This window comes from Chanodichthys erythropterus, chromosome 8 (genome assembly GCF_024489055.1).
Source record: "Chanodichthys erythropterus isolate Z2021 chromosome 8, ASM2448905v1, whole genome shotgun sequence".
Lineage (NCBI taxonomy): Eukaryota > Metazoa > Chordata > Actinopteri > Cypriniformes > Xenocyprididae > Chanodichthys > Chanodichthys erythropterus.
The window spans coordinates 44,675,320-44,747,408 of NC_090228.1; the positions used below are offsets into that span (position 1 = coordinate 44,675,320).

Consider the following 72,089-nt stretch of genomic DNA (forward strand, 5'->3'; position numbering starts at 1 on the left):
AAGCAATTTTAACCAGGACACGGGCCATGTCTATGTGTCGCCTATCAATGACATCATACCTGTGTTACCCTCAGTTTCTGGTTTCATTTTGTAGAAACCATGGAAACAAAGACGCATTATATTCCTCATCTGTCTAATAAAACGTATTATATGTTTTATTAGACAGATGAGGAACTGTTTGGATTCATTCATCGACTGAAACTAATCATGTTATATAGCTTCTTGTTTCTCCAAAAAAAACAGAAGCGGCGACTGTGGCATAATAAAAGTTCCGCTGCTCTCGAGACTGCGCTCGTCTCTTATTAGCAATCGCTCCAGCGGTCTCGTTCAGCTCCAACAGCACTCGGTCCTGCTCTGCTTCATACTACAGTAACTTTAATAATCTCATTCATAATCATGATGTCTGACCGAGTCCCATCCAGATTATTTTCCACTGGCTGTAGACGTGAAGACAAACACATCCCATGATTCCACAAAATCAAGGATGAGCGACTGAATAAAAGACCTCTAGTGGTGAAAATTTACATATTGTGGATTTAACAGATCAAATATTCACACATCCCTGTGATCTCCCAGATGAAGGTTAGTTTTAAAGTAACCAACAGTTTAATTTTTAACAGTTTGCGAATTAATTATAATTATATCCTAATTTAGTTACTTGGTGTTTGGTAACGAAGGGCCTACTTTGCATCAGCAACACTGACTCAATGACAAACAAGTCATTCATATGAAGACAACTGATGGCACCCGTATTCATAGCAACTAGTTTATAACTAATTAATCATTTGATTGTTAATCATAAATATAGGGGGCTGCTGCTCAGTATAATAGTTTAAGAACATTATGCAAATTGGTAAACTATTTAGCCTAGGCTACTAAAAGGAACACCAAAACTTAACATCTGTTCTGAACTCAATAAGTTTGGGCAAACTACTGAGTAGGCCACATTTTTATGATGTCATCATGTAGATTTCTTACAAAGTATTTTACAGTATTTTAAAACTACAAAAATACAAAACACTAAAGTATTTTGATGCAAAATACACAGCCATTTTCATCAACCCTATCAAATACAAATGACAAAATACTATTTTGTATTTGAAATACATGTATCATAAATACTGCCCATTCCTTGTTGACACAAAATACTTTATTTGTACGTTTCATTGATATAACATGACAATGAGTGACTTCACAGCATGAAGATGAACCAGTGAAGATGTACCTTTTTGAACCATTTCATTGAGCCGAACTGTCCGAAAAGAACCGGTTCCCTGAAATGAATCAGACTTTGCATCACTAATATATATTAATTTCATATAATGAAATTTATTTCTTACTACCAACTGTATTAAATTATTATGGCATCTCATTCAGTGCTTTCAGAAAAAGCATTTTTATCTTTTTCTTAAGGTATGCCTTTAGCCCCTATGTCCCCTTCAGAGTGCCAGAGAATTGGGTTGGATAATCTCATGCAAAGTATTAGAAACTGTTAGCTACATCTTGCCTGTGAGAGAAAGCATACTTACATGGATGACTGCAGTCTGAACTTCTTCTCAAGAGCAGCTGGTCTGGTCAAAGCTGGAAAAGTGAGATGTTTGGTCAGGCTGCTGCTTAAATAGAGATCCAAAAAAGGACAGGCAGTACCTAAAACACACCCCTAGTCAGTGTAATCAGCTCCCCCCACCTCTCACTCACAATTAAACACAATATTTTTAAAGATGCATGTGAAAGACTGGAGATTTTGCTTGTTGATAAAATTGCACTAAAACGCATGCATAAGGTCTGTGTACTTTTGCGTCCATTCCTTTTTCGTTTTTTAACCACGTCAAGAAAAACAAAAAATGAACAGTTGTTGTATTTTTAAATGCTATGGTGAATACTAAAATTTAAATTAAAACCGAATACACAAATTTCATGTGCACAAAATAAATATTTACTTATTTTCAGATTTTTGTTTATTACGTTTTGCATCTTTATAAACCAAAATTAAAAAAGGACAGAATAAAGTCGAAGAAATGTCAATTTACAAGTTTTCTTTTGTAAAATTGTTGTGTCCCCCACACTTTCGAGAGCCATGTCTCTGAAACATGATAATACTTGACTTAGGACAGTAGATGTAATTTTGCGGGACACATGAAACAGATAAATTTACAACTATTATGCTATGTAAATATTGATTTACATTTGTTGGCAAACTTGGCATATGCGCCGATTAATGTTTCTGCCGGTGGGTGCCCATAATGTTGCGCTTAAGGCAACATTAAATCCTGGAGAGAAGATAGATTCATGGCTGCATACAGGAGGACAAAGTTTGAGCGCGCAGATGTAATATCTGAGCGAGAGCGCGCGCGCGCGTCCAGTTTTGTGCAAGGGATCCGCCTGTGAGCGGAGAGATTGCTCGCGTATTTGATGCGCTCTCGTGATACAATAATGCGCTCTCGACATTTTTCATTATAATAACGCCATAAAACCTGCATTAAATTAACTATTAACGTGTAAAGAAAGTCGTGTCTGAATTTCGCAATTTTGTATTGGTTAAAACAAATGGAGAATATCTCGTTTTTCTGTAGGTGCTCGACCATTTCCGTGTGTGGCGCTTGATCGCCGCCGTTCGTTGGAAATATTTAAATCAGGATGGATGATTACATGCTTTAAATCATTGATTTGGGCAGCTTTAAGCAGCTCTTGAGGTTCTTATCCAGTATGTGAGATAAAATCCTTGCTGGTGTAGTTGTGTTTACTGACTTTGACGAGGCCTGCTCTTTGCGCTGTCCAATCAGTTGTCATCAGCGGGAAAACCTCTCTCTATGATTGCGTTGGTTGGTTATGGCTGCACAAATAGATTTTTAAATGCTCCCAGTTTTTATTATATTTCTTACTGTGGTATTGTAGTTTCAGGGATGAAAAAAATTACAGACATAAATGAAATGCGGGACACTACTTAAGTCTTGCAGGACACGGGACAAAGCTCCCAATTTCGGGACTGTCCCGCGAAATGCGGGACGGGTGGTCACCCTAACTTCACTTGATTTCCACCCCATTCTCACTCACGAGGGGTCTGATACTGCCGCATGTCCAATGCTATAACGTGAAAAATGCTTGATGTGGCTTAATGTAGGTGATATTGGAGGAGCAAATTCACTACACCTTATAAGCAGCCCACTATGAACACAATTAATAAGACGTTAAGCATTTTCCTAGAAAATAAAACACAGTTATGAAGAAAACGCTAATGCATTAAGACACCGATATTAAATGACCAATAAAGATGTGCAGACAAGCAGGTCAAATATTAAGGCAACGCGCTTTCAACGTTCGGCGTTTTCCACTTGTAGAAAAACGTTATAAACGCTTAACATTATATTGTCCTTCCACTTTGTTTACGTTGCCGTTATGCTGTTGATGACAAGAAAATGTGCGAGAAAATGTAGTTTCTTTCTGGTTGTTGTTTTAGTAGGATTAAGACACGTAAAGCATAATGTCCAGCGACGCGGCCGTAACGCCTTGCTTTCAATGAGAATTGAGAAATATTTCATGTCAAACCTCCACTGAGGCAAAGGGCATAGGAATTTTGTCTTCATGAAAATTACATATTGGGGTATAATTTTGTCATCATGTTGGTATATTTTTAATTTGAACGGCATAAAGTGACTTCTGATTCCAAACAATTTCTCAGTATAAAACAATATAAAACACCTAACAGAGCCAGACGAAAAAGTCAGTAATTTAGATGTCGTTTTGGCCTTTATTCACATAAAACAGAGTAAAAAGCAAAATGACGGGATTGAGACCACAAGCAGGAACTCGATCATGTTAGAGCGCTAAACAAGAGGCTTAAGGTTTAGAAATTTACTGTTTAGGTTAAAATATAAATGTAAAAATAATAATAATAGTAATTTAACAAATGAAAATGAATCAATGTCATTTAGGCTGGCTCTTAAGTGAGTCATTCTATTGACGCCAGAGGAACAGGCACTAGAGGGCGCTTTAGCGTATGTGTGTATGACGAGAAATACTGGAAATTTAATTTAGCATTTTTACATATTAAATAACAAGTTGTATATCATTTATGTTATTTTTAATAAAATCTTAATCTTGCATAAAGAAAATTGGCTTGTATCTGCTAATTCTATTCATCAATGTTAAAATAAAAAACAAAGAAACCGCATTTTCCATATTTCATTTCTGGTTTAAAAAAGGAAAAACAAATGGACGCAAAAGTACACAGACCGCATAAGCATGTACATGTGATTTTTATTTATTTATTTATTTATTTTATTTTATTTATGAATTTGCAAACATTTCAAACAAACTTCTTTCACGTTGACATTATGGGGTATTGTTTGTATAATTTGGAGGAAAATATTGAATTTAATCCATTTTGGATTAAGGCTGTAACATAACAAAATGTGGAAAAAGTGAAGTGCTCTGAATACTTTCCGGATGCACTGCATATATATGCATATGTGTTTTTTGTTGAGTATCATATTTATACATCAGGCTTTTATGGCTCATACAGTATATGAAATTCATCGCAAATCAATGATAATTGAGAGATGGACAAATAAATGTTCCTCAAAAGCCCCTTGTGTCATATTAACATTAAAAAAATTAACATTAAAAAATGATGTACGAATAATCATATTGTTATATCGCCAACAATAATTACATAATTGAACACAAAAAATTGTTGTAATATCTTATTTGCTCACCAAATGCAAAACTAGCAGCATATAGCGCTGCTGACTTCAGTAATCCAGATGAGCATGTGTTATCTGTTTTCAGTGGTTGTTATTGGGGTAGGGATTAACATACCACTGGGAAGGCAAAGATTAACCAATCAGAATTAAGTATTACACAGAGCCGTGTAATAATATTCAGTATTGATGTTATTATCAGTTATGTAGGTGCTAATATAAAAGAGCGCACAAAAAAAATGGATCTATTTTATTTAATTTTACATATTAACTGGTCTGGAATGTAATTACTAGTCATGTTATGTACCAAAATAATGACTTCGCTATGATACCTGACTTAAATGCCTTAATACCAATATTGAATCGATACCATGGCAAAAAAACTAAAACAACAGTAAAAGTAATTGAATAACAGAACTTACATTTTTGTTTTATAAATTACTTATAAAAATTAAAAACTCACTTGACCAGCATGTTTCTGCCCTGCTTTTTGATAATTCAGTACCCTTTCGTTAAAAAAGTAATTACATTCCACAGTGTGAAAGTAATTATGAGCACAGTTTTTTTTTCTTTCTCGCACACAAGGCATTCGCATCACTTCAGAAAATTGAGGTTAAATCACTGAAGCCACATGGGGTACTTTAATAATGTCTATCTTTCTGGACCTTGAAAGTGGTATAAAGTAGGGACAGAAAGCACCCTGGAATAAAAAACCTCTTCTCATCTGGGGTGCTGTTGAATTTTCTTGGAGACTATTCCTTTGGCATGGTCACATGCCGTCATAATATTAAACAACACCTGCAAACACAGTTAGATAAAGCATAGGCAATATTTTCTCCCTACAAAGCAGAGTTTTATCAGGATCAACAGAATTGATTAGTTCACCTCCCGAGTCATTTCATGCATGAACGAAAGAATGTTTGAATCAATGTTTCTGAAACACAATACAGTCAGATGTATAAACAATGATTTGTGCTAACCATCCTTGGTTCTCAAGGATGGTTCTCTGTCTGTCCATACAGACCATACAGAACATGGGACAAGCTTTAAGTGGATTGGATATCCAGCTCTGTCTGCTAATGGTAATTATGACTTTTGTCATTTATGATGTTGATTTTAATTATTCTCTGGATTAGTATGTTTAAGAACATTTATATAAATTGGTATTGTGGAAATTGAAGATTGCCATCGATGGGTTAAAAACCATTGTCTAAATTTAAACACTGTCTTCTTTGTTTGATCAGAATGATAAACGTAAATGTTGTAAGATTTGATGGCAGAGACAAAGTGACACATTGACAAAGTCACTAGTAAATTATCCAGAGAAACCCTTCAAATTTATGGAAGGCCGGTGGGCATACAAAAGAGGAGTGAATATAAGTGGTAAAAGTTTTATTTTTCATCCATTAAATGGATGCATGACATTAGATGTGTAGAGAATGTCTCAGGTTACAGACTATACTGTAGGCACATATTCATGGAGGCCGAACAGAAGGGGCCTACAACATAATTAAAGTTCTTACAAATGAACTAACATCACACCAAGAACCCAATACAGGTGGTATTCAGGATGGCCCATAAGGCCATTCGACTGAAAACATAGCATGCTGAGCGCATGACCAACCAAGTAATTAGGTAGCTGTGAGTGCCCGCGAAACAGCCCGCCCAACAGCAGTGTACTCGGTAAAAACACCTTTTCTACTCTTTAAGCGCTAAAGAAGGCCCCATGGGCCTATGATCTCAGCAGACATGTGGCATCAGCTCGTGGCAGTGTTATCAAGGTTCAGGCTAAACAGACCAACTACAAAGGAGGTCATCCGTCAGCCCGAGCCCTGGCCAGCCAGCGACAGAAATCCCTTTTAACTATTTTCAGAAAACTGTACAGAAAACACCCCAAAAAGGTACGTGCCAGCATGTAAGTCTTTCACCGGACAAATCTGTGATTTGTGCTGAACCCAAGAGAACGAAAGCTAAAAGGGGTAGCATCGTTACATCAACTTGAATAACCTTCAAGGGGCTCATGTGAAGACATTAAAACATGACTGAAAAGGTTCTAAACAGTGGGGCCTACCATCACTGCATAACTCACCTCCTCAAAGATAAGGGCCTGCCACCTGGGAAAAACAGCACCAGGAAGGCTAATCTTAACTATAGCGCCTACATTTCAAAATATGAAGGGGGGAAATGGGCATACGGCCAACAACTCCCTCAGGAGGAGGCCAGAACTAGGAACTATATAACCACAAGGGGATAGTGATAATAAGGGTGAAGTAAAACAAACAAAACATCTAAAACCTAGCTCTAGCCTGGCCGTTAGCTAAGGCCTATTAAGAGACCAAGCCATGCTTGGGCTCCATCTTAAATCCTCTGAATACGAGGAAAAATGAAGCAATACAAGCAACAGCGCCAGGCGTCCGAAAAAAAAGGCATACCTAACACATATAACTGAAATAACGAGTGCCAACTCTAACTAGACTTAACAGTATTTAGCTGAGAAGCTACTCTGACATTGGAGGCTAAAAACAACATAGCAGCCATACAGCGGCCTGCGAGTATAACTAGCCAGCGGCCATACAGTGGCCTGTGAGTATAACTAGCCAGCCTAGCATTTCAGTTATTGGCCCAAAATAACCCCTTCTGTGTTTATACTTACTATATGCTCAGGGAAACTATACAGGAAAAACAAGGTCTATACTTTTTCGCAAAATAGATAGACCCTGCTTAACTCCTGCGGCTCATAGAACGAAGATTTATCCTCCTTTTCTCTTGAATGAAGAAGGATAAAATCCAAAGTTCTTTAAGCCTAAAAGTACTTTCAGTATCAAGCCAGATGGCGGGCCGTCAGAAAATATTCATCATGGGCCCTGCTCGTCAGCCTGACTGTAAAAGCCTGAGCACATAGTTTGTTTCAATGCTCCCGGGAGGCGGAGGAAAAAGAAAGAGCGAGGGTGAGATGTAGCCCCCGCGAGAGAGAGGAGATCGATCATCGGCGCTGCTGGTGCCTATGCTCAATCATCTCCCTCAGATCCTGCTTCTTCCTCCTTGCATCCTGCCGCTTCTGCAACTTGCTCTGGGGAGGAGGAGGCGCACGAGCGGCGACACTGGATCTCTGGGCCTGTCTCTGAGCCTCGACTTGAGACGGCCCAGGACCTCCCGGCTGTCTGGGCCCAGATCCGGATCTGAGCGGGATACAGGATCTGAAAGTGGCATCTGAAAGCTGCAGCCTGCCCGAAGTGTGCTCTATAACCTCCAGTAACTCCGAATACGCCGGGCAGGGCGGTCTAAGAGGAGCCGCGGACTCGTCCGCCTCTCCCTCCTCGGCCATCTCCTGCTCTCTGGGGCTTGCAGCCAGAAGAGCACTCGCTCCTGGATCCGATGACATCAAAGACAGGACATCATCGTCATCCAGGAGCGCGTCCTCATCAGTCGCTTCGGCTTGAGAGAGATTCACACCCCTCTCAAATTCCTCAGCGAGCTCCACCTGAGAGCCCCATGATTTCAGCCGCCGCTCTGCCTCAGGGCCGGAACCACCAGGCAATGGCGGTGACGCCTCTTCTCTCGAGAATGGCCAAACGAGAATGGAGCGTCTTCATGGGCAGACGCTCACAGTTAACACAGACAGCGCCCTCAAGCACTGTCCGCGCGTGCTCCTTGCCCAGACAGAAAACGCACAGGTTGTGTGTGTCCTCCGGTGTAAGAAACCTGGGACGAGGATCAGCACACTTCCTGAAATGTTTTTCAGACATATTGCAATTTTCCTTACTGGAGTTTGTGAAACAAAGGCACGAACAAAACAGTCCCGAAAAGACGAGAAGATGTTGACTGCTTCCTTAGGCGCTCCCTTTATACATCACAGTTCGCACCGTAATGAAGGCTGTCGCTGGCCAATAGGATTGTAGTGTTGTGATTCTTGGCATTTCGAAACACCTGTCATGAGTGACATTTCCCCATAGCGTGATCAAACGCAGAGTTGAGTTCCCTTTTGAAAGGGAACCCTGAATTTTCTCTCCCTGAATTCTGCTGTTTCCCTATCATGCACACAAAAAAGAGGAAGTTGGAAATAAAGTTGAAACTGAAAATATACAACTGTAAGAATTTTTCAAATATTAGTGACAGCCTTATAAATAAGAACAGAAGAAGGGCTGAGCTTAGGAACATTTAAGATAAATTTATCTTACAAATTGATCAAAGTGCAAAACATATTTAAAGTCGCCAGTGATAATATTTAACTCCCGGGTTCTTGTTAAGAATATCATCTATGATAAATGATTAAACAAGAACCCAGGAATTAAATAATACCACTGGCAACTTTAATTAATTTTTCTGTAATTATTTGCAATAAATCACACCTAACATTAAGGATACTGTTTACATTCACCTAACACTTATTAACACATTTACGACTGTAATTACAACTTGACAAAACAGGAATTTTGATATAATTTTGTGTTTAGTTATGTTGTCAGGATACACAGATCAGAGAAATGGTAGGTATTATAAAAGGCAAGCTTTATTAAACAGCAGTATTTTCACATATCCTGCGCCTGCTGTTTCCTGCTCCTACATCATTTTTTTATGTTAACACCGGTTCACCATTGTCACCTTTTCATAGCACACACAGGCTGCATCCCAATTCGCCTACTTATACTACGCCCTAAAAGTATGTACTCTTTCTGTGAACAAAAAGTACTTACTTTTGAGTGTGTAGCAAAAGAGTAGACAAGCTTTGGGACATACTATCACGTCATACAACCATGTCTTTTCTCTCTGTCACATCCTGTCACTGTAAACATCTTACATCCTCCACATTTCATTAAGCTAATTTCCTACCATATTGGAGAGAAATGCAGCACGTTGATCTGCAGTTGCAGGTCTTTCATGTGGAGAACTCTCCTCATATTAATGCAATGATGAATTTAAAAGTTAATGGCCATTCGGATATTTATAAAAGTCCACATTGGTATTTGCAGATGAAAAATAACTCTGATAACATGAAATATATTTTCTGCTGCTCGACTGCTCCTGTCTGCCTCGCTGCCTCTGCTCGCTGCTGGTGGTTTGCGTCTCCGTATAGCTTTGTTTTCTCTTTTATTGAATCTCTTACTTTTATTCATTGTTGCTTATATTATTATTATTGCCTACCACATTAATCTGACGTCGCTAGCTTGTAATCTTTGAATCTAAATCGCTGTTACAATGCGTTTGCATCTCACTAGCTTGTTAACTTGTCATCAGTCTCGCGTGCTCCTCTTTCAACGCGTTCATCAAACAGCTGTGGTAACTCGGATCGGATCAGTCTACAAACACGGTGAGTCATGTCATCCTCTCCCAGAATTGTTTCCTGTTCCATCTGTCACATGTTCAGTATAGCTCTCTCTGTCAGCGACGAGGGATTTACATGTCATAAATGTAGGGAAATAGTCAGGCTGACAGAGAGAATCTCAGAATTAGAGACACGCATCCAAACTTTAATCGAGGATAGTAAGAATGCAGGGGCTTCAGATACTGTTTTGGATGCGACTAGCTTAGTGAACTCTGTACATTGTTCGGTTCCGGCTGTAGAGCCCGCGCAGCAGGGCACTTGGGTAACGGTGAGGCAGCCTAGCCGCGGAAAACACCACTCTTCCGTTCCAATAAGAACATCAAACAGGTTCTCCCCACTTAGTGACGCACCCACTGAGAATCCTGTTGAAAGTGCCCTAGTTATTGGCGATTCTATTACACGGAACGTGAAAATAGAGACACCAGCCACCATAGTCACATGTTTGCCGGGAGCCAGAGCACCTGACATCAAAGCAAATTTAAAAGTGCTGGCTAATGCTAATCGTAAATATTCTAAAATTATTATTCATGTCGGCACAAATGATGTTCGACTTCGCCAGTCAGAGATCACTAAAATTAACATTAAAGAGGTGTGTGAACTCGCAAATACAGTGTCAGGAGAAGTAATTTGCTCTAGTCCCCTTCCTGTTCGTCGGAGTGATGAGATAGTTAGCAGATTATCATCACTCAATGGCTGGCTGTCTAAGTGGTGTCCGCAGAATAATATAGGTTTCATAGACAATTGGAAAAGTTTTTGGGGCAGACCTGACCTGTTGAAAAGAGATGGTATTCATTCGTCCCGGGATGGTGCTGCTCTTCTCTTTAGTAATATGGCACATAGTCTTAGAGCTGAAACATGACAAACTGGGGCCCAGGACAGGAAGCAGACAGACTGGCTAAACCGACCATCTGCTAGCTGCCTCACGTTACAGAAGTCAGATAAATCCCAACACATAGAAACTCTTACACCTAGATATTATCACATAGAGACTGTGTCTGTACCCCGAATTAGTAAAAACAAAAAACTTCCAAACCCATTCAATGGTAAAAATTTAATTGATGTTCAACAAATAAAAAATAGAGATAATAATGATAAACAAATGATAAAGCTTGGATTGTTAAATATTATATCACTTTCTTCAAAAGCACTTATTGTAAATGATATTATCACAGACAATAATCTAGATGTGCTGTGTTTGACAGAAACCTGGCTAAAACCGGATGATTACATTACTTTAAATGAGTCTAGTCCTCAAGGTTATGATTATCGACACAATCCTCGTCAGAAAGGCAAAGGGGGAGGTGTTGCTGTAATTTATAGTAATATTTACAGTATCAGCCAGAAGCCTTTCAAATATAATTCCTTCGAAGTGATGGTGCTTTACGTAACATTATGTAAGTTGACATTTGTGCTGGCTACTGTATACAGGCCACCAGGACACCATACAGACTTTATCAAAGAATTTGCAGATTTTCTATCAGAATTAGTACTAGCTGCAGATAAAGTCTTTGTTGTTGCCGATTTTAATATCCATGTAGATAATAAAAAAGACTCATTGGGATTGGCATTTACAGACATTCTAAACTCTATTGGTGTTAGACAACACGTGTCAGGACCCACTCATTGTCGTAATCATACTTTAGATCTAATATTGTCACATGGAATCGATATTGATGCCGTTGAAATTCTGCAGCAGAGTGACGACATCTCAGATCATTATCTAGTCTCATGTATACTACATTTAGTCAAAGAGGCTAAACTGCCTCCCTGCCATAAATATGGTAGAACCATCACTTCTACCACTAAAGATCGCTTTATAAATAATCTTCCTAATCAGTTTCATCACCTTAGCATACCAGAGAGCTTAGAAGACCTCGATGTTGCAACAGAAACTATTGCCTCTGTCTTTTCCAGCACATTAGACTCAGTTGCTCCTTTGCGTTTAAAAAAGGTTAAGGAAATTAATCCAACGCCATGGTACAATGAGCACACTCGGGCCCTAAAAACAGCAGCTAGAAAAATGGAGCGCAGATGGAAGAAAACAAAACTAGAAGTATTTCGCATTTCGTGGAGAGAGAAAATAATTGAGTACAGAAAGGCCTTAAAAACTGCTAGATCTGCCTATTTTTCAAAACTTTTAGAAGAAAATAAACACAACCCTAGGTATTTATTTGATACAGTGGCTAAATTAACAAGAAATAAAGCTTCAACTTCTGATGTTTCCAAAGAGCATAGCAGTAATGACTTTATGAACTTCTTTACTTGCAAGATTGATAATATTAGAGAGAAAATTATAACCATGCAACCGTCTACTACAGTATTGTGTCAGACAGTGCATTGTAGTGTCCCTGAAGAAAAATTCAATTCATTTTCTGCTTTAGGAGAGGAAGAATTGTCTAAACTTGTTAAATCATCAAAATCAACAACATGTATGTTAGACCCTATACCAACTAAGCTATTGAAAGAGATGCTTCCGGAGGTCATAGATCCTCTTCTTAATATTGTTAATTCATCTTTATCACTAGGATACGTACCAAAAACTTTTAAGCTGGCTGTTATTAAACCTCTTATTAAAAAACCACAACTTGATCCTAGAGAATCAGTCAATTACAGGCCGATTTCAAATCTCACTTTTCTATCAAAAATACTAGAAAAGGCAGTTTCATCACAACTATGTTCCTTTTTAGAAAGAAATAGTATCTGTGAGGATTTCTAGTCAGGATTTAGACCGTACCATAGTACTGAGACTGCTCTCATTAGAGTTACTAATGATTTGCTCTTATCATCAGATCGTGGTTGTATCTCTCTATTAGTGTTACTGGATCTTAGTGCTGCATTTGACACTATTGATCACAATATTCTTCTAAATAGACTCGAAAACTATGTTGGCATTAGTGGAATTGCATTGGCATGGTTCAAATCATACTTATCTGACCGTTATCAGTTTGTAGTAGTAAACGGTGAGATGTCATATCAATCACAAGTTAAATATGGAGTACCGCAAGGCTCAGTACTAGGACCGTTGCTTTTCACTCTGTACATGCTACCCTTGGGAGATATCATTAGGAAGCATGGCGTTAGTTTTCATTGTTACGCTGATGATACTCAGCTCTATATTTCTTCACGCCCTGATGAAACTTACCAATTTGCTAAATTAACAGAATGTATAGCTGATATAAAAAACTGGATGACCAGTAATTTCCTACTACTAAATTCAGAAAAAACAGAGATTCAAATTTTTGGACCAAAAACTACTTCACGCAGTAACCTAGAATACTGTCTAACACTTGATGGCTGCTCTGTTAAGTCTTCGTCGTCAGTTAGGAACCTGGGTGTGCTCTTTGATACCAATCTTTCATTTGAAGGACATGATACTAGCATCTGTAAAACCGCATTCTTCCATCTTAAAAATATATCTAAACTACAACATATGCTCTCAATGAAAAATGCAGAACAGTTAGTTCATGCGTTCATGACCTCAAGGCTAGATTACTGTAACGCTCTACTGGGTGGTTGTTCCTCCCGCTTGATAAATAAACTACAGCTCGTACAAAATGCAGCAGCTAGAGTTCTTACTAGAACTAGGAAGTATGACCATATTAGCCCAGTTCTGTCATCACTGCATTGGCTTCCTGTTAAACATCGTATAGATTTTAAAATCTTGCTAATTACTTACAAAGCACTAAATGGTTTAGCTCCCCAGTACCTGAGCGAGCTCTTAATGCATTATAGTCCTTCACGTTTATTGCGATCTCAGAATTCATGCCAGCTGATAATACCTACAATATCAAAATCAACCGCAGGCGGTAGATCCTTCTCCTATTTGGCACCCAATCTCTGGAACAATCTTCCTAGCATTGTTCGGGATGCAGACACACTCTGTCAGTTTAAATCTAGACTAAAAACACATCTCTTTAACCCTTTGAGCGGTACGGTCCCACATATGGGATTTTTATTTCTGTGCCCCTGGGCGTACGGTACCACATATGGGATTTCGAACGTTCAGCGACGTCACATAACTGCCAGATTCAAACTGTGCTTTCGCGCTCTGGCTGCGAGACGGACACGCGTAGCTCTTGTCATATATCACAGCTATGCAGCGTTTTCAGCCACATAATGTTTCTTTTAAGGTTTCAGACATTTAAATATGCATAATCACCATTAAAACAATACATTAAGAGTTTTATAAAATACACACTGATGTCCGACATCAGTGGAAGCAGCAATAACAAATATATTTGCCGACATTTATTAATATCAGACGCACATAATGGGCCTAAGTAACTATAAAGTTTACTCTATTATTCTTCCAGTTCACCAGCCACTTACTTGCATATATTTCGGGAGAAACTGATGAATTCACCTGCTGTAAATCCGACTGACAGGATTCTGTGAACTGCAGCGCAAACGAAGATGGCGGCGCCCATCTCGCATTATAGATCAAGATAAAGATCATTTATAAAGGTTTTAAAACGACAAAGCACACTCACTTACACATATTTGAGAATCGGAATATCATATAGTTGATGACATGGTAAGCAATTTTGCAAATATTTTAAATATAAAAGGAAAAACTAAATAATAGCGATCCATCTGTCATACAGTGTTATTGTTGCTGCGTTCAGCGCTCGTGACACGCAAGACGCGTCGCCATGGAAACATTAAAGGCAAACGTTCTAAAATAACGGTCGCCTTAAAAAAACTCACTCTGGGGGGACAGTTAGAATATTTTAAACTCACGATCGAAAGGGTTAACCTGGCATACACATAACACATTATCAATTTATATTTTCAAATCCGTTAAAGGATTATTAGGCTGCATAAATTAGGTCAGCCGGAACCGGGAACACTTCCTATAACACCAGATGTACTCGTTACATTAGAAAAAGAATGGCATCTACGCTAATATTAGTCTTTCTGTTTATCCCGAGGTTTACCGTAGTCAACCGGATCCGGGCCGTATCCAGCTGAGACCAAGGACCTGCGCCTTGACACGACCACAGTGCAGCCCTGAAGTATCAGCAGAGATCGAGTCAACTAGATCATCCACTGTGAAGGCCTCATCGACACGACAGCCAGTAGCACAGTTCCTCAACAAACCGTCCATACCGGCGTGATGAATACGATCCTCAACTGGATGGAACTGAAATAAATACTTTGAATGTTGCGATCCTATCAGATTTATGATAGCAACCTGAATCGTAACAAAGCACTGTTCGCCAGAGGAGAACTGGCCCCCCGACTAAGCCTGGTTTCTCCCAAGGTTTTTTTTCTCCATTTTAACACCTATTTGCCACCTGATGTCACCTGTTGGAGTTTGGGTTCCTTGCCGCTGTCGCCTTTGGCTTGCTTAGTTGGGGACACTTGACATTTGACTTGACATTTGATATTCAACAGTGCTTTGATCTGCCTGCATTGACACTATTCTTGAAGAGCTGCTGTGCAGCGAAAACTATGTACCAGTTATCAATGTAAAGCTGCTTTGATACAATCTGCATTGTAAAAAGCGCTATATAAATAAAGGTGACTTGACTTGACTTGAACTGATTATTAGTGACTCAAACCTCTCAGCGTCGATCGCGGATATCTGCCACGTTTTGTAGTTTTTTACCACTTTTTACTCGTGTTTGTAGTTCTGAACTGAATCCTCATCCAACGCGCAATGGGTTGTGGCCAATATTAGCCTTTATAGTGTGCACGGATACACACTTTGAAAATCTACCGGAAATACTCTGGACTACATCTCCCACAATTCACATTGCTGAGTATTGTTTAGCCCTGCATTGCGCCTTGTTTTCTACCTTGTCTCCGTGTTTCTTGCCCTGCCTGTATTTTTGACGTTGGACCGTTTCCTGGATTATGATCGTTTGCTGCCTGCCCTGATATTTGCCTGTTTTTGGACAACTCTTTGCCTTGTCTCTCTTGAACCTGTTTGCTGGTGTTTGACTTCCTGCTTGTGTTACTACGCTCTTTTAATAAAGCTTGCATTTGGGTCTCCAACTCCGTCGTCCTGTTCCCTTCATTACAAGTATGGTATCAGAATGGAGAAGCAAGTGAGTAGTGAAGACAGAGCTGGAGGATAACAGACAGGATAACATACATGCCACACACACACACATTATTCAGTCACTGATGAATTGAAATTAAATTTCTTTACTTTGAAGAGCAAATCCATGAGACTTGGAGGAGAAGACGGAACAGGAGACAAGGAGCTGGAGAGTGCAGTGATGGGGATGGTTGATACCGAGCCTCAGATGCTCCGACGCAGTTTTCAAAGCATTATTGTATCACAAACTAGTGATGTGTCCTTCTTGAACGATTCGTTCATATTGAACGAATCTTTAATGTGACTCAGGAAGAACGCACGTGCAATATTCTATAGGTTCTGTACAGCTAGTAGTTCACCTGTTGATTCAGTTGATTCGTTCATTTCAGTCTTTCGGGTTTTGAGTCGTTCCTTAATCACGTAACAGACCCATACGCCAAACCAATGCAATCTAAGCCGGAAAGAGAATTGATTAGCTCATTTCATGAGTCTTTCGGGTTATTGAGTCGTTCCTTAATCACGTGACGGACCCATATGCTAATATATTAGACCAATATATCAAGTCTGCCTAGGAAAAGCAATTATTATACCAGCAAACTCAAAATTGGAGTAAAAATGAACAAATTAGGCTATAAATACTTTGTATTGTAGGCTTGGATTATTAGCCTATATTATTATATAGCCTAGTGCAGTGGTTCCCAGTGCCGTGTTGATTCAGAGAGGAGGTGGGCCTTGGCGCAAAAAAGGTTGGGAACCACTGGCCTAGTGTTTATTAACAGATAGACAGTCAAAAAGACAAATTAATCAATATTTATTTATAACAGGGTTTTATTTATTTATTTATAAAATAACACACCACAGATCCTCAAGAAACAGTAACAAAAACATGGTGACAGAAATAGCGTATGGGTCTATCACGTGATTAAGGAACGACTCAAAAACCCAAAAGACCCGAAAGAAATGAGCTAATCAATTCTCTTTCTGGCTCAGACTGCATTGGTTTAGCGTATGGGTCTGTCACGTGATGAACGAACGACTCAAACTCGACCCGAAACTGAAAAACTAGCCAATTTCTTTTCCATGACTACATATTTTTTCCGTAGGACAGAATTATTTTTTTTCTGTCGTTTTAGAGCTCCCTCTGCCCTCCTTGCCTTATCTCTTCGTCTTTCCAACTCCTCCCTCAAGTCTTTCACACTGACTCCTGGTTCACTTGAGCCCTGCACACTGGCACCTGGCTCACTGGCTCCTGGTATGTCCCTCTCAATTTGCTCACAGTGTTCTCCTTTCTTATCCTCTCTTCCCTCATTTTCCCTTCTCTCACTTTCAGTTCCTCCCTCAACATCTGAAATGATGATATGGCATTGTTAGTGTTACATGGAGAGTGTATAGGCTAGTCATTGTAGTAAGAAATATTATTTAAAGTTTGACTTCACATTATTCATACCGAAGTTCATTTTAGGACAATACGTGTGGTCACTGGCCACTGCATGAACTAGAGGTTCTGTGGTACTTCTCACGGCAGGACCCTTTCGCCTCTTGGGCTCAGGGCGATGCACAAATATGGTTGGAACAGCGTCAGTTTTCAATATTAGATGGCCTTTTTTGTCCTTGAGAATTGCTCTCCCTCAAAATGTGCCTGCAGAGTTGCTTATGAGGTTATTTTCCACACACTTTCCAGACATTACATCATAATTGTCAAATCACAATTTCATTGCCGTCCTTTACATATGACACATTGAACCTTGATCCACAAGTGAAATGTCTAAATGTGCATTACAAACATAACTTACTGCGCACGGTTTTCTGTTGTTGTAATCTTTTGTTATGGTCAGGTTGCTTCTGCTGACTTGGGCTAACCATTTCTTTGTCCTGTCGGCATCTTTTGGGAAACCATACATCCGGATCCCTTTCTCGGCCCGATTGGTGCATCCAAATGACGCACAGCCAACTATGGTAAGAAAATCAATCTATAAAAGTTAGATGTTGTTATCAGTTTCCAGGGAAGGTGTGCCATCAAACCCTCCCACCTCTTCCTAACCAACTCCATCTCCTCTCTCCTCTGGGGTACAGAGCCAAAATAACAGAAATCCGGACAAACATCCAAATGAGTGTGGACCTAACTATAGGTGTGTGCTCTCACTTCTGTAATCTCAATCTCTTGAAAATGTTTGGGAAACATAGGATTTCAATGTTTATTTTGTCCTTCAATATATTAACCTTAACACTGTTTCCTCTTTCTTTACCACTCCCAGTTCTGTCCAGCTGCATTGGGCTTGATTGTCTCAAGAACCAGTCTCCTCTGGGGCCTGTAACATGGTTTGCTTCTGGAAATGGAATGCTCTCACCCACAAATTCAAGTAACTATAGTAGGGCTGCACAACGATTAATCGTTTGCAAAATAAAAGTCTGTGTTTACGTAATATATGTTTGTGTTCTGTGTATAATAATTATGTATATAAATACACACACATACATGTATAAATTTAAGAAATATATGCATGTATAAATATATATATTTACATATATTTTATATTATATATAACTTAAATATTTTGTATATAAATATAACATTTTTCTTAAATATATACATGTATGTGTGTGTATTTATATATACATAATTATTATACACAGAACACAAACATATATTACGTAAACACAGACTTTTATTTTGCAAACGATTAATCGCAATTAATCGTTGTGCAGCCCTAAACTATAGCATTACTTACAGCTTCCCTGTAGGAAGTCAAGCAAGTTTCTTTGAAGACCGAACATTCAAGGAAAATTTACCTACCCTCTCCCGGGATGTAATGTATAATTAAATATTTTGTTGAACGCAATTGGTTGCCTTGTATATTTTTCACTGTTGACAAATTCTTTCTTGACTTAACACTGAGCAGCTTCTGGCATTCATTGATATTCACTTGTTGTGCATGTATATATTTATGTGAATGTGTCACATAACTTAACATAACTTTAGGATGTTCGTAATTAATGACCATAGAAGCACAAGAAAAATATATACAGCACATACTGTAAATGTATTATACCTTATCGGAGCACTCCCCTTTTCCCTCCAAAATTAAACGCACACAAAAATTAATTGAATTCAAGGGGCTTTATTGGCTTGAACGTTATAAGAACAACGTTTCCAAAGCATCAAAATACAATTTTCAATACACACAATATATACAGTAATATTAACATTAACACAACTGGGTGAGGAACAGCCAAACTCGGCTAACAAGGTTGCTGAACAGTTTACTGTGAAAAAAACAAGACGCAGCAACAAGACACAAGGCAGATGTGCTGCTTCAGATGTGCTGACCAAGCTCTGTTGAAGAAGCACAAAAAAATTGAGGACTGGTCAGCAGTGTCAGCCAAAGAAACTGACTGCAGCAGTACCATCAGCTCAGAGCTGCAGAAAACTGTGGGACCCTAGTACATCCATCTACCAACTGGAGAAGTCTGGTCAGAAGTGGCTGGCCAATTCCTACAAAGAAGGTTTTAAGAGAACTTTTAACTCTTTTTTGATCCATTTCAAATGTTGACTACTCTATATTATATATACATTTATATATATATATATATATATATATATATATATATATATATATATATATATATATATATATATATATATATATATATAGTGTTTATGTGTGTGTGTGTGTGTGTGTGTATATATATATATATATATATATATATATATATATATATATATAAAATTTTCTTTTTTACTAAATTTTTTGCTGTTGAAGGATTGAGTTATTCAAGATTTGGATATTGCTATTAAGTTTTATTTAGTTGTACTTATTACTGTATCACACAAGTGTTACATGATGTTAACATCCACCTTCTTCCCTGGTGGCACAGTGACATCAGTAGACAGAGTTTCGGTTCTCTCATCTGTCTGCTCATGACTTTGAGTGCTTTCAAGTCCAACACTAATACTGTATCCTGCTGTAACTTCTGCAATCTTTGGAATCCCAGCCTTCACTTCCATTTTAAATGTTGCTGTCAAACTTGTACTCACAGACCATGAAGATTTGTGGGTTATTTTCTTTACGATTTCAACTTTTTGTTTTTGAGTGACAGAGGAGTCATTCATGTAAGTGACTTTTTTTTATTTCTTCTACTGCCACCTTTGGTATCAGTTGGCTGATAGTGGGATAGTTGACATCGGTAAGAACTGTTGATTGAACTGCATTGAGAAACATGAATCCCATGTCGGCACTACCTCTTCCTACAACTCCCAAACAAAATCCAGAGCCGACATCCATGGGATATACTGTTTTTAAACCACAGATTGCCATCTTTGCAAAGAAATCTTTTTTGTAACTTTTCTTAACTCGCTCTAGATTGTACTATCATGTTACAAACTGAGATAGTGCTAAGCTTCAGTTTTTCTTTCCTTTTATTTTTCTGGTATTTTTCAACAGCAAGTTTATGTCTATACAAATGTAATTTGAAAATTTAGTTATCTAAATATCACTTTTTCTTTTATCCATTAATATCTCTTAGTAATAATCTGTTTAATTTATCATTTTAATTTCATTATTTTAATTAAACTTCAGTTGACACAGGTTTGTCTTGCAGGGGTTATTTTTCTCCTGTCCGCATAAGCACCATATGATTTTACTGTCCTTTCTGTTTAAAGGTGCTAAAGAGGATCTTTTCGTCGACTGAGAATCCAAAGACTGTTACTGAGTTTTTGAAATGAGCGCATGCATAAGAACAACCCCCCTCCTTCGAAGGAACGCCTCCCAAAACTCGTAAACACTCGTATTGGAACACGAGTGTTTACCACCGGCATTCGCTGTGTCGTGTTAGTGGATTCATTATGTCGGGCTCACCGCAGGTAACTCATAATCTGCAGTTGTTACTCCTGTCTCCGGACAAAACCATTGCATGCGGCGCCTGTAGAGTGTGGAAAGTTACTGGAGCGCGCAGCCGCGCTCGTCTCTCACAAGGAACGTCACGGCAGTGATTGACAAGCCAGAGGGCCAATCGTTTATGCGATGATTGCGTAAACGATTGGCTGATGTTTTTAAGGCCCTACCTCGTGCACAGATGATGTATATTAATAATATTCCTTTCAGTGCACCTAATAAATAGTCTTTTATCAGTTAGTAAAGACAGTTACAAGTAATATTGCAAAAATGTATAAAACAAAACATCCTCTTTAGCACCTTTAACTCTTACTGATTTACTGACAATTAAAATATAACTAACCACAGTTATATTTACAATTATAATTCCAATATTCTTTCTTTTACACTATTCTGTTCGTCATTGAACTCCAGGAGTTAAAATCCAGACTGTGATTCTCAAAATCCCACTATTACTCTGGTCTTTTTCCAACTCTTTATCTGGGCTCTGAAAATTCTCTTTGACAGTTTTAACATTCTCTTGGCTTTTGATCTTTTTGCTGGCATCTTACTTTCTCTAAATCTCTTTTCAGAATCCATTTTTTTTTTGTTTTTAATGTCAATATAACTAGTTCTAAAACTTTAGTTACTTTTCCACTTATAGTTCCTAGTGCATTAAAATCTGTTTCCAATTTTAAACCCTCGGTTTGAGCAATACAGTTAAGGGTGAACACCGGGCTGACTTTATCTGTCCGTAAGTCAAATTTCTGTTAGGCACAACTTTCTTTACCCCTCTTTTCTTAAGAATCCTATATCATATCTCACTATATCAGAATATTTGTTTTCTATCTTTAAAGTCTGCGTGAACCGGAAGTTGCAAACAACTTTTCTCCAGTGTTGTGACGTGTTTCCAAGTGAAACGGAATATTGAATAGGTTGTTTGCACATGACATCACAGCAGCAGCGCGAATGAGTCTGGAGAGCATGGAGTGATTTTTCTATATAGTGTGAGGTGTTGTGATTTTTAACAGTATTTTTATTTATTTAAATTAATTTTAATTACATAGCATATTACATTTAATAACATACTAATATTATGCATTATTATGCATTGTAAATTATGCAAAATTACAGCATTTAAATGGTTCAACTTTTCCTATATTCTCCTTGCTGTCATATAGTGTCTCTCTCAGTGAATGGGACACAGATTTTACTAGTCAAATTTATATAATGAATAATATATGTGTCAAATAATGTTCTTAGTCTTTTCTTCCTGTGGTGGGGGGGACTACAAAAATTTACTATGAATTAAATGGAAATCAAATTAAATACAATTTATTGTGTAACCAAAATACCAATAATGCCCAAAAGAAAAAGAAAAAACTCAGCGTGTGCCTTTTAATTATAAACAAGCCCGAAATACACAGGTACTCTTATTTTGAAATGTCTGTACTATTGCAGGCTGATTCTTCAGATTCTTACAACCGTATAAAACATTTTATATAAAGGCCATAAAGTAGACATTGTAATATTTCATCAACTTGAGTTCGTTAGCAATTTCTTGGCATAAATCTGCGCTTTTCATTGATTGAGAATCACTTTGAAGCAGTCTGAAGCGCTGTTGCGTGAGCTTGTAGAAAGCGCAACAGCACCCCTTTGTGACTTTGCAAAATGCAGCGCCCGTGGGAATGTTAGCGGAAGTAAACAGTTCTGAAGCAAACATAACGAGCAGGTACGAAACGACTAGTTAATCGACCACGGATGGTTTCATTATCTTGGGCGGATATAAAAGTATAAGAGGATAAAAATAATAAAAGCAAAAATGTGTCTCCATATACTTGGGCGGCCGTTATTATACGTGGGCGGCCCGCCCAAGTAAAGTCTATGTGTGGGAAGCACTGGAATGAGGTGTCATTGATAGTGCACTCGCCTCGCATGCCAGCAGTGGACGGGCTGCGGTTTGACACCGACTCGGAGCAGGGTGGTTAGGACTGGAGTGTGAGTTTTGGAGGCAGAGCAATGAGGAGAGGGGTGGTTTTGTTTGGGGTGATTTCAAATATCAACAATGTCCAACAGTGTTGTTAAAGAAAAAAAACATACCCAACCTTTAACTGATCCAAATATTCACAATTAATCATAACAAGTTATGATTAATTATTAATGTTTTTTTCTTTGAGCTAATTTGCTACACTGCTTTTTTGCTGTACAAGTCCTCAAATATCTATGGAAGATTGTTTTATAAAACTTAAAAAGATAATTGCAAGTTTAAATCTTGCAATTCTGACTTTTTTTTCTTGGAATTGCGAGTTTCTCTCACAATTCTAACTTTTTTCCTCTTAATTATGAGTTTATAGCTCTCCCAATTGCTCAAAACTTAAGGCCCTGTCCACACGGAGACACGTTTCTGTGTATACACACTTCGGCCAGACAGATCCAGCATTTTGGGAAGGTGAAACCGCTATGTTTTGAAACCGGGTTTCAAAGTGGATAAATTTGCGTTTTAGGACAACCTGAATTGCTTCTTTTCAGAAATGTGGCTTTATATCACTACATTGTCAAATCCAATAGAAATAGCACATTAAAGTTACAACTACATGATGTAACCACTTTTTGTGTGTATGTACAGGTCTGAATCCAGGAATATTTTTGCTCATGTGGCCGAAAAGTCCACTCAAAAGAGAGAAGTTTTGCACAGCAAGAAAATAATTCCAGGAAACATTGCTTGTAACACAGGGTTTATTTAATAATTTTATTTTAACTAAATCTCATTTAAAAAACATTATTACAGAACCTGTTTCTAGAGTTTATTTTAAAGTGATTACACAAAGTATGAATCTATATGAATATTTGTGTATTGGTATCATATAAGACTATTTGAAAACAGCAACTGTTGTGTGTGTACACGCACACACACAGGGGAAACACCCAACCACCAAAAAACACCAAAAAACTGGCCTTAATGTAAAACAACTATTACAAATTAGAAGTAATCAAAGAACTTGTGTTACATGTGCAATCTGTCTTCACTGCAAAAAATGCTGTTCTTACTTAGAGTTTTTGTCTTTTTTCTAGTCAAAATATCTTAAAGTTCTTAAATCAAGAAGCATTTTCTTGACAAGTAAAAATTATTTTCTTGTTTTCAGGAAAAATTAATCAAAATTAAGTGAGTTTTTCCTTAAAACAAGCAAAATAATCTGCCAATGGGGTAAGCAAAATAATCTTATTTCAAACCAAAAATAAGATATATAAACTTGTTTTCAGTTTGGATTAAGATTATTTTGCTTACCCCATTGGCAGATTATTTTGCTTGTTTTAAGGAAAAACTCACTTAATTTTGACTTATTTTTCCTAAAAACAAGAAAATAATTTTTACTTGTCAAGAAAATTCTTCTTGATCTAAGAATTTTTAGATATTTGGACTTGAAACAAGACAAAAATTCTAAGTAAGAACAGCATTTTTTGCAGTGTTAACATTACAGAGGAGATTCCTTAGTCTCCACTTTGATATCAGTGTAAGTGACGCCTTTGTATGTGCCCTTGGTTTCGTACTGTAACACACTGCCATTCTTGCAGGTGATCTTCACTGTGCCAGTGTAAGGCATGTCAAAATTGGCTCTTCCAATGGTGATGTTAACTTCCACTTTCTTCCCTGGTGGCACATCGACATCAGTAGACAGAGTTTCGGTTCTCTCATCTGTCTGCTCATGACTGTAAGTACTTTCAAGTCCAACGCTGATACTGTATCCTGCTGTAACTTCTGCAATCTTTGGAACCCCAGCCTTCACTTCCATACTAAATGTTGCTGTCAAACTTGCACTCACAGACCATGAAGATGTGTTGGTTATTTTCTTTGAGGATTCAACTTTTTGTTCTTGAGTGACGGAGGAGTTGTTCCTGAAAGTGAGGGATTTGATTTCTTCTACTGCCACCTTTGGTATCAGTTGGTTGATAGTGGGATAGTTGACATTGGTGAGAACTGCTGATTGAACTGCATTGAGAAACATGAATCCCATGCAGTCGATGTCGGAACCACCTCTTCCTACAACTCCCAAACAATATCCAGAGCCGACATCCATAGGATATTCTGTTTTTAAAGGCCAGCTTGTCATCTTTGCAAAGAATTCTCTCCCAAGACTGGTTCTGAATTTGATAGCTCCAAGACGTGATCCTGCTCCGTTCCCCCACAAGGACAGTGAGGTGAAACACTCACCAGGCTGGAACTTGTACTCTTGATGATTTCCAGCTGGATGTCCAAAAGTTTGATCTCTCCCATCTGAAAGCCAAACCTTGACAGCCTTCACTTGCCATCCTCCAACCCAAACCCCGATCTTCTCTAAACTGGCACCGTTGTTCTCACCAGTTAATGAAAATTGACCACCTCCTTGTCCACCAATTAGATGTAGAGTTGTTGGGTAGGACATCTTTGAATGAAATTGATCTGAAAATAATAAACACAAATCAGAATTAACATCAGCTATATACTTTCTTGCAATGTTTCCCACCCAAGATTGTGGAGACACAACAACTGTACATGTTGGATTGCTAATAAGCTGATGAATTGAATCAGGTGTGTCTGGATAGGCAATCATGCATAATGTGCAGTTCCCTTTCAGTCAGTCACATTCAATGTCACGTCAGTGACTGACCAAGTGGGATCTTGCCTGAGAGCCCAATGACCTTTGAGTGTAAGCAAAATGAGCCAATGCACATGTTTGGAAACATATGCTTTTCCACTGTCAGGCCGAATGGTTCTAAAAATGGCAAGTAATGGCTTTGGTTATTTTCCAGTCAAGCTTGTTTAGCTACGACACGATTAAAAAAATTATCAGCCCATGCATGCAGTGATATGGCCACTCAGTAGAATAATGGCAAAAGTTTTTGATACAAAACAACTTGTTGAATTGCACTAATTAAAAAAAAAATGCTTGCATTTTAATGCATTGTATTTTTAGGGCTTGCATTTATATGGACTGAAATTCAACATGGTTGTATATTTCGCACACATTTTCATTATTAAAAATGCAATAATTTATATTCACATTTCAGATTTCAAAATATTTGGTCGGTTTAAAAATACAACTTTTAATATTCGACAGGCAATTTTCAGTCCATTTTATTTCGCTTTACAAATTCACTTTCACAAATTCAGTGGTTCAAATTCAACAGAAAATTCAACATTGCACTTCCGGAAACTGCAGGAATAGCACTAAATTGCCGATGCATAATCTCCATCGGCTGTTAGTCTTCCTCACCAGCAGGTGGTGCAAGCGGCTGTTAACGAAGACCAGTGCAATGGCTAGAGAGTCGTTCATTCATTAATTCAAAAAACGGATTTACAGAAATGGAGCAAGCAGTAAGTATATGTGATGATTATCAGGGACAGTATATATGTGGAAAAGCTGATGAAGATACAAAAGATGTTTATGTTTGTCTTTCCCTGTGTATAGCCTACATGTAAGCAGCTTTCTCTACCATGAACGAGATTATAACGTTATTCCTAGAGGTGTAACAGTACACATATTTGTACCGAACCATTTCAGTTCAGGGCTTTCAGTACGGTGCACGCGTGTACAATGCATTACATGTCATCTATCACTTTTGTAACCTGGAACATTCGTGGATTTGGTTCTCAGACAAAGAAGGTCAAAGTTTTTAACCATTTAAATAAACTACAAGCTGACATATGTCTCCTGCAAGAAACACATCTATCAGAATCAGATTATAACAAAATTAAATCATCAAATTTCAGTCATTTATTCTCAGCTCACTACAATACAAAGCAAAGAGGATTATGCATTCTAATCAATAAAAAAATCTCTTTTGTTCATAATTCCACCATTACAGACCCTGAAGGATGTTTCATTATCATAAACATCTCCATTAATAATAGCCCAGTCACAATTGGCAACTTGTATGGCCCACAGACGACCCATCCTTTTTCCAGACCTTTTTCTCTTCAATTTCAAATTTTTCTAATTGTCCTGTCATAATCGCAGGCGATTTCAATACAGTTCTAGATCCAACAATAGATAGATGTAATAGTTTAGGCAATAAACGCATTTGCAAATCTGCAGAAATCATAAAACAGTTCATGAGTGATTTTGGTCTTGGCGATAGTTGGTGCCTACAGCATCCTAACAGTAAGGAATACTCATTTTTCTCACCAGTTCACCACTCATATTCCTGCATTGATTTCTTTCTCACCAGTAATTCTATCATATCTAATATTTCTGAATTGAAGATCCATCCAATAGTCATTAGTGATCATGCCCCGGTAACATTAAAATGGAACACAATTAATCAACATAAACCCACTACCAGATGGCGATTTAACACATCTCTTCTGAAAGACCATGATTTTGACAGTTATTTCAAAAGAGAGTGGGCATGCTTTCTAGAGGTGAATGACTCCCCGGAAACATCTCCATCTCTTCTGTGGGAAACAGGAAAAGCAGTACTAAGAGGAAAAATAATTTCATTCTCCGTTTACAAAAAAAGGAAAGAAAAGGATCAGCAAGCTGAACTGGAACAAAAAATCAAACTACTGGAAGACATTAATATAAATAACCCAACAGAAGAAACACAGGATTCATTAAGAAAATATAAACTCAAATTGAACGAATTAATCAATAAACATACACAATTCCTAATTCATAGGCTAAGACAAGAAAACTTCCATCATAATAACAAATCTGGTAAATATTTGGCAAATCAGATCAAACAAAATAAGGAAAAAGCTACAATACCAGTGATTATAGACACAGCAGGGAAATCCACCAACTCACCAGAGGAAATAAATCAAATCTTTCAAAATTTTTACAGTAAATTATATTCCTCTGAAAAAGATCCAGATCAGAAAGACATTGACTCATTTCTCAACAATATCAACCTACCTCAACTCAGTAAACATCAAATAAATACTCTTGAATCTCCCTTATCAGAACATGAACTTTTTAATGCTCTCAAACTCATGCCAAACAATAAAGCACCAGGCCCCGACGGATTCCCTGCTGAGTTCTACAAACCCTTTTGGTCTATCTTATCACCACTCTTCATCCGTATTATTAACGAATCAAAACAAAAATCAAAACTCCCAGATAGTATGAACTCAGCCACAATTTCACTTCTTCTTAAACCAAATAAAGACCCAACATCACCGTCAAGTTATCGTCCGATTTCCCTAATCAATGTAGACATTAAAATCATTGCCAAAGCACTAGCATATACAATAGAAAAAGTCACACCATCCATAATCCATCCAGATCAAACCGGTTTCATCAAAGGTAGACTTTTGTAACGTCTGGACCAATCAGCCACACAATTATTCATTGTATTTAATGAATTACCCATAAACTCACTCTCCCTATCAAAGTTCTCTGAACTCATCCCCCTAAAACTGTAACCAGCATCCCAATGTTGCTAGCACACAGGCCAACCTAGGTGTCCTGTTACAGTTATATGGTACTTTTATGACCCAGAAGAATTCTGGAGAGACTAGTGACTCATTCTTCCTGAGAAGGACAAATAAACTCTCTTAATCCTATGTATTCTCTATATAACCACTTGGGAAATGTATAAACATGTATCCAAGTTTCCCATCTCATGACTTTCCTTTTATAGGCTTTATTCTATGTATTAATTCTCTCTTTTGAACTATTTTGGTATTAATGTTCCATAGTTGCAAATGTATAGTTAACTGAGATCACATTGGCAGCATGCTTGGTATCTACGGACTCCAACTTTCATTTCCTATTTGGTAATTTATGTCACATGTTACTAACTCTGTGACACATTAGTATTATAAGAATCTAGAAGGTTATTCTTTCATTCATCCAATCCAGTGTCTTATGCTAATATCTTGCTACAGAACAAAGACTCGTAAAACTTCCCTCTGAAAGGGGAACTCCTTATTGGCTCAGACACCTCAAGAGGGTGTGACATCTTCACCCCTTATATTCACTGATCACAAGGAACCCCCTCTCTTCCTGCTCTTCCTCCTCTTCTTCTCTTTTACTGATGAATGCTGACGTCAAGATGATGCTTTAAGAAGCTAGAAGCTTCTAAGGAACCCCAAGCTTGTGCCAGGCCTCGGCCTAGACCTTCCATTCACCAAAGATCCTCTGAATCCAGCCGGTTCTCTTTCGTCAAGAAAATATCAGCAAAGATTCAACGGAAGCCTCCACAAATTGCATCAGGACAGTTTTAATTCAACTTGGAGAGACATGCAAGTATCAAACTTAGTCTCATTATCGGATACATTGAGTATCCTTACCCCTTTTAAAGAAGGGCCTGTTAAAACTAAACTGATGGTTTGCTCAAGGCTGTTGATCTGCTGAATGTCCAACAATGCTGTAACTTCTTGCTTCCTGTACTCTGCTTTCTCTCTCTCTCTTGGTAAACTGTATGCATGTATGTGTGTGAATGTTAGAGTAGTTTAAGTGTTTAGTCTAGTTAATAAAGTCTTGTTCATGTCACACGTAAGGTTGTCCGTGTTTTGCGCTCATGTACGGGAGTCCCTATTCATGTCGGTCCTGACTACAGGCTTTTAGTAGAATAAGATTGTTATTTCCCATAACCTGGAAATGAACATTTCTTAGTTAATAAACAATTAACACTGTGTGTTCATTGAACAACAGGTTAATTGTTTGTAATATTAATTTTATTACATTAAGTTAATTTTATTGACTGATTAAAATATTAATAATTAATTATAACTAGTTATGATTAATTATTCATATTTATTTTGAGCTAATTTGCTACACTTTCATCCAACAACACACGCAGACTTTTTAACTTAATACATTATTCATCAACTCAAAATACCAAAACCATCATAGTTACTCTCGATGCAGAAAAAGCTTTTGATAGGGTCAATTGGAAATTCCTGTTTTCCACATTAGAGAGGTTTGGTTTTGGGGAGTCATTCATTAATTGGATCAAAATTCTGTATACATCATCTTCAGCCACTGTCATCACCAATGGACTAACATCACGTATCTTTACACTGCAACGGGGGACTAGACAAGGATGCCCACTCTCCCCTTCATTATTCACCATTTTCATTGAGCCATTAGCAGCAGCCGTCCGTCAAAACAGCAACATTAAAGGAATTCAAACACTAAACATGCAGCACAAAATTAGTCTTTACGCTGATGACATATTACTATATTTACAAGACCCCACATCATCATTACAAGAAACGATTAAACTCATTGATTCATTCTCAAATATCTCTGAATACTCGATCAACTGGAGTAAATCAGCCATACTTTCATTACATTCCAATAGCTTGGATGTGACATCCCAGACACCACCTATTCCTTTGTGCACCAACTATATCACATACTTAGACATTAAGGTTTCCCCCAGGCTGTCAGAGCTGTTTGGACTCAACTTTACTCCATTACTTAAAACAATAAATGATGACCTGCATCACTGGATGAATTTACCACTATCCATTATGGGCAGAATATCAGTAATTAAAATGGCTATACTCCCTAAATTAAACTATTTATTTACAATGACCCCAGCACTACCCACCCTCACCTGGTTTAAATCACTAGATTCAATTGTCACTAAATTCTATTGGAAAAATAAGACCCCAAGAATTAAATTATCTACACTACAAAAACAAAAAACACAAGGAGGACTGGAAGTACCACATTTCTACCACTACTTTTTGGCTAACCAGCTCCAAAACATATACAAATGGATCCACCCAAACCCATCAGAAAGCACATGGCTAGATATTGAACATTCAATTTGTAAAGACATTAACATTTCAGAATTACCTTTCTACAATCAGACAATCAAAAAGCATCACTGTTTTAAAACACCAACAATAGCCGCAGCTCTGACAGCCTGGTGGAAATTTCATCAAATCACAAACACCCCTCTTGCACCATCTAAATACACCCCGATCTGGAATAACCCAGATTTCATAGTTAACAAGAAGCCACTCAACTTACGCACATGGGTAGATAAGGGCATCACACAACTTCAACATATCCTCCTTAATAATAAATTGGCACCATTTTCCCACTTGGTCCAGAAATACGGCATTGGGAGTAATTGTTTTTTGGAATATTTACAAATCAAATCATCTATTCAATCAAAAATTGACACTCAGACAATTAATCTAGACCTTCCCCCTCCAATCTTAGAGCTAATTAATATAACCTCTCCAAAAAAACTACTTTCCAAAATATATAAAATAATATCCAAATCAGACAATACAATAAGCCTACCCAATGCTAAATGGGAATCTGACTTATCCATTGCTCCTAATACCAATTTTCTGGACACAAATCTGTAAAAATATCTACTTCATGACAAAAAACGCCAACTTACAACTTATACAGTATAAAGTACTTCATAGATTTCACCTAACTGGACGGAAATTATTTAAAATGGGTTTCGCTTCAGAAACATGCTCACATTGCACACAAAACACTCCAGACACCTTTTTACACGCTATTTGGGATTGCACTTCAGTTAAAAAATTCTGGGAAAACGTTACTGACTCACTATCCAACCTTATGGGATGTCACATCCCGCTGTCTCCCTCCCTCTGTATATTAGGTGACATATCCATAATCAATTTAAACAATACAAACAGTCAATTACTCCTGGTGGCTCTAACTATCGCCAAGAAAACTATCCTCATGAACTGGAAATCAAGGAACACCATACACATTACAACTTGGAAAAATTTACTAATAGAGTACATCTCCATGGAAAACTTGTCTACCTCCACTCACAATAATACACCAGAATTACACCCCTCTTGGTCATCTCTCTTTAACTTCCTACAGTCATGAATCCACTGACCTTCTTTGTCTGAAGCCATCCTCAATGATACACCATTAATATTCACACATGACTGGGGGGTGGGGGTCAGGAAGAGGTAGCAACACCGATTAATATTAAATATAAATAAAATACTTTAAAGATTACATTTAAATCTCTCTCGCTCTCTCTCTCTCGCTGCTTCTGGATCCTGGTCGGCTGTGGCATACTAGCCCCTGCCATGTGCGGTTCTGATTAGTTGTGGGTTAGTGTGGTGTGGGGCCGGGGGCCTTGGGCTTTCGCCCTCCAGCTTGTACTTTCACCTGGGATTTCTTGTTTCCGGCTGGCTCAGCACTTGTCTCGCTGTTTTAATGCTTCACATTTTAGATGAGGCGCACACACACATTCATTTGGAATATAAAACAAGTTTAAAGCGCAAAAAAAAAAAAAAAAAAGCACACAAGCACACAGAGGGTAAGTGTGGCGTGTGCGTGGCGGCCTGGGCTTTGCACTGGGCTGGTTCCATGCTGCACGCCATACTTTTTTAATGCATTATACACTAGTTGACAAACATATCATGAGTATAACAATGAAAGCTGCCATATTTATAAAAAAACATTAAAAAAACAACAAAAAAACAAAGGCAAGGTAAGCGTGGCATGTGTGGGACAGCTGGGGTTGGGTATGGAGTTTGGGACCCTGGCCCTCGCAGCACCTCACCTTGATAGCCTGTTGCAACATGATGCTGGCGGGGGTCTATCCTATCCCATGGCCATGAGGGGTGTCAGAGGCAGCTTTATAAAACCTTATGATTAATAGCTATATCAATATTACCATTATTAATATTATTATTATTTTTATTATTATCATTGCTATTATAACTACTACTATTATCATTACTATCAATGGCTGTACCAATATTATTATTATTATTATTATTATTATTACTGCTATTACTACTACTATTATCTTTATTGGTCCTCTTCCTGATCCTTTAACCTCCCCCCTCATTCCGGATGAAATGAGTATATTTGTTAATATGTTTATCATTACTACTGCTAATACTATTATTACTATTTGTCATTTCTTATTAATTGGATTTATCATTATTATTATTGTTGTTATTGTTATCATTATTATTATTATTATTATCATTATTATTGCTATCACTATTGCTTTTGTCATCTTTCTCATCCCTCATTTACCAGTTTTTTTTTTCTCTTCTTGTGTGATACTATTACCCTCTTCATCATTATTATTGTCACTAAAATTCTTATTATTATTTTTTTCCCCCTCCTCTTTGATTATATATATATATATATATATATATATATATATATATATATATATATATATATATATATATATATATATATATATATATTTTAAACTCTGGTTAAGTCTGTTGTACTTTCCCACATGCTCCTTTATTCATATATTTCCATTACCATACCCAGTTACACTTACATTCACACACACACACACACACACACACACACACACACACACACACACACACACACACACACACACACACACACACAAATTGTACTGTTATGTATGTTTTGTTGGTCTTTGTATTTGTATTCTGCATTTAATTTGTTTTCTGTAAATATTGTAATTGTCTGTTTGCATAAAAAAATGCAATTACATTGCAACATTAAGGTCACCTATTAATCGCAATAAGCTCTGCATTTTGTTACTTTCGATAAGAAAAAAAAGTGTTGTCCTTCAAATTGTGTCCACGAAATCATGAAATTCAAACAGAAAATGCCGTCTTGATGCACTTTGATGTGACGTGACAGATCTCTGTATAGGCCCTTTAGTTCAACCAGCAGCGCGGAGCGCGAGTGAGTGTGATAATCTCTTCCTCATTAATACAAGTTACAGAATAGCCTAAACATGAATGAACATCTGAAGGTATGTCGAAAGATACAGTACAACTTACTGAAACAGTCATATCTCTTGTAATCGCTCAATCAAGTGTTTCAACAGTGGAAAGACGTCAATAAAACAGCTTGTAAACAATAGCCAATGTCACGTAGCATTTACCTCAGAAAAGCCATAGTCCACAGCTTATTAGTTCACCAGAGAAATGAACTCTTTCACTTAATATATGCACTGTATTAGCCTATATATTCATTATATTTTACTTAATCTGTTAGTGATGTCTTGATAATTTAAAATGTATGTTTAAATAAATCTGTCGTGAAAAACTGTAAATGATATTTCAACAACGAATTGGAGTAAAACATAATTTTATAATTAGATTTTGAAGTTAATGCAAAAACTGCCTTATGAGCAGTTTACAGATTTGCATACAATTTGGTATTTTAGTGTTTATTATTATATCTAAAAATAAATAGCGATTGAATTAAGGCTAATAGTTTTGCTCTGTTGTTAACCTTCAATAATTATAGTAGTTAAATGTTCAAGTAAGGGTTCCCTTCATAGTTTATAGCATTAGCAGAGATAATTTTTTTATCCTTGAGAAACTTTTAGTTCTAATTTAATTTAATATATTTAAAAATAGACATAATTTGTTCAGTAAACTACTGTTTAACAAAAAAGGACCAATTTTATGTTTAGTTTTCTCCCCACCTGCTGTACCGAACCGTGGGTTTTGTGTACCATTACACCAATAGTTATTCCCGTCCCCAACATTGATGCGCAGATAAAATATTACATCTGAGGAAGCTATATATTGCTTTATAGCGCAGCGCTGTGCTGCAGTACTAGAGTTTCCCTTATACGTCACACTCCAGGATTCCCCGTTGTGGGGACATATAAAACACTTAATGTAGCCTAATGGACTAGTACAGAGATGTAAAAGACATTTTACATTTACATTTACATTTATTCATTTGGCAGACGCTTTTATCCAAAGCGACTTACAAGTGAGGAATACAACAAGCGAGTCGTTATGACGAGGCAAATAGACAAGAAGTGCTCATAATACAAGTTATAGGCAGTGCTCAGATTATCCAAAGCTACAATAGAGAGGGATTAGAGGAAGTGAAAGGATAGGAATAAGAAGTTTTTTTTTTTTTTTTTTTTTTTTTTTTTTTTAAGATTAGGTTAAGTGCTCACGAAAGAGATGGGTTTTCAGCTGTCTTTTGAATATTGCCAGGGATTCCGCATTCCGGATGAAGGCAGGAAGATCATTCCACCAGCAAGGGACAGTGAAAAAAAAGACCAAACACACACCTTATTGCTAATGTAAGCTATACTATAGGCTACAGGCAAGCAGATGCATTCAGAATATAAAAGTAAGCGCTTCTGAGTGTAATACTGGCCATAAAGTTGGCTTGATGTTGAACGTTCGAGATTCACAAATTTAGGGGCCATCTCTAAAGTTACATTCGTTTCTACACACATTTCTAACTTCAGTAGCTTTTTTAAGAGAATGACTTACAGTCATAAAACCAACAGTAAAGTGATCGTGCAGGGTGCAGGTGTCAGGTATAATGCACACCTTTTAGGTTTTTTAAAACTGAATAAAAAACTGTCAAATCATATGCAAGTATTGCTATGTATTTCCCTTACTGTATACTCATACACAAAATATGCGATAATTCAAAGCACAATAGCATTTAAATACAGTGACTTGCAGTCATAAAACCAACTGAAAATGTTTATGTAGGCGTCAGACTCGTTTTTTTGCCGATTCCGATTTTCTAAGAACTATAATTGACAGCACAAAAAAAAATCCACTTTTCTTCAACATAAAGTTTTATTTTCATAGAAAAAAAAAACACTTAGTAAAAAGTCAGTAATAAAATAAACAAATTGCAAACAACAGGAAAACTATGAAACTAAGTTTTTCAGGTTAAGTAGGTTTTAATTCAGGTAAGTAAATAATATAAAATAACACTGGATAGTCTTCATTGCAAAAATTAAATACAGATTAATGCTTATAATTAAAGTTATAAAACTTTTTCAATCAAGAGCAGAAAGTAATTTTCTTGGTTTAAAAAACTTTTCGCAGGTACTTTAATAACAATTCTATTAATACATTTAATATATTATATAATATATGAATTATTATCATGGTAATTAAATTTGTTTTTATTTATACAAAACAATAGTATGTATTATTACAATTTAAGACATATTTTAATGTGATAATTACGGTGACGCATTGCTGCCACATACATAATATTTTTTCCACTCAATTATGTCGTACTAACGAGATGTTTCATTAAAACTACATCTTTTCTCGTAAAAAGGAGATGTTATGTCATTAAAACGACATCTTTTCTTGTAAAAACGAGTTATGTCATTAAAACTACATCTTTTCTCGTAAAAAGATGTCATTAAAACTACATCTTTTCTCATAAAAACGAGATGTCATTAAAACGACATCTTTTTTCGTAAAAACGAGATTTTATATCGTTAAAACTACATCTTTTCTCGTAAAAACGAGATATGTCATTAAAACTATAGAATGTCTTCTTTTATTTGTATACACTCAGAGTAAAAACACAATGTTGTGCTTTTTGTAAAATAAAGAAAACTAACATGATGCGTGATCTCTCGTCTCCCTCTGAACGAAGTCCAATCTGATAGTTCTCAGAAAATGAACTGTAACTTATGAATACTAATGACAAAAAAAATGACACTTACGTCTAAAGAAACGTTGAAATGTCAGGTTTTAAATCGTGCAAGTCAAATCAAAAACAATCATTCTGTGTTTATGTAATCTGTATGAAAAGAGAGCCATGTCAGAAGTCTGTGATTCAGCTCATTACCCGCTAATGCGGCCACGCCCACGGAGCTAGCGCTATTCAGAGGCAAATTCAGAGGCAATACAGGCATACATCGTCTCAGTCGTGTATTTATTGTCTTGAGAAGTGTTTATTTGGATGGTAAAGCCATGGTTAGCAATCTCTAGAAGACATGCCGTTAGTTCCTAGTTCCTTTTCTTCTTTATATGAATTTGTGGCCTAAAGGTGTACAGAGAGCGCCCTCCGGCTGCAAGTATGAATTAAAAACACCATTCCTGAAATGTCCTCTTCTTCTTTAGAATAATTTGTGGACTAAATATGCACAGAGAGCGCCCTCCGGCTGCAAGTATGAATTAAAAACACAGTATCCAGCACTCATATTGATGACAATAAATATTACTTCTCAGTATAGAAAATTGACATAAATATATAAGAATCCATCAATATTTCTCCAAATGTGCATGCTTTTAAGCTAAAAGCCTATATGAAATGCCATAGAGGTAACATAATTGTTCAGACACTTTGCATCACAGAAATAAATTATATTTTAAAGAATATAATAGAATACAATTATTTTAAATTGTAATAATATTTCACAGTATTGCTGTTTATGATGAACTGAGACATTATTACAGAGGGTTTTTTCACAGCCTACCTGACTGAAAGGCCTCATTAATATGCAAGTCATTTCAGGTCATTATTATGCAATTCTTTTGTCTTCTCAGGTGTAAATGGCCCATTATTCATGCAGATTCACGCCTCCACGCATACTGTGTTTCTTGACAAAAAGTGTCTTACAAAATTTAAATCTCTCTATTGTTTTATATGAAAGAGTAGTCAGCATAATTTTTTACATAATTCTGAAGCAAAAACTCTAGTCTACAACCTCCAATAACCAGAAGTCTTGTGAACACAGATTTATAATACTTTTTTTGGCCTTATTTCAGTGATTTAAGTTTTTTGTTTTTTCAATAACCATGCATAAACATTATTCCTTCAAAAATACAAACATGTACATACATGTTCCTCACATATTATTGTAGCCTAGTTTGTGCTGAATACAGTGTAATGACACTTTTGTCATTTATATGTTTATGAACAACTGAAAAAAGCACAAATGTCAGGGCATGTCAAAACTTCTCCAAGCCCCAAATCAGCCTCAGACTCCAGAGGGTTAAAACTACATATTTTCTCGTAAAAACGAGATGTCATTAAAACGACATCTTTTTTTGTAAAAACGAGATTTTATATTGTTAAAACTACATCTTTTCTCGTAAAAACGAGATGTCATAAAAACGACATCTTTTCTCATAAAAATAAGATATGTCGTTAAAACAACATCTTTTGTACGTGACGTGTGTGAAAAATACCTTTATCTATAAATGAGCTCCTATAGCGTAGATCAGTTTATCAATTCAATTCACATTTATTTGTATAGCGTTTTTCACAATACATAGGCCTATAGTTTTAAAGCAGCTTTATAGGAAATGCATGTCAACATTATAATTTGGAGTAATCTGTTATCAAAAGTGACTGTACAAGTTATGTAATTTTAGAAATGTATAGGCTATAGTTAACATATTAATTTAAACAATGTATTAAGGTAGAAACAATGAGTGATATCCAGATAAATGTGTAGCCTATATTAAATGCTGTACTAATAAAGCATACTACACAGAAAAATTTGTTCATCCAGAATTTGATCTTTTTATAGCCTATCACTTAGTAGGGTACATTAAGCGACATTAAGCTTTTTCTTTATAACGGTTTTCTATAAGAGAAAAACAATTAACGTAGGCTAATTAAACGAATTGTGTTCATATTCTGGGCTCATCTGCTTTGCTGTACATAGTATGGTTTATTAGTATGATGTTTACTGAGTTTGGTCTTTTATGTCACTGTCTTAAGCTATATTTTTACACAAGCATTAAGCTATAAACATGTATATGCTATTAGGCTATTTCCACAACAAATCCTTAATGGTATTCAATACAAAACAAGACTGAAAAATGTTATAAAAAGTATAAATAATCATAAACAAATTATAATGGCATTCATTACAAACAATATTTAAAAGCCTAAAAAAATGTATTTCAACCGAAAGTGTTGGGCTCTCATTCAGCTCAAATCCAATTGTTTCTATTAGCACTTGGATGTTAAAATATATTTACCCCTATTATGTTGTTAAACAATGCTTTCATGTCCCAAAACAGCATCCTTCACATGCGCAAAAACATGTTTGGAGCAGGGTCAATTATTTCAATATTAGGGGGGCTCAGCCCCAAATGAGGGATTTAAAAAGGTTAGGCCGATATCTATTTAATAACTGTTTGTATGCATGAACAATACATAGGCCTATATTAAGTCAATTCCTATTGATTTTATTTCTAATCATTCTAAATAACCAGCTAATATTCATGAATATTCATTAAGAATATCGACAAACTTTAGGCTATTTTAGGCTGTATTTCTCTAGATTGGCAATATGTGGCTAACATTTTCTTTTTAATATTTTTTCCAATACATGTAATCTTTTAAACACTTATTTTTTTAACTCTGCATTTGTGCAGTAAAATGAACTTGAATGAATATTATAACAAAATGTAGCCTCCTCAGGTTAAAGTTTGAACTAAATTGTCATATACAATATGCTAGTGCAAGTATATAACAATTTAGTTCAAACTTTGACCTGTGGAGGGCAGTAATACACTTAGCAGTGTCTCCACTGCTGGAATTCAAATAGAGAAGAAGAAGAGAGCTAGTTCAAGATGAGCATTTATGGTTAAAACGTATATAATTTGTTTTTTTTGTTTTTTTTTAGAAAATGAGCAATGGTTTCTCTCGATAAAACCCTTATTCCTCGTCTGGGATCGTGTAGAACGCTTTGAAGCTGCACTGAAACTGCAATTTTGACCTTCAACCGTTTTATCAGGAAATTTTAATTTGAAAGTGAACTAATCCTTTAATGCCATCTGAGACACAATCTCTGACCGGGAGTCTCAGACTCATCGAGGCCAATAAACCTACAGCTGCAAACATAATTTACATTAGGCTACTTTTAAGAATAATGACACAGTAAATGTAGACCTTTTTTGAGGTAGGCATTTGTCTCCACTTTGATTTATCAGTTTTATTTTGATAAATAGGTCTATGGCAATATAGCATTATTGTTGTAGCCTATCCGTAGCGCCAGGCCTGTTTACCGGTAGGCTATTTTAGCTACATTATTTTTGAATGTAGACCTATAATAAAATGCGACTGAAACACCAATGAGAATTAGGCCTATCTGAGATTTTTTCTCACAAAAACTTAACTCGCACCTGATTATGTCACATGCACATAAGTCAGAATTATTTTCCATTAAAAAAGTAATGCTAAATGATAAAATTGTGCTTTATTAGGCTATTAGAAACTGCTTATATGCCCATAAAACAATGATATTGTGTTCATTATATGGGCACTGCCATCGATGCAGGCATCGAAAGGTATTTACTAGGGATGAGCGAGTACAGCATTATCTGTATCTGTATCTGTTAACCATATGAATTATCTGTATCTGTACTCGGAGTGGGTGGGGCCTAACCAGGAAGTAGGCGAGGCTGTCTTGAAATGGGCGGGGCTTTAACCGGTATGTTATTTTAAGCATGCAATTGATATGGGTTGATCAGAAATTGTTTGATTTATTGCTGATTAGAAAAATATTTACAGGATAGCATCAGGATTGAGCCTCAGATCAATGGTTTTGATCACGCAACCCAGTCTCACGGCAGTTCGTGACATAGTCACGAAATTTAATCTATTGATTCGTGTTCGTGGACACGAATTTCCCCTTTTTTTCGTGTCACTCAGCACGACTTTCGATCTAATGTATTTCAATAGGAAGCATCTTTCGTGTCTGCACCACGTTTTTCTTTCTGCCACTCGGAAGCATTGTTTTTTCTCATTTGTTATTCATTTTTAAACTTAAACCACTACATTACTCAACATTTAACCAGGAGATTTTATCCTTGTTTGTATTGCTTTATATTCTGTAGGCTACTAACCACTGTGCTATGGTTTCTTTTCGGAGAAATGCCGTTTTTCCATGTATTTGGTGTGTCAAATCGAACATTAAACTAAATATTACAGTACCCATGAGCCTTATCTACTTTTACTATGTTGAAGACGTCAGCTAAAACTCCCTGATGACCCACCGCCGATTCTCTTTTAATGATATCCTCATCTTTCTTTCAACACATTAAACACGAAAGTGTCATGACCATCCGTTTTATTTGATTCTCCTTCTATTGTGAGAACGGGGATTAGTTGTGGTTATTAATTAAATTAAAATAAAATAAAAAAAATAAATTAATTAGTGGACGCCCGCATTACCCGTGAGCCTCAGCATCCGTTGCTATGGAGACAGACGGAGCCAGTCCGCTTTGCGATTGGGTGATATCTGCAGGCCGCGAATTCTTCTTCATTGCGCTCAAACCACTTCCCAGGTAAGCCACGAGACTTGAATGTAATGATCAAATTTGTTTAAATGTTATAATTGATGCTTTTCTTTGCCATTAGACTCACATGGTTTAACGTTACATGTTAGGGCAACGAATTAAAGGCCGACCAATGATTTCCATATTAACAGCCAAAAAAAAGAAGTAAAAATAAAAAAGACGCGCCTTTTGTGCAGTCATACAGAAAATGGGAAAAAACGTGAATTTTATTGATTTATTAAATATTTTTAAGAAAATTGGTATCTCTCACTATCGGGGTACACATTTTAAACCTTTTTTCAACATATCTAGCCTTCACTATATAATGAACATTTTCTGTTCTCCCTGCAGATCCTGTCAAACTTCACCTTCATCCTATTATACACCTGATTTACAAAACCCAAAGGCACTTTTAAGAGCCAACCTCTAACTTTCTCTTCATCATTTTCTATCTCTGTCCATCTATCTCACCATTTATATTTCTATCCATCTCTTCAATCTCTATCTGTTATCTATCTCAATTTCTCTATTTCTCTATATCTTTCCTCTTTCTGTCTTTTTGTCTACTTGTCTGTCTTATCTGTCTTTGTCAGTCTGTCTGTGTCTGTATCTGTCAGTGTTGCAATGGCCACCAGACATATCCTTGACTCACAGGACCCCCATTACCAAGAGGGGAGACGCATGGCTCTTGAACTGAAACATGACCACGTTCTAGCTGAAGCCAGGGTTAGAGTTTTTATACACCTCAATCATTTTATACTTGAACATACAGATGGGGACAAATTGAAGTAAAAACATAATGAATGTGGAAGGATGAGTGTATTAGATTTCAGACAGGTATATTGCATGATGCAGTTAAGCAATTAACATCCTATCATGCTCTGTGGCATATGTAAATGAGGGAATATATTTTGGAAAAATGGAGCTCCATCCACCTGAGTTACAGAGACTTCTATGCCAAGGCTCATTCAAGCCAGTAACACCTTACTAACACACTAGTTGTGTTTTCCTTTCACTAGTTACATTTCTTTTGGTTCCAGTACGTTTAACATCATCAGTCTTACAAGAAATATTCACTCCAACATACAGAGAGCAGCTGTGGAGAGGAAGCGGTCAGGCTCTGGAGGAGACCCTCCACGGACCTCTAAAAGGGTCTTTGTAGGTCGTGGCAAGCCGAGGGGAAGACGAGGAGGGCGACGCCAAGCCTCAGCTACAGGTTATATGTGAATTATTTGACGTTTGTTGGAATTTACTGTGTAAATAGTGGACCGACTGAAATTAGAACACTGTAATTGATTGTTGAGAATTTAAAATACTCCAGTTTCCAAAAAGACATTAAAAAGTTCATAAACCCTTTTGTGGCACTATTATAGAAGACATTACCAAGTACTTAACAGAAATATATCTGATTTCAAAAATTGTTCAGTATATACAGTAGGTTGAAAAAAAAAGAACATGAATGCAGTTATAGCCTAACCTGTTGTTATTCTTCTGTGTTTGACAGTCACACGCCACCCGGTTGAGTGTTCCCTGTCATCCAGTGTGGAGGTTCCCTCAGAAATACTAAATCCTCAAGAGGAATTTGGTAAATAACAGTGATGATTTTAAGTTTAAATCTAAAATTCATGTAAAAGTAAAGTAATTAAAGACAAAACCCTTAGACAAAACTGTCAGTGCAGTAGATGGATTAAGAACACAATGTAGTCCAGTTTGATACTGAATCATGAAAGTTTATTCAAAATATTGATCAGTTGACTTTTAATTGGTCCTCATCTAAATCGTCCTTTACAGCTTTATTTTGTATTTTCTTTACAGAGAAAAATATGGAGAGGCTCTCAAACATTTTGGCATCATGTCCTTCTGCTGAGCCTCAAAGAAGCTCTGCTTCATCATGGTCTTTTCGGCAGCAGAAAGCCTCAGAGCGCTGGAAAGAGGCAAGACCATACCACCTACAATGCCTTATCGCAAAGGAGGCTGTTGGTCATCCCTCGTGTTGCCTTTGCCATGAGCCTGCTGTTATTAGGTTGGTTTTCAATAGAATTAAACTTTAATTACCAAGGGTCGGTTTGCTGAGAATTAATGCTCAGTGGCGAGCTTTATAAGCTAAGATGAATGTCTTGTGGAATGGTAGAAAACTTGGATACCCAGATGAAAACCACATTACTGAGAAAAGTGAATCAAGGATCTTTGTGCTGTGAGGTGATAGTGCTAAACACTGAGCTACTATGCAGTCCTATAAAATCAGATCAGAACTAATCAAAGTAAATTTGAAATAGCTTAAATTATTCACCTGAAATAATGTATTATATTAGAATGTTTTTTTTTATTTTCTCTCTAGGTGCAGAGAGTGTCTTCCTGAGGATTGGTTCTGTGGGGACTGTGATGTATTGCATCACAAAAAACAGCCACTTCACAACAGGGAAAGTGCGATTCATGGGTTTTTTGAAGCCATTCCTCCAACCTCATGCATCATTAAAGGAGATGGTGGATATTGCACCCATGAGCAAGGTACGTTCTCATGAAAGTCCTAATTTTGCTGTTCATGTGTGTCAGCAGCCAGTTACAGATAATCTAAATTAGTGGTTTTCTTTCTTTTTGCCAGCTTGCATTTTGCCAACTGTGAAGGTGCCAGACTGCTCCTGTGAAGGCACAAACTTCACTGTATTACCAGGCAAACCAGTGATTTTGATTACCATCAATGGTAAAAACAATTCAATATTTAGATTTCTATTTTAGATTTGATGTGTGCTGTGACATTGTGCCCGTCAACACCCATGGTATTGACATTAACCTGAACAAAGACAGACATCTTTTTATTTTTGTCCTCTGCAAACAAAAAATAGTTAGCTGTTGCAAAGTAGTAACATCCTTTGCATGCTTCCAGGATGAAGTCCAATCGATACAGCTGTTTGGAATTTGGTGAATTAGACAAAAGTAAACAATGTTGTGAGACTTCTCAAGAAGTATGAGTGCTATACTGGGATTATAGGAACTTAAGCAATGTCTCTCAACCATTCACAATGTGCAGAATGAACTAACTGTTGTGAAATAAAGTATCTGTTAAATGTGTATTTATTATTTTTTAAATTTACTTTTTTGTTCCAAGGGCGTTTTGACTTGCATCAGCCACTATATGAATGTCAAACATGCCAGCAGCAGTGGACTCCTGATTCGAAGGACCTCCTTAGGAGTGGATATTGGCCAGCCTCTGTCAGCAATTCAACGCTGTATACACTGGACCTCCTGAGCTCATTTCAGGAGCTCAAGGTCATCGCTCCAGGATTCTCCAGACAAGCCTTTGCAAAGCTGCTGGAGCATCGGACTAAGTGTGGAGGAAGAGTAAGTGTAATTGTTATTACTTATAACATGTCTTTCCATAAGCAGACAACATCACAAATACTATTTCTTTCTATATATCTTCCAGTCTGGACATATCAACGGCGATGCACTGCAGCGGAGCTTCTTGGAGTTTTCCTACGCTTCTTTTGAGGAAGACCAGCTCTGCTGTAGTGCTCCTTTCACCTGCCCAGCCTGCACGCCGGAAATGTTGGCTGTTTCTGCTGATGGGAACAGAAAGCTATATCGCTTTCACCGAAACACAAGGTGGGTTTTTTTTCAGTCTTTTTATTGATTTATTTATTTACTTTATATATGTAATGAATGGATTCTCTGCTTTTCTTTCTTCCTCAGCTCTGATGATCCTGGTTTTTTTGAAGGGCTCTTTGTGGCTGAAGACAGTGCGGTGTCTACATTTGTCGACACCATACAGAAAGCAGTGAGAAATGCAAGTTTTAATCTTAACTTGACAAAAATAACCATATATGTCCTCCTTTGATTTCCTCCCCACTTCAACTACTTCTGCCTACCAACTACTCTAAAATCAAATTGAGAGAATAAATGTTATATATGGTATGCTTTTATTTGATTTGTTGTGTTTGTTTTGTGTGTCATAGACACAGGGAAGAGGCACATGTGGGGACTCCCAGTGGACAGCAGCGAGGGAGACTTCAAGGAGGGCTTCCAAATTGGATGAAGAGGGGATGGAGGTTGCTGTGTGTCGCCATGGGTTCCTTCTGAAAGCCCTTAATATGTACAGAGGGGAGATATTTGCCTACCCCCTGTTTCTTCAGAAGGAGCTCATGCCAGCCAAGGCAAAATTTTTTGCTATGGATGTGGCTTGCAAATATTGGCCATACTTGGAGAAAGCTGCTCGAGTCCTTCCTGCCCTTCAGGAGCTCACCGAGATGAAACCCTTCCTCAGCATAATGCATGCTCGAGCCCATGCTACAAAGTGTGAGGTATGTAGAATATACTTGCATCATATGTACATTTGTAATGTTTACAAGCACATTAATATGAAATGAAAAGGCTACTATACTAGGTAGCCTTTTTGCTTAACAATTTCTTGTACAGATTGTAGAGCCCTTTGAGGCAATTTGTGATATTGGGATATATAAATAAAACTGACTTGAATTTGAATTTCTTCCACCCTTTACTAACAGATTAAATGGAGTGGTAGGAACCAGGAAGGAGCAGGAACAACAGCCGGAGAGGAGGTGGAGCAAGTGAACAGCTACCTGTCACGTTGTGCCCTGACTACCAAATATATGTCCAAAGCAGGTGATCAGAGTGTTTGCAAAATTCCCACATACTTTTATTAGATTAAGCATCATAACCTCATTATTTGCTTTCAACAGCACGGGTAGACATGGTTACTTTGCATGCAATGGGGTGGAACCACAAAAAAAGTCTCTCTCTACATCAGGCACTTTCCACAAGATATGTGAAGGTAAGTCTACTATTAATTGTTTTGTGTGTCCTTTTGTTGTGTGCACTTGGCAAGTTTTAATCCTAATTATTGTATTATTAACACTGTTTATCAGACTTGTCAGAGACTCCAGGATGAGACTGCAAGGCTAGCTGCACTCAAAACAGAGCTACACTGCACAGATGAATTGGTGTCACAGTGGCTCTCTGATGTGAAGGAATGGGCAGCTGATGGTAAGCCTGAGCAGATAAAAGAAACAACAAATTTCACTACTATTTGAAATTTTAAGTTTGATATTAAAGAGCAGCCAAAGATAGTAGACTGATCATCAATGGATTAGAACAGTTGGTGACATCACCTGCCACCAAAGACCACCATCCAATGTCATGCCACATATATATGTCTGGTTTATTTTATTTTCGTGCAGGAAATGCACATACCAAGTTCAATGAAGTTGGATTAAAATGAGTTTCATGTATAAATTCAAACACTGAAACAGTTCTGTGTTGTTTTAACAGTGATTTTGTTTTCACTATTAATTCTACAGAGACACCAGATACATCTCATGCCACTCAAGGCACCACACACAGAGGTCTTCAGCAGTCAATCGAGGGGCTTTACCTTAGTGTGAGGCAGCGGAAGCAAACCCTCTACCGCCAGAATGGTAAAACTATATGATATAATAGATTGATAAAATCAAGCTACGGTATGCATCCTACTCTACCAACAAATACATGGAATTAGCATATAATGTGTTAGCAGTTCAGCTCAACCATTGAATTCTTTTCTTTAATTGTCCCATCTGTAGAATTTAGTGGTATCTATCAGTGAGGTTGTAGATTGCAACCAGCTCCCCTCACCTCTCACAATCACCATTTTAGATAGACTTTATTTTTTTAAAAAGTAACTACATAAAGTAATACTATAAATAATTATTATTATATATATATATATATATATATATAATATTCCATTCTTGCCAATAGATCACCCTAAATGTTACACACTACACCTTTGAGTTACCTGTTTGCCAAAGTAAATTATAATTTTATATACTTCAGTTTTCAGTTACTGCAGTTTTGCTTTCACATTTTGGGAGCAATATAATTTTTTCTTGTTGAACAGTCCCTGTACTTCATGTTTTTGTAGACAGCAGCAAGTTTCGCCACCGCCTTCGAAGGAAGCTGGCAGAAGACAAAAAGCTCCTCCTTCAGGAGATCCAGGAATACAATGGTCTTGTCCCTGACTCTGCCACAAACATTGATGTAGCTGCTGTGGAGCATTCCCTTACTGGAGAGAGCAGTGTGTCTCAAATATGGCCGTGGGAGGTTCACGGCAGTGGTATGTCATTTTCCAGATGCTTCTCAAGAATTTATTTACAGTTCTGCTGTATAGACTATACTGAAAAAAAACACACATAAACTAAATGAATATTACAACACTCATGCCTTAGATGCATGTAACATATTGAGTGTTGTAATATTCATTTAGTTTGTGTGTATTTTCAGTTTTCAGTGTATTTTCAGTTTTCTGAAAGTACATTTGTAGTTACAAAACATTGCAATGCTATTATGCAAGATTGTCTCATGCACACATACAACTGTTATTGATTCTTAGCCAACATTTCAATCAAGAAACAATTGCATGACCAAGTGATGTTGGCGATGCGACTGCAAGAGGAAAAAAGCATTTTGGTATTGGAGATGGCACAACACTGCACATGGTTGCAGAGCCTGGCAGTGGTTCTCAAGAACAAGATGGCTGAGGAGGGTAAGTTGAATAAAATCACTATCCATTTAAAGTATGAATTTCAAATGAAAAAAATAAATAAACATTATCAGTCTCAGCCACACAACTCGAATGGAGTAGAAGGGCTATTGCTCTTTTTGCCACATTTGGCTTGTACATAATAAAATGGCGATTATAGTTTGCGATGGTAACAAGTCAGTAAGGCTTTAAAACGTTTCACATTTGCTTGATAGATTTGTTGCATTTGTTGTACTGTGGCTGTTACATAAAAGGAGAAATTAACAAAAGAATTTTGAACATTGAATTTAGCATCATCAAACACACCTATTTCTTGATGTAACACCTGAATGCTCCACAATGTGTTACTTTAACACAAGGGTAGTTTTCTGTTGCTTTGGGCCTCACTGCATAAAGTCAGCTCACTGAGCCTGATCATGTTGCCTCAAGTCAGTTTATACAGAAGCTAGCCTGGTACCATGGCAACGATACACATTAAAAATGCCAACCATCCTGGTATGTAGATTTGAATGGATGAAATCTTTTTACTCCACTGAAGTTCTTTGGCCTCATTAAGAAATCTTAACAAGCAGTTTGTCTTTAATGTAATATCTTTTGTATTTTGAGATGTAGATAAGGGAAATGAGGGACTTGGCTGCCTCTTAAGAAGAAGACTGTCAGAGGTGTCAGAACGGTTGCAAGTTGTCCTCCAACAGTACAAGACTGCTTTAGGTCCTGAGGCCTCTGTCCTTCTACATGTCGAAGCAGAAGATCCAAGTGGCCTCAGTAGTCCAGACACCAGTGAGGATGAAGAGGAAAACACAGTTTAGGTATGTTATTTGTTCATATGTTTGTTTGTTCTCAAAAATAGACTGGGGGTGTTCCATCAAGGTGGATAAAGGAAAAGCCTGGCTTATTTTGATAAGTCTTGATAATTTAAGTAAGAGTTCCATGCCATTACTGTGGCTTAAGCCCAGTTCACACCAAAGATTCACAATGAGACAAAACCGTTTTAAAACATTACAGTGATGTAAACTGGCCCTTCTCAGCTTGACTCTGATGGTGACAATTCACCAGTTGCTGGTTTTCGAATGTAAGGCACAGCACCTGTTTCAACAGCCAATTAGCTGGTCAAGTCACTAAACTGTCGGCTGGTTGAAGTTTTGGATGGAAGAAAGAGATGATCAGTTTATCAATTAGTTTGAGGAACAGCACTATCGGTTTGACTGAAGCATTAAAATTGACTCAACTCTTCAAGGCTGCTTATGTAGTCTGTGCATGTGCACAATGCTTGCTTATTCAAGCCTGGTTAAAGTCACTGTTGACTAGACGTGGGTAATAATTTAGTGGAATGGCTTGAGCCTGCAGTGAAAGTCAGGGTTAATTTAAGCCAGGCTTTTTCAAGTGGACAGCCTACATTAGCTCCATTGATGGAATACCCCCCTGTTACTGTTACTCTTAATAATTTATTTATGTATTTATTAATGCTTTACACACCTTCTTCATTCTAAACCAGTTGAACTTCACCTTCTTATCCTACCTCTTGCTTTTTTGTTTTTCTGTATTTTCCCAGATGGAAGATACACAAAGGACTGTGTTGAAGGAAATGGACTCGCCCTATATCTGTATATTATTAGTATGCTGATTGATTAACCACATCAAAATATGTATGCATCCGATATTGTTGAAAATTCAACCTTTGTATGTAGATTTCCAAGCAATTTAGTAACCAGATTAATGATCCTTGAGGATGCACAAACCTCTTAGTATTGGTTTACCAATCTTAGCCAAAATGTCAACTTTGCATGTATGATCTTACCAGATGTAATTACTTGACTGACATGATATTTGGGTAGCGTATTCCTACTTCTTTAAGAGAAATTCCCCTTTTTAATGAGGATCCTGTGTGCATCAACGTCAAACCAAACTTTTGACATGTATACGACAAATGTTATGAACAGATTTCTAAGTAATTTGCTGGGCAATCTCAAGCTTCCCAGGCAATGAATCTTGTCAGTTTTGTTAACCTCATGATGTTCCCTTTTGCACACCTCAGACCAGAATGTAAAATTTGATATTGTCTATTAGGCATTAAACCTGGTAAGCACATTATGAGGACTACGCCAGGAACTTGTGACCTCATGACCTTTACTCTATCACCACATTTAGGCCAAGAAGTAAAAACTCATTCTTAATTACTTGCATTTCCACACATTCATGTATTCTGGAGTGCAGCAGCAGAGGGTCGGTCTGTGCCTTTTTTTCCTAGAGGTGGCTGCCTATGGATCAATACTTGATTGAGTGTATATTAGAGGATATAACTTTATATTACTGCACCATTGTAGATAAATATCATAAACAACAAATTCTTTCTTAAAGATGGTAAATTTGTTGACAATTTATCTGTCACTGTCTGTTTTGTCCTTACAAGCACATTGTACATTGGTACAGCAGATTTAGCTTATATATTAAGTACTTGTATAATGCATTAGATTGTATGTAACAGAAAGATACACTGTTTTGTATGCTATGATTATACTTTATATTGTATATTATTACAGTTGACAGATAACTTGATTTTGTTGGTGCTTTTCAAGTTAACTTAACCTCAGTCCAGTATCATTAAATACAACCATATGACATGTGTGACAAATATGCATTTGGTGTATTTTCAATAAATTATTTCCAAAGATGAGCATTTTATGTTTTTATTTTTCCATACATTATTTAAAAACAAAATGTTTTATGGTTGATGAAAGGAAATAGCTGGAGAAAGAAACAAATTAAGCATATTTATATGTGTAATCTTGTTTAATTTGACATCACACTGCATTATTAATACATGACTAAGGCAGGTCTTTTTAGTTATTTACAAACTGCTCCTGGCATTAAACTTGAGATATATAGAAGTAATGTGGATCTAAGGTGTATATGCATGTTAATGTATGCATAGATTTATATTAGTATTTATACAATTACTGCATGTATTTTGGCATTTTTAGGGAAACAAGTTGGTGTGATGGTGAGTGGCTAGACCTGGGAGAGTTTTTGTCTGTATGTGTGACTGTATTTGGATTGTGTTTGTTTTACTTTATGTACAGTAGTTTCTGTAAATGCATAGAGGCAAACTCCTCACCCTTCAGTGAGAACTTTTTGAGATCAAAATAGGGCATCTGTAGGATTTGTATAGATCCAATGAGAATGTGTTTTTATGGAAGGAGGGAGGCGAGGGGGTCTTACAGGGGTACAGTTATTGACATACAGGGTAATAATAATACATGAAAAAAATCCCTTGAAGTAACTACAATGAGCATGTAAAGCAAATAACTTTAAAAAAAAAAATCAGTGCGAGCATGCCCCTGCCCCGTTCAATGTTCTCACCCTTTTCCCCACCTGTTTGCTTCCCTGATATGTGTTAAGGACCCCCTTGAATACTAGATGGTTCATCTCAAGGGGTTTATCCTTGTAATAAACTTGCAGAAGTAGTGACCAAAATGAATCACCTTTTTAAATTACAATTCTGCTGACCATCCAGTGCATTACTACAGGTGTGGAGGAAAGCCTGAAGTACTTGAGTTGAGACTGAAAACATAGATCTTGCATGTCATCATGAAAATAAGGTTAAAAAGTAGGCCATGTCAAACAATTTAGTAATTTTTGTCAAAGGGGTTCTGTGAAGCTACGCCTGAGCAAAGTCTTTTCATGAAATTGTGATAATTAAAACTTTTATGAAGGACTGACCCAAATTAGCTAATAAAACAGATTCTGTCATATTGTAAACTTTGAAGGTGACTCATTTTGGTCACTATTTTCACATAAAAAGGAAAAACAAACAAAAAGCTTCTTTTTTATATACAGGGCCTTCAAAGTGCTCTCTGAAACTAAGCCTGAGATAGCTTGTGGCAATGAAAAGAGAAAATTAAAACTTTGTCTTAGAGCTAAACCAAATACATCATTGGAAAGGTCTCAACCTGGAGAGTAACATATGTCAGTATGAAGGTTCTACGTGGCCCCTGCGTTCCAAATACTGATCTTTGAACCTTGACCTCGGACCATGTTTGAAGTCTTATAATCCAGCAACAAAAAGGTCTACAGACATGGGACCAGCTGTTATAGAGAGCTCTGGACCTCAGCTATCATGTGAGTACAGTCACTACTGGGCACCAACTGGGGGCGCTGTCAAAAATAGCTCACAAGCAATTTTCACCCATTTAACAATTATATTTTTAAAATCTGATAACACCAATGTCTTTCCCACCCTCTAAAACCCTTAAGAGGATGCACAGTTTAATACTGTCAACTTCTAAATATGGGGAATATATCAATGTATTTAAAAACTACAATTCCCTGTAGAGACGCGCCAATGAACTTGTTACTAAGCATTCAAATCAGCGTCCATATTTGAAGTTTGTCCAGTTTAGGGTTAAGTTTAGGGTTATAAAAATATATTTTTACTCTATATATCAACAATCCCCTACAGCCGAAGCATACATTCTGCTGCTTTTAGATGATCAGGATGAAAAAATCGCGAGGATGTCAGTTCATCGGGGATATTTACCTGTTATTGTTGAACATACCATATAAGGGCCGTCTCAAATGTATTTATAAACTACAATTCCCAGAAGAGACGCACCATAGAACTTCTTACGAAACATACAAATCAACCACCATACTTGTAGTTCTTCCGGTTTCCAGAGTAGGAATAGGGTTATAAAAAGGAGCAAAAGTAGGCCAAGCTCTATACCCCAGACTTCCAAAATGCGTGATTCTCTACAGATCAAGACATTCACAAAAAAATCAGTAGTTTTCTTTTAACTAGTGACAAAAACTGGTAATTTATAGTAGCTATAACCATGGCGATCCAGAAAAGTATATTTATAATTAAATTATATGCTATCACAAATTGTCATTTCAAAATAATCCACCTAAAACAATCAAATTTCTCAATTAAATATGCTTAATGTAAGTTTACATTTACATTTAGCAGACGCTTTTATCCAAAGCGACTTACAAATGAGAATAGGTAGAATCAATCAAATTAACATGAGAACAGTATGTAAGTGCTGTGTGAAGTCAGTTATGACAGTAATGTGCTAGTAGCAATTTTTTTTTTTGTTGTTGTTTAATATTTATGTTAATATTTATTATATATTTTTAATCAACCATATCACTGTATATTGTGTTTTGAGTTAACATGATATATGGAAAAGTAAAAACAAAAATGATAATATTTTACAAGTGTTTATTGTAGTGCATTTGTGGTCTTTGACAAAAAAAAATGAAAATACACCAAATGCCTTTTTATTCACCAAAGGCCTAAAGAGTCATCATAACAATTTACTGACAAGATGCATAAGTTGAAACCAAGTTAATATATTCTTTGGCATGGAGTCTAGACAATGGTGGTGATGCAGGGCTGAATAGCAATGCTGAGATCTGGATGAATGTGGAGCTCAGTGGAAGGATCCATGGGAGCTGAATGCAATGACGACTGGAGGTGAATGGGGTGGAAGAGGGTCATGTCGATTTGCCTGAAATGACAACTGACAGCAGCTAAGGAACAACTTTAAACTTTAACAACTATGACACGTTTGGCTCAAGAGGGTTGAGACGAAAATATGATTGGTTTAAGAAGTAAAAAACGCCAACAGTCAGCTGACAAGTTTGGAGTGGAAGAGAGTGAGAGTGTGGGAGAGAGAATGTAATAGTATGAAGATGGTCACTTATTGTTGAACCATATTCAAGCTTCATAATTCTCAAACAAGCCTTTCTTAACAGTAGACAGTGAGGTTAAGTTAACTTGAAAAGCACGGACAACAGAACACGAAATCAAGTTATGACTGACTAGCTTCATCACTCTGTCTCCTCTCCACCAGTAAGCTGGTGTATGGTGTGCGTTCTGGTGCAATATGGCTGCCTTCTCATCATCCAGGTGGATGCTGCACATTGGTGGTGGTTGAGGAGATTCCCCCTTCCATGTAAAGCGCTTTGAATGCCCAGAAAAGTGCTATATAATAAATAACATATAGTGCAATTTATAATCATGACATATAAAAACATGTTTCTGAGTAACATCTAAAAAGGAAATTGAGTTGGATTAAGTACATTTCTATTTAAGCCTGTTTGGGGTTAAACCCCATGTGTCACATTTACTGGAGATTTTCACCTTTTCACCACTACAGAAAGATGTGATACAACTTCAAATGCAGCACAGAAACAACGTAATAAATAGGCAGAAACCAAAATGGAGTTAAAATTGTACATTGCATTTATTTTCATTCATTTGGAGAGAATCCTTTGGCTGCCAGGAATGGGCCCACTCCTTGCCACTAAAAAAAAAAAGGGAATTTGTTTTGAACTTGTACTTGAGTGTTTCCAATAAACATAAACCATTTAACAAGTGTAAAGCACACAACATTACAGAACATGTTTTTATACGTATAACAGTTTCATTTCCATCAATGAAGGACCACCACCATTTGTGAAACAAAACAGATTAATAACAAATCATTGTAGCCAAAAATAAATAAATAAATAAATAAATAAAAATTAATAAAGTTAAAGTAAATTAATAATGCATGCAATAATTGATAAAGAAGAAAAACATAAGAATACATACCATACTGGACAGGGCTCCCAGTCAACCAACATTTCTGCTTTGCCCTGTCAAGAAAAATAAACAGCATTAAAACACATGAATTATATTATGATTGGTTATAGTCATTGAGTTTCATTGATACAGTGGGTCATTGTTGATTTTACAGCATCTGATTATGAATTTTTCAGTACAAGCTCCTTCCTAATCTGTAATTCAAAAAGACTAAACACAAAAAAATATGGTATGTATAGTATGTATTGCCAACACACAAGGAGGTTTCTGAATCCTATATTACACTCTGCATACTGTCTATACTATGCATTTCTTTTATGACTGTCTAACCTTTCTCACTCTTTCTCTTACAACACTCCTGATGGGGAAAGCCTCTAGGTGAGTGTGATAGCAGCAATCTGTGAACATCAAAAACATGTTTCACACATTTCTTACATTAGGAACAAAATAAACAACTAAGAAGACTTAAGTAGTGACCAGACTGACAAGGATGACAAGTGATGTTTATCTTTAATCAAAAGTTGAACCAGGTTTAACTTGTACCATAGAACCAAATTACTCTCAGTTCCAATGTGGTATTCTTGCTGGAATAACAATACTACTGCTGAGTCACAACTCACAATTGAAAATACTCTACTGCTGCTTCCTCTACTGCTTGGCAATGCATTTTGGTCAAATTAGACAAATTTGTCATTTTTCTTTTAGGACTAATTATCTGTTGTAAGTAGTTAAAAAACCCAACAGAATTATAGCAAATAACCAAGGGTAAAAATAGCAATGTCAACACACTGATAGAAGCATCAATCATTGCATTTACATGCACTTACTCTTTTGTGGCTTTTTCCTCTCAGGCATATGTCTTAGTCCACCTGTGTGATAGAAGATTACAGTCCAGTCATATATCCACTCAGAAAAAAATAAAAATAATAATTGACAAAAATGCACTTTGTAATGTCTTTTTAACATAAATGTGTCCCTGGTGCATCTAGATACCCCCAAAATATGAGAACAGAACATCCTCTCTCTTTCAGTAAATGTGTACACACAATATTATATTTGGCTCCACATTTTACATCATGTGCAGGCTTATTAGAATAGTAACCAGTAGGCTTCTAGATTGCTCCATCTAAAATGGCTTTTTTCAGACAGACAATGATCTGAGGGTCTGAATAAAGGGCCAATTTAATATAAATAATGATTTTTTTAGAACTGTGGATCATGTAAAGATATTCAAGTGTAGTTTCAGAATAAAAATATAAAACTGGAAATGAGCATAATAGATCCCCTTTAAATTCTTTTTAATTAATTCAATTCCTTATGAGAATCTGCTTGACAAATGAGCTATGTTAATAGAGATATCAGATCCACCAATAATTACCCTACAAACATTATTTACATACCTGACTTTTTCTTTTTAGGACTTGCGACTGTGCCCCTGACTGACCCTGTGAAGACAGCTGTGGGTTTGGAGAAAGAAAATTACTCATATACCAAATAAAGCTTTAACTTATTATTTAAAATAATAGAAGATCACAATAACACACAAGTGCGGCACGTGGTGTGGTTAGCATGAAATGTGCTCATCAATTTTCATGACAATCCGATTGATTTTAAGATTTGTTGCCTTCAAGTGCTCATGGACATAAACACTGACATCCTTTGACCCTACTGACAAGAAGGACCTAAGGATTCACTGAATTCTCTTATGTGTGCTCTGTAAGCACTTCTAAAACTGTTTCAATTGATGCCATGAGTTTGCTTTGCTTTTAGAAATAACTATACATATAGTACGCACAGAAAATGACCAAAATCAAATGTATGCTTAATTTGTGAGGCCTGATGGGAGGGGTGGTATTTTTACAGTTGGATACTTTCATAATCTAGCATCTTTTGCTGGTTTCTCTTACGTTGCCTATCCTAGCTTTAACGGCGTAACAACAATGCCCCTCACGTACGTGATTCTCAGATTAGATGCAAAGTTTGACCATCATATAATTCAAGTTTATCATTTCAGTGTGTTTTTGATCATGTAAGTTTAAACATTAAAGCAATTTTAAACCATCTGAGCGCACAAAGACGAGAAATAGAACTGAATTCTGCACGTGCAGCTGTATTCTGCGCGCACACATGCAGAGCCATGCAGACGCACCTGAACACAGAATGCTGTTACAATTGAGAAAGAAAACTGGTTGCGTAACAGTATTTTGGATACCCGCATTTGTCTTAAAGTGACCGTAGCCTATATTCCTGCTGCTTTCTGTGTCATGAATGTCAATCAAACAACAAAAGACAAAGAGAAAAATCACTTTTGTAGTTTTAACACAAATTAATTATATTTAATTTATACAGTGAAGAATATGTAGTGTTATTTTACATTTGATTATTCAATTTCTGTACCTGTTAGATTTACCTGAAAATATATAAAAGCACTATTTATTTCATTTGTATCTTTGTTCTATTGTATTTATTTATTTATGCTTGTGATTTGTTCATTATTGTTCACACACCTACAAAATCACCCAATCATCCTCGAATGGTTAATTCTTTCCAAATAGAGCTATTCAAGTTATCTGGTGAATTTTTTTGTGAATTTCTATCACAATATATGGCAGAGAAAAACAAAAATTTTAAATTTTAATTTTTTCAAATATCATGCGGCCCTACCCTGACATTTAAATGTATGACTCAAGAAATTTGTTCCAACAGCCCTAGTACAGATAGATCAATCATCTATCTAATAATATAATATCAGATGGACTTTTCTTGTAGATTATTCATGGAAATGAGAACCTTGAAAGTTTTACTTTAATATCAAGCAGCAAAAACGTTTTAGCGTGATGTGTTTGAGTTAATTTTCCCTACTTGACATCATGTGTCCTGCAATGTGACTATTTCACATGCATACATTGAAGTGCTGATGCTGAAAATATATATCATGCAGCCCTAACCTGCATAAAGCTCTATTGGGAAAAACAAAACAAAAAAACACTGGAAGTCAAGTAATGTTAAAGTAACCCATGGGTCAAACACTTCAAGACTTTACAAATATAAACTGTAACTTTTTAAATCTGTCCTAATTACCTTGGCCCTCCGTCATGCTCGTCTGCTCCATCTCCCCCTCCCCCTCTGTAGTGCTCGTCTGCTCCATCTCCCCCTCTGTAGTGCTCGTCTGCTCCATCTCCCCCTCTGTAGTGCTCGTCTGCTCCATCTCCCCCTCTGTAGTGCTCGTCTGCTCCATCTCCCCCTCTGTAGTGCTCGTCTGCTCCATCTCCCCCTCTGTAGTGCTCGTCTGCTCCATCTCCCCCTCTGTAGTGCTCGTCTGCTCCATCTCCCCCTCTGTAGTGCTCGTCTGCTCCATCTCCCCCTCCGTAGTGCTCGTCTGCTCCATCTCCCCCTCTGTAGTGCTCGTCTGCTCCATCCTCCCCTCCGCAGTGCTCGTCTGCTCCATCCTCCCCTCCGCAGTGCTCGTCTGCTCCATCTCCCCCTCCGTAGTGCTCATCTGCTCCACCCCCGTGGTCCTCACCACCTCCCGGTTGCTTGTGTTCTCCAATGGGTCACAGGGTGTGAGGTGCAGCGTAATCAGCTGATCATCATTGGAATCCTGGGTCCAACCTGTGCAAGTTAAACAAGTGTTGTGTTTTGCTCACATAGAAAAAATAGAGGTTAACCATGAACTTGAACTGTACATATTTTAAGTGTTAATCTGTTTGAATCATAAACTCCAATTTTTCCTTCAGAAGACACTTTAGATTCCAGGGAAACTATATTGATAGTCTACTGGATGTAGATATCTGCAAATCTATATTTAATTGATTTTCCTGACTAAAATCTTTTAGTCAGGAAAAAAACAGAGTGCTCATAATATATATTCAAAAAATGACACCAAGTGTAATGTTTGTTTGCAGACTGAGTCTGTATTTAGTTCAGACTGGACTGTGTCGTGTGCTAAAAAACTTTGGGCTTTATGCCTCCAAGTTAGTAGTAGTGTAAGTGTGTGGTGTATCCAGCCAACATTTGATGGTTTTCTTTTTCTTTGTGCTATTTCCGTTAATGGTCCATCAGCATCGTGAGCTCTACAGTCAGCACTATACTGAGATTTATTACAATTTGATTCATTGACTCAAAAACAGACCTTAGCAGATTTCATGGATCTAATTAAAATGTCCCTACAAAAATTTCTTTGGTCAGTGTGCCTAAACATTAAAAATATTGTTGTATGTGGGCTGAAAACAGAAAGGAAATATGGCTCCTACAAAAACCATACCAAACATAATAATTCCATAGTTGGCAGTATGTTTAAACCCAATGTCGTTCTAACATAAATGCACATTAAAGTAACAAATGTAAAATTAAACAATCTTAAACACTTGCTTACAATCATAGAAATACACAAGGTTAGTGTCCACTTCTTTCCAGATCAATAACAGTTATATACATGTCCTCAGAAGTCCCCCATGCAGAATTATCCATGTCTAATTAATCTACACAATCAATCACATAATCATAGTAGTTCGCTCCTCATCCCCAAATCTTGTGCACTTGCTTTCAATACTTTTCAATACCTCACAATACTATGCAGATAAAAACAGTGGCAGTGGACAGGTAGAAACGTTTTGAAGTCAGTTGTCTTACAATTTGTAGTTTGCCAAATTCTGATATTGAAATACTTCAATTGTTTTAAAAGATCCAGTGTTGTGCTAACAAACTCTGTGTTGGTTATATAAAAATGGAAACCTCTCCCAAGTTTCTACTGTCAAGGAGGTTAGGAGTTGATGACTGAATTTAAGTTTTAGGGTTGAGCCATCCCTTTATGATTTAAACACTGACAAAATCTTTTGTGTACTAAAAAAACAAGTTGTGAAAATACAGTGCATGCATCTCACCTTCACAAAGGTATTCATAAAATGAGCCTATCTTCTGAAGGTAGTCCTGGGCATAGGTGGAGAGTGTGCAGCGTGGGGTTACTATTTCACACTTGTTTTCTTTCTTTTTGTTCTCCTTTCCAAGAAGCAGAACTGGCTTGTATCCAATGGCATGGAGTTTCTCAAGCTGCAATGAAATGACAACATTGTGAATTTGCTGTTTAAAATAATAGAAAAACAACAGCAAAAATAACTAAGAATATTAATTATTGAGAAAATATAACATTATTAATGACAGCATCCAGGTTAATGCCATTTAGGATATTTAACTTCATGGTGAGTTTAGCTTTTGTATACCAAGTATGTGCAAACAGGAAAGGCTCATACAGCAGAAGCAAAAACCAACTCTTCTATTTAGAAAAACAGCAAAAAGATGAATCTGACACCATGAGGGTACAATAGAACTTTTTGCAACATTAGTAGCTCGGGTTTAGCACCTACATTGAAAGGATTATGTAACCACTGTGCAATTGGACAGTGACAATCTATAGATTTATAAAAAAAAAATAAAGGCAGAACTTTTGTGATTATATGACCAAATGGGTGAATGCTGCACATACATTTACACTTGACGTGTGTACACTGTAAAATGCTTAATGAATGTAGTAGTGTGAATGCAGTCCATTTGTTATTTCTCGTTCACTTGATAAGAAAGTTTGATTATTATATTGCACCTGTGATTCTGTCATAATGCATGTCTGTATTTGTTATGAACTCAGAATTGCATTGAAAAATGCAGCGGCGTGTGCTTTATATCACTTCATATATAAAGTGCAAGAGAAAGTATGAGTATGCAATTTTACAATGTCAATTAATAAATCATGAAATAAAAGTAAAGCACTAATAAATCCTGTAACTGGTATGTTGTGTGTTAGCTGGGAAGGATTTGTATGCATGTGATGTTTATTCTATTTATCAGCAGCAGTTTCCATGTTTCATTAACAGTTCAGGTTAGTATTGTGTATTTACTATTGGAACTGTAGTTTCTGTAACCCTAAAATCAAACATTATTTTTTTATATTATTTTGTATATTTTTAAATTACTCTGGTGGCTCATGCAAACTTACCAAGTTTATTGTATTAAAAAAAACTAGTTTGGGACTGCTATTTAATAGCCTTACATTATAGGCCTATTTATTCATCAGTATTAGTCATTTGTACAATTTATGTGTATAAATTGTATTTTTTAAGTGTATGTCAATAAAGTGGGATAGTATTTGTGTGTGTCAACAATTTTTGTAAAATAAATTTGCTTGTTTTGTAATATATATATATATATATACTGCCACAGTATTTTATAATGTTTGTGAAATAAATTTGCTTGTTTATATGTATATATATTTATACAAGCCAATTTATTTCACAAAAAATGTTGACACACACACACACACTGTCGTGACTCAATCACCATGGGAAAATGTAGGTCCCCTGGCCAAACCACTGTCCTAGATGATCTGGACAGTTTAACATCATGTTGAAATTGCACCTACCATGATAATGGCTTCATCCTTGATGGATGCACTGTTGTGGTTCTTCTTATGACCAACCACCCATTCCTCTCGCTTGTCATCAAACCTCTGAAGCTTCTTCTTGAGGCGCTGCTTCAGAGGCTGCTCCTTTTTACAGTGGCAACAGATCTTCTGTGCGCAAAATAAAATGCCCTGACAAAATGGACACATCTTTCTTGTAGACCCCCCTGGCATTATGTCAATCTGACATACAAAGGACAGAGACTGACAAAGACAGACAAGTAGACAAAAAGACAGAAAGAGGAAAGATATAGAGAAATAGAGAAATTGAGATAGATAACAGATAGAGATTGAAGAGATGGATAGAAATATAAATGGTGAGATAGATGGACAGAGATAGAAAATGATGAAGAGAAAGTTAGAGGTTGGCTCTTAAAAGTGCCTTTGGGTTTTGTAAATCAGGTGTATAATAGGATGAAGGTGAAGTTTGACAGGATCTGCAGGGAGAACAGAAAATGTTCATTATATAGTGAAGGCTAGATATGTTGAAAAAAGGTTTAAAATGTGTACCCCGATAGTGAGAGATACCAATTTTCTTAAAAATATTTAATAAATCAATAAAATTCACGTTTTTTCCCATTTTCTGTATGACTGCACAAAAGGCGCGTCTTTTTTATTTTTACTTCTTTTTTTTTGGCTGTTAATATGGAAATCATTGGTCGGCCTTTAATTCGTTGCCCTAACATGTAAACCATGTGAGTCTAATGGCAAAGAAAAGCATCAATTATAACATTTAAACAAATTTGATCATTACATTCAAGTCTCGTGGCTTACCTGGGAAGTGGTTTGAGCGCAATGAAGAAGAATTCGCGGCCTGCAGATATCACCCAATCGCAAAGCGGACTGGCTCCGTCTGTCTCCATAGCAACGGATGCTGAGGCTCACGGGTAATGCGGGCGTCAACTAATTAATTTTTTTTTTTTTTTTTATTTTAATTTAATTAATAACCACAACTAATCCCCGTTCTCACAATAGAAGGAGAATCAAATAAAACGGATGGTCATGACACTTTCGTGTTTAATGTGTTGAAAGAAAGATGAGGATATCATTAAAAGAGAATCGGCGGTGGGTCATCAGGGAGTTTTAGCTGACGTCTTCAACATAGTAAAAGTAGATAAGGCTCATGGGTACTGTAATATTTAGTTTAATGTTCGATTTGACACACCAAATACATGGAAAAACGGCATTTCTCCGAAAAGAAACCATAGCACAGTGGTTAGTAGCCTACAGAATATAAAGCAATACAAACAAGGATAAAATCTCCTGGTTAAATGTTGAGTAATGTAGTGGTTTAAGTTTAAAAATGAATAACAAATGAGAAAAAACAATGCTTCCGAGTGGCAGAAAGAAAAACGTGGTGCAGACACGAAAGATGCTTCCTATTGAAATACATTAGATCGAAAGTCGTGCTGAGTGACACGAAAAAAAGGGGAAATTCGTGTCCACGAACACGAATCAATAGATTAAATTTCGTGACTATGTCACGAACTGCCGTGAGACTGGGTTGGATCACGATAGCAAACAAACTATATTACAGAACAAGTTTTGCAACAATGAAAACAAAACAATGCAGTGCAATTATGAAGTAAAATGTAATGAACAACATAACTTTCTTTTTTAACTTTTAATTTTTTTATGATCAGTGTGATTTGTTTTTGTTTGTTTTTTTTGGTTCTTTTTTATTTTTTTATTTCCACACCAGGTGTGTGTGTGTGAGAGAGTGAGTAAGAGGGAGAGCGAGAGAGAGAGAGAGAGAGAGAGAGAGAGAGCCTCCTAGTGATGTGAAATATGAGCGGGAGTTTACACAGGGTGATTATTTTGACTTTATTTTGTATTTGAGCTGCGTGTCTTGGACGCGGCGTCCGTCCAAAATAGGCGAGGTGCCTATCTTTTATCTGGGACGCTTCTCAAACGCGCCGCGGCGCGGCTGGTGTAAACACAAGCATTGACTAGAGTGGCCGTGTATCAGCTCCGGTAGCCGCGTCGCAGCCGTAACGCGCCGCACACGCGTGCAGTGTAAACGAGGCTTCACTGTGAGTGAGCAGAGCGATACACAGCAACAAAATACATCTGTATGTGTGTAGGGGAGTGGCGCTGTGACTAGCCTATCACAGAACGCTGACACAATCAGCTACCCAATGATGATTTTCATTCAATCCGAGCACAGATATTGACTCGTATTACTCGTATAATACTCGTACTCGGCAGAAGTGCTTTATCCGTACCGGATACTCGTTTCAGCCGAGTATCCGGCTCATCTCTAGTATTTACACTATATTTGCTTCTGCTTTTCGAGTGTGGAAGTGTGATAAAGGCACTGATCTAGGCTATATAAATTCTCTGTTATAGATCAGATAAAGGTAGCCTATATGTACACGTCATGTAGGCCTACAAAATATGTTGTTTTAACGAAATATCTCGTTATTAGAGATGTTGTTTTAAAGACGTTTTAAAGACATTAAGGATGTCGTTTTTACGAGAAAAGATGTCATTTTTACAACATAATTGAGTGGAAAAAATACTATGTATGAGGCAGCAATGTCTGTTGTCTGGCTATCAGTTCTGTAGCTGGCCAAGTGCGCTATTTGAGTGAAATAAAGTGAATAACAGAGTAGTAGAAATATCTGATCATCCTCCTTAACGCTGTCGCTATATTTATATCTCATACCATCTGTAAACTCTTGTTATAAAGGCAATGACAGGCACATTTGTATAACATTGTGCTGTTATCAGTTCCACAGTGGAAAACAAAACCATATCCATTCCAGCATGGAATGGAACAATTAAGCAATGAGAACGGTTTGGCCCGATGGTGGAAAAGTGGCTATTGTTGTGTAGTCCTGTGGTTCATTCTTTCATAGAGTGCTCTTCATATGCAGAAATCACGTGCACGTTTACGTGCATCCAATACACAATATTCAGTTAAATTTAATTTGAGTTTTCTTTAAATCAATAGTAAGTGGAATTATTTGGCTTTTAGTGTTCTTGTTATTATGGGAAAATTAAACTGGGAAAATTTCTATTTTATCAAATATATTGGTAGCTAGCGCGAGTAACTAACGCGAGTGGAATGCTGAATTAAAAACTAGAATGCTGGATTAATACTATCATGGTTTGGATAGAACTCAAGCAAAAACTCTAGCAAAAACTGAAATTCAGGGGTCAGGTTTTTCTGAACCCTGGATTTCCTCTGCTAGAGGTGGCGAGCTGTTACTTAACTTACACGTTAAGTTCTCGACAATAAAGCTGACTGGCGCTTCAGCGAAATGGGGCCAAAAAAGTACACGCAGGTTGAGGAAGTTGACGACATTACGAAGTCTCTCGATTTCCTAACTGAGGAGATGACTACTGTGAAGATGCAGCAGAACTGGCTTGTGGAGTTATTGGAGGAGGTTAAACAGCTGCGCCTTCAAAACATTGAAAAGGATAAACGGATCGCGGAGCTTGAACGGAGGGTGGACGATCTGGAGCAGTACTCCCGGGTGAATGACTTGCTCATCACCGGCATTCCCATCAAACCACGCTCGTGTGCGTGTGCGGTAGCTGCAGTCAGCGTAGATGAGCCAGGGGAGGAGGAGGTGCGCTCAGTGGAGCAACAAGTGGCAGCCTTTCTGCAGAGCAAAGGAGTAGAGCTGGACCTGGATTGCATTGAGGCATGCCACCCTTTACCTAAAAGGATCAACAATGACAGATCAGCAGTCATTCTGAGATTTGTCAACAGGAAAAACAAGACGGCATTGCTGAAACAAGGCCACAAACTCAAAGGGACGAATGTGTATATAAATGAACACTTAACAAAAAAGAATGCTGATATAGCCAGGAAAGCAAGATACCTCAAGAAACAATGAAAAATCCAACATACATGGGTAACAAATTGCAAAATCAAAGTTAAATGGGTCTCCTGAGGAGGTGAAAATTCTCACAGTAAGGAATATAGAGGAGTTGGACAAGTATCAGTAATTACAATGTACATCAGCCATCTGGAAACAAATAAGGTAACATCTGACTTATACTATCACAATGAACACTGAGCTACATACAGTTAGCCAAAAGGAAAATTACACAGAGACAGATCTATTGCAGAGAACTGAAGAACTCCAACAACTGGACTTGGATGCAATTAAATATACTGAGTACAATATGCATGATGTAGAGACTGATATTGATCCCAACAACAATTTCCTTTCTTACATAAACAATAACTGCAGTTACTATACAAATGAACAGTACAGCAATAATTGCATTAGCAAGGACAAATTGTCTATTATCCATTTCAACAGCAGAAGTATGTATATAAATTTCAATGCAATAGAGAATATTTACAAAACTTTGTGTATTCCTTCAGTGTTATAGCTATATCTGAAACCTGGTTCAATCAAGAGAAAGGAATCGACTTTGAAATAGATGATTATGAGCTCCATTATGTAAACAGACAAAATAAAACAGGAGGCGGGGTTGCGCTCTATGTGCACAAAACCATAAAATATTCCGTTCTGATCAATATGTCAAAGCACTCGATAATGTAATGGAATGCTTAACAATAGAAATCAATAATGGAAAGAAAAAAAACATAAGTTGTGTTTATAGATCACCTGGATCAAGTGTTGATACTTTAAATGAAGAGTTGGAGAATCTGTTTTCAGCTGTTAAAAATAAACCTGTATTCATCTGTGGGATGACTTTAACATTGACCTTTTAAATCCAAACAAACAAAAATAAATTGACCGATGAATTAATTGAAAGAATGTACTCCATGTCTTTATTCCCAACAATTGACCCTTTGCAAAGACCCGCCCCCCTTATTGTTGCTTTGTCCGACAAGCCGTGGCGCTGTCACGCCACACGCAGTAAAATACATCGCGGAGCAAAGAGGAAACTGACAACACGTCGACAGACAAGACAAAGCAGGTTACTTATGATATTAAACAAAGTCCCAGCTTTCAAACTGTGTAGTTTTTTAAGAAATTCAAACAATAAAAACCGCTTTGTGGCTCTTTAATGTGTCGTGACCATGGTCGTGACAGATTGCTGTTGCGCGTCAGCTCAAGAGGCTCGTAAACCGACCCTCTCTTACTACCAGTTCATGTATAGCATCAAATAAACATGAATGAACATGAGAAGGAATGTTGTTTCAAATGCGGAAAGACGTCAATATACAAAATTTTTCAAGTTTAAATCCACCGAGGTTAATCTTCTAACTCCCGACTGCTTTGTCAGACAAAATGGCGGATTCGGCGTTCTAATTGGTTAGATCACTTGTCAATCAAACTCCCTGCGAAGGATCAATTACAAAACCCAGTAGAATCACAACACATGTGATCACATGGCCTGCTTCTTTGTGATATTACGGTCCACTTACCCGTCTTTTCCGTATATGACTGTAATGTTTCTAAAACTAATGAAATCTGTAATGTGACCTGCAAAAGATTACAAACTCAAGAAGCAATTAATGCATTTAATGATGACCTGAGAGTGCAAGATTGGAGCTCCATTTATGGAGTGATCGATACAGACAGAGCCTACAATAACTTCTTAGAAATATTCACATCATTATATGACAAGCACTGCCCCATTTTAGTTTATAGTAAACAGAAGAAATATTCAAAATGTCCCTGGATGACTAAAGGTGTACAAAATGCATGTAAAAAGAAAAATAATCTCTATAAATCGTTCATTAAATTGAAAACTAAAGAAGCTGAGATTAGATATAAATTGTACAAAAACAAATTAACTGATGTAATAAGATTAGCCAAAAAATTATATTATAAGAAATTATTAATTGATAATAAAACCCATGTAAAAGGAACATGGGATGTATTAAATGGCATTCTTAAAAAAGGGTTAAAAAAAACCCAACATACCCAGAATATTTTGTTGACTCAAATGATGAGTATCACAATATGGATAAGGTAGTTAATAGCGTCAATAAATTTTTCGTAAACATTGGTCCTGACTTGACAGCAAGAATCCCAGATGAACAAATAGAGCACAATATTGGAAAAATTGAAAAAAATCCTAACTCCATCTTTCTTTCACCAGTTAGTGAGAAAGAAGTAATGGATATTGTTCAAAAGTCCAAAAATAAATATTCTATGGACTGTCACTCCATCAATATGGAACTATTAAAAAAAGTTATAAATAATATTAAAGCACCTCTAATGCACATCTGTAATCTGTCACTTCAAAAACGGCTGTGTCCCCAAGAAAATTAAAATTGCAAAGTTATTCCAATATTTAAAAATGGAAACAAACATAACTTTACCAATTATAGACCGATTTCACTGCTTCCTCAATTTTCAAAATTTCTTGAAAAAATATTTAATATTCGATTAGAAAAATTTGTTGAACAATATAAACTGATTAATGAAAGTCAATATGGATTCAGAAGCAAAAGATCTACATCAATGGCTATAATTGATGCAACAGAAGAAATATCAAATGCACTGGACAATAAAAAAAATACTATTTGAAATATTCATTGATCTGAAAAAAGCCTTTGACACTATTAATCACGCTACATTACTCAAGAAGTTAGAAAGGTATGGGATACGAGGGGTGGCTGGAAACTGGGTAAAAAGCTACTTAAGCGACAGAATACAGTATGTGCAGATGGGTGGGTCCTCATCTAACTGTTGTGCAATTTCTTGTGGTGTCCCTCAGGGGTCGGTATTGGGCCCTAAATTATTTAACTTGTACATCAATGATATATTTAATGTTTCACAATTACTTAAAGGGATAGTTCACCCAAAAATGAAAATTTGATGTTTATCTGCTTACCCCCAGCGCATCCAAGATGTAGGTGACTTTGTTTCTTCAGTAGAACACAAATGATGATTTTTAACTCCAACCATTGCTGTCTGACAGTCAAATAATAAAAAATATAGTCAATGAAATTGACTGTCAAAAGACAGTCAATATTAAAAAATGGATGGATAGCAATAAATTATCTTTAAACTTGAATAAATCCAAAGCCATATTATTTGGTCATTATAAAATTAACCCAGAAAAGACCATTGAGATAGATGGGATACAAATTGAACATGTCTCTGAAATAAATTTTTTAGGTGTTACAACAGATAATAAACTAACTTTGAAAACTCACATCAGACACATAAAAACCAAAGTCTCCAAATGCCTTGCAATAATAAATAAAGCCAAATATGTTCTTGATTACACTGCACTCCATATCCTGTATTGTTCCCTGATCTTACCATACTTAACCTACTGTGTTGAAATATGGGGAAACAATTATAATAATTCAATACAGTCACTCCTTATCTTACAAAAAAAGGGCTATACGTACCATACACAAAGCTGAATATCTTGAACACACAAATCCACTTTTTCTAAAATCAAAGTTAAATTTAACACAGCACAACTCTTATTTAAATCATTTCATAATCTATTACCTGCTATCATACAAAAGTTATTCACACATAGAGAGCGGCTGTACAGTACGAGGGGCTACGGGAACTTTTCAATACCAATGGTCGGAATTACCAGGAGGAGTTTCTGTGTGTCTGTATGTGGGCTTAAAATATGGAATAGTCTGGGGCTCGAATACAAACAATGTCAAAACATTCCCAATAATAAGGTTTTTTCAAAGTATAAGGATGGCGGGGCTTAACTGTCTGCTGATGTATTTATTTATAGACTGTGTCTTACCTTGTTGGTATTGCGGTTACCATTGTTGGTATTACTATAATTGTTACCTGTGGTAATATATGTGTGTATTTGAGATATATCTATGTTCTTTCATATGTGTATAAATACATATGAAATTGAGAGTTATGACAACATTAATAATTAAGGAAGCAGCTACTTTTGTTTGTTTTTCTTGTTAATTATAACAGACCGGGGTGGGTTTAAATAAGTTTGACTTCCTCCCACTCCGTTTCGAGCAATTGATTAATTATGTTGTTTATGTAAGGTGAACTTACCTTGTATAAATCAAATATTTCTATTGCTTTGTTTTATGTCACTATTGCTCGAAATAAATGAGAGACATGACATGACTCTAAATTTGCTATCAGATGAAAGTTAAGTCTAACCAAGTTGAGTTCTAAATTTGAAGTTTAGGAGATTTTGTTTAGGCGCTGTACCAAAAATAGCCACCAGGTGTCACTGACATTTTATTGAATTTTTTTATGCATTTTTATGCAAATAAAATGAGCACCAAGCGGCCTGCCGGTGACACTTAAGGGGTTAATAAATTAATATTTTAATTAAGGATGACCAAAAAAAGTGTGGAATTAAGAAATGATCATATTAACCTATATTATACTATTAGGCCTATTTTACATCGTGCTTATAGAGAGCATTTTTATAAAGTTTATCAACAAATGTTTTAAGAATGCGCAAGAACATAAAATAATTAAGGCTTAGAAGAAAAAAATTTGATCCCTCCCATCCCACAGCCTTGTAAGACCATTCACTGATCGTGTCTTTTTTGCTTAATATTTTATTATTATTATTATTATTATTACATTGACCCATATAGGCTATTACTTACTAGCTCAATTAAATAGCATAATGTGTATAAATAAGTATATACCAGAATTTTAAATTCCCATAAGTTTCCCACAAGTGCACCTTCAGAAATAGTCATAAAGCTTTATCGCCATGACTGTCCGGCATTTACTGTATTTATGAAACATAGTTTATATGGCAACACAAAATGAGATGAGAGATGAGATCAAGTGGAAAATAAAATACATATATAGAAACATTATGCAAAAATAAGAGCTTACATATCAGTAAATGGATTTTAAAGACTTTGGAATGAGATTTTTTTTTTTTTTTTTTGTGGCTTAAATATTTTTTAACAGCCTGTTAATAATAACAAATTTCAAAAAGAGTTTTGATATTTTTCCTTTTTAAAACTTGACTCTTCTGTAGTTACATCATGTACTAAGAATGACGGAAAATGAAAAGTTGTGATTTTCTAGGCCGATATGTCTAGGAACTATACTCTCATTCTGGTCTTAGTACACGATGTAACTACAGAAGAGTCAAGTTTTAAATAGGAAAAATATCGAAACTGGTCATTTTTGAGCGAGATGCTAATGGTCTAATCAGATTCAATGAACTATGCTAAGCTATGCTAAAAGTGGTACCGCCAGACCCGGAGATCGGCTGAATGGATTCGAAAATGGTAAAACTCAACTGTTTAACTCTTTACAGAGTTGAAAAATGAGCCTATCTTCAAAAAAAGTGGAGTGTTCCTTTAAGGTGTGCCTTTAGCCCCTTTGTACCCTATGCGGTGCCAGAAAATGGGGTTGGATAATCTCATGCAGTTTCAGAAACTGTTAGCTACATCTTAAATCAAGTGCCTGTGAGAGAAAGCGTACTTACATGGATGACTGCAGTCTGAACTTCTTCTCAAGAGCAGCTGGTCTGGTCAAAGCTGGAAAAGTGAGATGTGTTTGGCCAGGCTGCTGCTTAAATAGAGCTCCAAAAGAGGACAGGCAGTACCTAAAACACACCCTGAGTCAGTGTAATCAGCTCCTCCCACCTCTTGCAAATATGCAAATTCAGTATTACATTATTATAAGGGTGTGTATAGAGTATAAACTAACATATACACAATTTAGCTCAAAATTACTTAAGGTTTCAATTTCCTTTGACTAATAGCCTACACAAAAAAATATATATATATTGTATCCGCTCAAAAAGAAAAGATAACCAGTCCATTCTCATGTGCGTAAATCAAAAAAGTTAGATCAACCAAATAGCCAAAATTGTCCGCACACTGAAAAACAATTAGACCAAAGCAAGGGTCTATCACTAAAAATACTGTAGCATATGCACACTTATCAGGACAGTCAATAAAATCTGGAATCTTCAGGATGCTTCTCGCATGCTGGACTGTGTTGTAATCTGACTTCGGCTCAGGCCGGTCCAGAAAAAACAGACACTCTGACATTTTTGTTACCCTCCGAGGTTAAACAGAAAACTCCAACTTCCTAGCTCTGGAGACTTCAAAAGGATCACCCCCCCTTTTGTGGGCTCAGAGACTGACCAGACAAATTCCACACACACAGACACACAAAAACACACAAACATGCTTAGAGATTGTATGTACAGCTACTCTTAAAATATGACTATGCCAAAATGTACCCATCATGTATACAAGTGCATGTATGTTTCCTAGTGTTTAGGTTTAGGTTAAATAATTGTAGGTGTGTTAGTTTTAATGAGGGAATTTGTCTGTAAACCATAACTTCTTTTATATGCCTTTCTGACCTGTCGAGTTTGATCTCGGTTTAAAGCTCTGGCGACCGCTCATTCACTGAGATATGTCACATAGCTGACAAATGCATTGTTATATTGGTTTAATGATACTGTGAAGAAAGTACTCCATCTCGAAATCCGATCTGATAGTCATCAGTTATGCAAATTCAGCTAGGAGACCAGACAAAGGAAAAGCTTGCCTGCCAACTTTGCACCTATGTCATTGGCTATTCCACCTCAAGGAGGTATGTCGTGTTATCTGTCATAAAAGAAGAACACCAGGATTCTCCTGTGTGTTCTCCCGACTGCCCTGAATCATCCATCGCCCACTCACGCACGTCTCTCCTGGACGTCACGGCGACGCGCTTCCATCACGCTCATCTTTCGGGACCACCATCTCTCCGGCGAAACTAACTTTCACGTCCTCAGTTCAAACCCTCCCGCGGAAATGGAAGAAGCCAATGAAATGCAGCAGCACTGAACTGAAACCCAGCAAGCAAACTGACGCAAGTACCATTTCTGAATCTTAGATAACGAAACTGATTTCTGTGCTGGCTTTAAAGGACTGTTAGGTTTTGCTACTTGCTTTCTCTCTTTCCCTCTCTTGACTTTCACTCTTGTATATATGTGTATATTCTGTATAGCCGTATAACCTCTGTAGTCGTAGTTTGCATATATTAAACACATTATTCATGCTCGATTGTTTTTTTCTAGTCATTTAATTTTCTTCCTTGTCATTTATTTTATTTGTTAATTCATCCTTCCTTCCTTAGTATTTCTTTTATTTTTTTTATTTTGTTCCCCTCATCATTTTTTCCCCCATTGCCATTTATTTATTTATTTTCCTTTTCCCTCTTGTTATTTATTTTATTTTTCCTTTCTTTTTCTTTTTTCACCTATTGATTAAAGGGATAGTTCACCCAAAAATTAAAATTCTGTCATCATTCACTTGCCCTCAAGTTGTTCCAAACCTGTATTCATTTCTTTGTTCTGCTGAACACGAAGGAAGATATTTTGAAGGAAGTTGTAACCAGGCCGCTTTGGGGTACCATTGACTTCCATAGTAGGAAAAAAAAAATAAATAAAAAAATAAAAAATAAATAATGGAAGTTAATGGTGCCCCAGAATTGTTCAGTTTCCCACATTCTTCAAAATATATTCCTGTGTTCACAATGCTTTTTAATGCTATTCAAGGCCTTAATTTTCACAAAATCCATTTAATGACTTTTAATGCTTTTTAATGCCCCGCGGATACCCTGCGAAATGAAATTTGGCAAGAGCGGGAATGCTGATTCCAATCTGACTGCAGCAATGAGGGACATGATGGATGGCAAGGACAGGTGAAGGTGTT

The 72,089-nt window shown here is 36.7% G+C and overlaps 4 protein-coding genes and 1 pseudogene across 5 annotated transcripts in view; 1 reads left to right on the forward strand and 4 right to left on the reverse strand.

The window, feature by feature from the left end:
* LOC137025029 (aerolysin-like protein) overlaps positions 1 to 1,654 on the reverse strand; it is a 9,976-nt gene extending 8,322 nt beyond the window's left edge. The window contains exons 1-2 of one of the 2 annotated variants that reach the window (XM_067393041.1): positions 1,530 to 1,654; positions 1,226 to 1,274 (exon numbers count right to left, since the gene is read on the reverse strand). In XM_067393041.1, coding sequence (XP_067249142.1) covers positions 1,226 to 1,238 — 13 coding nt within the window. In that variant the 5' untranslated portion in view covers positions 1,239 to 1,274; positions 1,530 to 1,654. The remainder of the gene's footprint in view (positions 1 to 1,225; positions 1,275 to 1,529) is intronic. The other variant, XM_067393043.1, reaches the window with a different exon arrangement.
* Positions 1,655 to 9,156: 7,502 nt separating this feature from the next.
* LOC137025307 (uncharacterized) lies at positions 9,157 to 10,864 on the forward strand (the record flags this gene model as incomplete). The annotated part of the gene is made up of 2 exons (XM_067393312.1): positions 9,157 to 9,187; positions 10,263 to 10,864. Coding segments are annotated over exons 1-2 (633 nt in total), but the record flags the coding sequence as incomplete, so codon positions are not given.
* Positions 10,865 to 19,904: 9,040 nt separating this feature from the next.
* LOC137025308 (aerolysin-like protein) lies at positions 19,905 to 21,507 on the reverse strand (annotated as a pseudogene).
* Positions 21,508 to 24,413: 2,906 nt separating this feature from the next.
* LOC137025035 (aerolysin-like protein) lies at positions 24,414 to 25,361 on the reverse strand. The gene has a single exon (XM_067393051.1). It carries the CDS (start codon positions 25,359 to 25,361, stop codon positions 24,414 to 24,416), a length of 948 nt encoding a protein of 315 aa, XP_067249152.1.
* A 28,333-nt stretch (positions 25,362 to 53,694) lies between these two features.
* Positions 53,695 to 60,655, reverse strand: LOC137025309 (uncharacterized). Its single transcript, XM_067393313.1, has 8 exons — positions 60,467 to 60,655; positions 58,938 to 59,103; positions 57,136 to 57,666; positions 55,455 to 55,511; positions 54,882 to 54,923; positions 54,385 to 54,452; positions 54,064 to 54,107; positions 53,695 to 53,773 (listed from the first exon to the last, which is right to left on the reverse strand). Exons 1-8 carry the CDS (start codon positions 60,653 to 60,655, stop codon positions 53,695 to 53,697), a joined length of 1,176 nt encoding a protein of 391 aa, XP_067249414.1.
* Between the last annotated feature and the right edge of the window lie 11,434 nt (positions 60,656 to 72,089).

Coding starts and splice junctions, on each gene's coding strand:
- LOC137025035 (XM_067393051.1), bottom strand. CDS start 25,361: ATGTCCTACCCAACAACTCTACATCTAATTGGTGGACAAGGAGGTGGT.
- LOC137025309 (XM_067393313.1), bottom strand. CDS start 60,655: ATGTGTCCATTTTGTCAGGGCATTTTATTTTGCGCACAGAAGATCTGT. Junction 59,104..60,466: donor AGGATGAAGCCATTATCATG/GTAGGTGCAATT, acceptor ATTTCATTGCAG/CTTGAGAAACTCCATGCCAT. Junction 54,453..54,881: donor GAGGAAAAAGCCACAAAAGA/GTAAGTGCATGT, acceptor TGATGTTCACAG/ATTGCTGCTATCACACTCAC.